Source organism: Punica granatum, chromosome 5, assembly GCF_007655135.1.
Source record: "Punica granatum isolate Tunisia-2019 chromosome 5, ASM765513v2, whole genome shotgun sequence".
Lineage (NCBI taxonomy): Eukaryota > Viridiplantae > Streptophyta > Magnoliopsida > Myrtales > Lythraceae > Punica > Punica granatum.
The window spans coordinates 22321789-22392454 of record NC_045131.1 but is presented as its reverse complement, the minus strand read 5'-3'; the positions used below and the strand labels follow the sequence as shown (position 1 = coordinate 22392454).

The following is a 70666-nucleotide window of genomic DNA, read 5'->3' as shown; positions in this document are numbered from 1 at the left end:
CCGGCACAGTTTTTGTGGGCTGCTCGCTGGAATCCCGGTGGACCCATGACCATTGGATGCCCTTCAGTCATAGGACTTCCTCTGATCAGTCACTTAGGGAGCACACTTGTTTTCCCAGCCCGAGTCATCAGACAACTTGGCGGCTTACAGGATATTCCTAGAGAGGCAGATCGCACTCCACACCGCTTCATGTGGACGGATATTATAACTTTACTTCCAGATAGGGTTCTGCGGATTTGAGAAGTTCAACGTTTATGGAACACGCGCACCGTTCAAGAGCTCTATTTCCCAGAGCACCCTACCGACGACGAACGAGCTTTCTCAGCTACCGTAGCATATGTGGCGCAATTCCATCCACAGGGACTCACACCCGTTCGTCGACGACATTTGCCGCGGATTCCTCACGCACCGCATGCAGACATTCCAGACGCGGAGAGCTCAGTCCAAGGAGTCATGCGCACAGAATTGCAGTCCATCAGAGAAGAGCGAGATCGACTCCGTTGTGAGCTTGTGGATATTCGCGCAGAACTCACTGATCACAGAGAGCTTCAGAGCGAGTTGGCTCAGATTCGCGCACGCATAGCGAACCAAGACAGGGAGATAGCGCGTTTGAGCGCTATGCTGGACCGAGCGCGGGCAAAAGCTCGCAAGGTCTTTCATCCTTAGGTTTAGTTTGTTAACGCTTTTGCCCCGCACCGGACCCACGCAGCGTTCACTCAGCTACGGGTTGTAATAGTTGGCGGTTTAATGTTTATGTTTCCTTTTCAAACAGACTGTCTTTATAAATTATAGAATATGAATCAAACTGATGTAATGGCATTAGTATTTTCAAACTTATGCACCTCATGCATTCATATACTGTCATCTATATTTTGAAGATAGTCAAAGCACTATAAGTACACTCATACACTTACGCATACAGGTACTAACAACTGGCGTCCCATCGATATCCGACTCGTGCACGAGTAAGGATGGCAGAAGACCAACAACCCGCCATTCTTGAACAGGATACTCCGCCAACGCCGATACATTCTCAAACACCACTGACGCAAGTTACATCACCTGTAATGCTCACGGACATATCTACAGCGCATTCAGGCGTCCCTATCGGACATCCTCCACCAACAGTACAGACGGCGTCCAACCTTGTGGAGTCCGCACGTTTTACTGCGTTAGAAGGAATGGTGAACCACTTGGCGGCCAACATGGCCACCAACATGACTGAGCTCATGGCCATGCTCAGGAATCAGAATCAGGCCTCATCGAGCTTTACTCCGCCTCTGGAGCATAGACCAATTGTCGATCCAAATCCAATGGTCACTCCAACCTTTGCTTCGGAGGCTGAAGACGCATCTTTCTCGGCAATGGCGTTTGCACCAACAGTCCATCCGATCAATGATCCTTTACCGCCACCACCTGCTCCAACAGCAGTTCCGTTGCCACCAGCAGCTTTCTTATCCACGGACTCTACTATGCATGCGCTGCCACCGCTAACCGTGTCAATGCATCCTCCAATCTATACTGTGCCACCACCGACAGTTCCTCCGGTCACGATCGCACAGGCTCCTGTTTCCACTGCAGACCAATTTCCTTTCCAAACTCCACAACCCCAAATAAGCTTTTCTTACCCTGCTCCACCGCCCCTAAACATTCCTCCCACTGAACCGGGCACGCCTACTCAGGCTGCCCCTCCAGCTCTACCGACAAACGTTCCTCTCGAAGCGGAGAATGAACAGGAGAGGAGAATAAAGAGAATGGAGGAAACCATTCGAGCCCTCCAAGTAGGCAACCCCCGTTTCGATTTCAGTGACAGTGACTGGAATCTCTTTCCAGGCATGCGGCTGCCCCCTAAGATCAAAATTCCAGAGTTCAAAAGATATGATGGGACCAGAGACCCTCGGCATCATCTCCGTCATTATCAGAGCAAAATGCTCTCATACTGGGATTATGAGGAATTCGTCATTCAGACTTTCCAAGATAGTCTTATGGGATCGGCGCTAGATTGGTTTATGACCCTGAAAGCCGGCGATGTCCCTACATGGACAGATCTTTCTCAGAAGTTCCTCGACCAGTATCGATTTTGTGCGGAAACACCTCCTACCCTTCTCGATCTCAGCATGACAGAGATGAAGGAGGGTCAAGCTTTCGAAGCATACGCAACGGAATGGAGAGGAAGAGCAGCAAAGCACATTCCTCCAATCACTGAGCGACAACAAGTTCAGCTGTTCCACTCCACACTCAGAGGCGCGTATTACTCACATCTCCTGGCTCATACTTCCTCCTTCTCGGACTTGATCGAGGCAGGAAAGAAGCTTGACATGGGTGTTAAGTTAGGAAGAATCGAAGGCCCATCAAAGAAGAAGGATGGAGAGACGTCAAAGAAGCAGACTGCTGGAACCTCCAGGAGAAGCAAAGACATGACTATTGGCGCCGTCAACTCCGGATATCAGGCTTCACAGCCGATTTCGGTGGACTATACTCCTGCATTACAGACTCCCCAGGCATATGCACATCCCGTGCATTATGTGCAGCCCTACCAAACATCGCAGGCTTATTTCCCAACCCCGCCAACTGTTATCCAGTCGCAACTTCCGCAACAGCATATTCCTGCTCAGGCTCAACAAGGTAGACCCCCGGCTTCGAGATCTCCTCAGTCGGTTCAACGTGCTCCAGCCCCCAGAACTTATCAGGACAAAGTTGCACAACCGCGTCCACGCAAGCAGTACACCACTTTACCAGCCCTCTCTCTCACATATTCAGGCAGCTTCTTGCAGGCAACAAGATCAGAACAGAAGCGCCTGGTCCCAACTTTGACCCCCACAGTGCAGAATCAGAACTTATACTGTGAATTCCATCGGGGTGCTCCTGGTCATACCCTCGACAATTGCTGGACACTCCGGAATAAAATTCAGGAGTTGATCGATGCAAGGCAAATCTCCTTTAATGAAGTGAAGCCACCGAATGTCCGCGCAAACCTTCTCCCCGATCATGGATCAGGTTCAGGACCTTCTATCAACATGATCAGCATCGCTTCTATCAAAGAGGAAGAAGACGCGCAGAAGACCTCAATTCCCTTTATTGTCAATTATGCTCCGACAAATGATGCATTTAGATCTGACGTCCCATTCGTTATCGAGGTTCTTGCGAAGGAGCCATACCAAGACCGTCGAGTTCCCTGGGATTATGGGAATGAGGTTGCCAACATGGAGCATGAGATGAGTGCGATGGGCATCACACGCTCAGGACGAGTTTATCAGGGTCCAGAGTCTACAGACAAAGGGAAAGCCCCTGTTATTACATCCTCAGCCGTTCCAGAAGCCGTGCCAGTCTTTACAAAGAAGGTCACCGATCAAGAAGCGGAAGCTTTCATGAAAGTGATCAAGGCAAGTGAGTACAAAGTGGTGGAGCAAATGGGCAAGTCACCCGCCCATATCTTGCTCCTCGCGTTGCTTTTGAGCTCCGAGCCGCATCGGAATGCTTTGTTGAAAGTCCTCACCGCGGCACAAGTCCCAAAAGACACGGCATCGGATAATATCGAGCAGACTGTTAGTTCAATCTTCTCGAATCAGATATCCTTTGCAGATGATGAGCTTCCATCCGAAGGTCAGGAACACTTACGGGCATTGCACATAGTCTGTAAGTGCAACAATCACATTGTTGGTCGAGTCATGATCGACAACGGCTCTGCTCTCAACGTTTGCCCCGTCTCCACACTGAAACAGATGAACGTGGACATGAGCCGCATCCGTGCAAGCAAGACCACTGTTCGAGCCTTTGATGGCTCTAGGAGAGAAGTGAATGGAGAAATCGATCTCCTGATCGATGTGGGTCCTTGCTCATTCTCTGTCACCTTTCAGATCCTCGAGATACCCAATGCTTTCAGTCTCTTGCTCGGGAGACCATGGATTCACGCCGCCGGCGCTGTTCCTTCGTCGCTGCACCAGAAACTGAAGTTCTTCGTCGAAGGTAAGCTTATCACTGTCAACGGTGAGGAAGACTACGCAGTCTACAAGGAGACAGCCGTTCCTTACATCAGCATTGGAGAAGATCAGAATCTTCCCTTTCACTCTTTCGACACGATTTCCGTAATCCGAGACTACGGAAAAGTCGGTCCATCACGAACCGATCGTATGATTGGAAAGGTTCTGTTGAAGAACGATTACGTCCCCGGAACTGGACTTGGGGCACGTGCACAGGGAATCCTTCGACCGATTGAAATGGAGGAATACCGCAATAGGAGGGGACTTGGCTTTCGCCCCTCCTGTCATGAGATCGTGCAGTCTCGCCGTGGAAAGCATCTACACCGCCTTGCTGTACATTACGAAAAGCTCTTCAGGGGCATTCTGGTTCCACCACTCTCACAGTTTTTTGCAGCACCACCGCAGATCATGGGAGGCACCTCCGATAGCCCAATCACTGAAACAGATGACTTCTCTTCGGATGCAGTTGAAGCGTTTTTGGCTTTGCCAGCCATATATGCCGTCACTGAGGAGACATCTTCCAGGGTTCATATCCGCCCTGTACGGGAGGATGAGGAGCTTACCAACTGGACTTCAGTTCCGCTCTACTCGGCCGTAGTTGCCGATGTGTAAGACGGTCTTTATATATAATGCTACCTGTGTGTCGGCAACGCCATAAGCCACACAACAGAAGAGGGGTTTTTGTTATGGCTTGTTAATAAAATCCCTACATGCTTTTTGAATTTTTGTGTCTAGATTCTCTCTCTCATGCTTACTTCTAGCATCTTTAATTTCTAAAACAATTCGCTTTCGTGTCCAGGCTCCAATCGAATCCAAATCACCGATGCAACGATTCGAATTCGTCCGAAACACACCTCAGAAAGTCCCTACCCATATACTTCGGGGAAGGACTTGACGAGGACGGTCGCGTGCCCGAGATAGAAGAGAGTTTGCATCGTCTTGAAAACCATCAACTCACTTCGATCGAGCCAACCGAAGAGATCAACATAGGCACCACAGAAGAGCAACGCACCCTAAGGATCGGGACGGATCTCGACCCCGCACAGAGAGCCCGGATGATCGATTTCTTGTCAGAGTATCAAGAGGTCTTCGCTTGGTCTTATACCGATATGCCAGGTTTGGACCCCTCGATCGTAAAGCATTTCCTCCCACTCGACACTGAAAGATTTCCCCCAAACGTCAACACTTACGGCGTCAACGAGCTGATCTTCTTCTCCGCATTAAAGAGGAGGTCGTCAAACAGGTGGATGCGGGATTCTTAGAGGTATGCAATTACTCTGAATGGGTAGCTAACGTGGTGCCAGTGGAAAAGAAGAATGGGAAGGTCAGAGTCTGCATCGACTATCGAGACCTTAACAAGGCCAGTCCTAAGGATAACTTCCCGCTGCCCCATATCGACGTCTTGGTGGACAATACAGCACGCCACACACAATTCTCCTTCATGGATGGTTTCTCTGGATACAATCAGATTCAGATGGCCGAGGAGGATAAGATCAAAACGACGTTCATCACGATGTGGGGTACGTTTTGTTACAAGGTCATGCCTTTTGGTCTCAAAAACGCTGGGGCAACCTATCAGCGGGCAATGGTCACTCTATTTCATGACATGATGCATAAAGAGATAGAGGTTTACGTCGACGACATGATTGCAAAGTCCAAAGCAGGTGAAGATCATCTTGTCAACCTCAGGCGGCTATTTGATCGTCTCAGGAAGTACAAACTCCGACTCAACCCAACGAAATGCACTTTCGGCGTCAAGTCAGGAAAATTGCTAGGGTTTGTAGTCAGCGAAAAGGGCATCGAGGTTGATCCCGACAAAGTCAAGGCGATCATGGAATTGCCCCCTCCATCGACAGTGCGCGAAGTAAGGAGTTTCCTAGGACGGCTGAATTACATCGCACGTTTCATTGCAAATTTAACAGACAAGTGCCAACCACTCTTCCGTTTGCTTCGCAAAAATGCAGCGGTTGAATGGGATGACGAGTGTCAGAAAGCTTTTGATACAGTCAAGGCATACCTAGTTCAGCCACCGGTGTTGGTTCCACCTTCACCGGATCGTCCTCTCATTCTGTACCTGACAGTACGCCGACAATCCATCGGATGCATGTTAGGGCAAAAGGACGATTCCTCTCATGCAGAGCGAGCAATTTATTATTTAAGCAAAAAGTTCACTGAAGGGGAGTCCAACTACCCTGAGATAGAGAAGATGTGTTGCGCACTCGTTTGGGTCATGCAAAGGCTCCGGCAATACACTCTCTACCATACTGTTCGCCTGCTGTCAAAGACAGATCCTTTGAAGTATCTACTCAGCAGTCCGTCCTCCATGAGGAACATAGCAAAATGGCGTTGCCAACTGACGGAGTATGACATCGAATACGTATCACGCACGTCAGTGAAGGGCCAAGCAATTGCAGATCATCTAGCGGAGTTTCCGATCGAGGACGACACACCGATCAACCCTAACTTTCCAGATGAAAGGATCCTCCAAGTGAGTGATGAGGAAGAGACTCTAGGATGGAAGATGTACTTTGACGGTGCAGTCAATTCCACTGGGTCTGGTATCGGCGCGGTGCTGATATCCCCTGAGGGGCGTCATTTCCCTGTTGCAGCGAAGATTGATTTCCCTTGCACCAACAACATAGCCGAATATGAAGCTTGTATCCTCGGTTTGCAGGCCGCAATCTACCTCAAAGTCAAGGAGTTAAAAGTGTTTGGCGATTCTATGCTCACAATCTTCCAGACGCTTAAACAATGGAAGACGAAAGATCCAAAGTTGGTGCCATATCATGAGTACCTCGAAGAGTTGACAGAGAACTTCAAAGATATCTCATTTACGTACACCCCACGCATGAAGAACCAGTTCGCAGATGCACTTGCAACGCTCGCATCCATGGTGAGCATTACGAAGGAGAATCTCATAGAACCTCTCGAGTTTGAGATTGCTCAGGGCCCTGCCCATTGCGATGTAATTGATGCTGTTGACGGCAAACCGTGGTACGCAGACATCAAGCACTTGCTGCAAACAGGTCAATTCCCAGCGTTCACCGATCGTCATGACCGGAGGACTCTACGCCGCATTGCGGCACACTTTTTCCTGAGTGGCGAGACTCTCTACCGCCGTTCATTCGATGCTACACTACTTCGGTGTGTCGACGAGAATGAGGCACAACGCCTCATGGAAGAAGTGCACGAAGGAAATTGCGGACCTCATATGAATGGACTCATGCTAGCAAAGAAGCTCATGCGACTCGGGTACTTCTGGTCTACCATGGAGACCGACTGCGTCAAGCATGTCAGACACTGTCACTTGTGTCAAGTCTACGCGAATCAGATCAGAGCACCACCCAACGAGCTCCATCCAATGGCTGCTCCGTGGCCATTTTCAATGTGGGGCATGGACGTGATTGGTCCAGTCAACCCTAAAGCATCCAATGGACATTTGTTCATACTGGTAGCTATCGATTACTTCACCAAGTGGATCGAAGCTATCACCCTTGCGTCAGTCACTGCAAAGGCCGTGGCTCGCTTCCTCAAACGCGACATCATTGCGCGATACGGGGTCCCTGCGACTCTCATCACCGACAATGCCAAGAACCTGAATAATAAGCTCATTGACGAGCTCTGTGCACAGTTCAGGATCCAACATCGTAATTCCTCTCCATATCGTCCACAAATGAATGGTGCGGTAGAGGCAGCGAATAAGAATATAAAGAAAATCATCGAAAAAATGACGGTGAATTACAAGGACTGGCATGAGATGCTCCCGTTTGCACTCTTGGCATATCGGACTTCTATCCGCTCATCCACCGGGGCAACCCCGTATTCTTTGGTCTACGGCATGGAAGCGGTTCTTCCAATCGAAGTGGAGATTCCCTCCATGAGGGTTCTTGCCGAGTCCAAACTCGAGGAAGCAGAATGGGCGAAGCAACGCTATGAACAGCTTAATCTCATCGACGAGAAGCGGCTAACTGCACTTTGCCACGGTCAGTGCTATCAGCAAAGAATGGCTCGAACATTCAACAAAAAAGTTCGTCCTCGCAAGTTCAGCCCCAGCGACCTCATCTTGCGAAAAGTTTTACACATCGCCCCAGATTCCAGGGGCAAGTTCGCTTACAAGTACGACGGTCCATTCATCGTTAAAGAAGTCTTTGACGGAGGGGCAATCATTCTCAACGATATGGACGGAAACGAGAACGCTCTCCCGATCAATGCTGATGCTCTTAAGAAATACTATCCATGATGGTGTTTCTCTTATCCCACTGCGGATGTTTTCTCAAATGCACATTACATTTTATCTTTCTTTGCATGTACAGTTCCCAACACTTTTAATTTCGTTAACTCATGTACTCCCATCTTCTGCTCTTCCGCTAGGTTGAAAACCTCTTTGAGGCGGCCTAGGCAAAAATTAGGGAATGAGAGGCACGGTTTAAAATCCCGCAAAGGGGAACCATGGCAAAAGGAGAGCATGAATCAAAATCCTCGCTAGGCTGAAAACCCGAAAAGGGCGGTCTAGGCAAAAGTTAGAGGAATCGAGAGGTGCGATCAGACCCAATACGGATGATCGTAGCAAAAGGTGAGATCTAAATGAGAGAAATGTCAAACAAAACACCCCGTTAGGTCGTCACGCGTCTTGCGACCTAGGCAAAAATTAGGGGACCTTCGGCAGCTCGACCACGAAATGACAGCTACATTCAGCATGCAGCGGCAACAAATAGTGGTTTGACAGTCTTCGATGCAAGCAAACTCTCTTTTACTCTCAGAGCATGAGACACGTTTCGACATACAGTCGAATCTTTGTATCCTTGATTTGGAGGATCCCAAAGAATCCCCCTATACCCTTATGCAAATTCTACAGGTCATGCCTGTTCTGTAAAAAGCCTTTCTTGTCAAATCACAAACCTAGCGGGATACGACCATCCCTTTAAATGGTCATCAAGTTCAAATCCCCAAAGCATTATTATTCAGACTTCTTTCTACATCTTCATTATGGCTGTAGAGTAGAACTGACAACTACTGTTAGCTCCCATGGTTCTATATGCAGGAACGAAGATGTGAACCTCGGAAGAAGTCTTTCTTTGATGAATGCATGTCTGCCTTATGCTAAGGACCACAACTAAAATCCAAGGAGAAGTCTTCAGGATAATACTCCATGCATTCAATCGCATCACAATCAGTTGGCAAACAATGAAACATTCTGCCACTACAACGATTGCAACACGGACAAGCTCAGTGACGGAGGAAGCACAATGATTCCTTCCACACCTCACGCAACTCCCCAACGTTTGCATTTACTTTTTGCAATGCATCCCATGCAATTTACTTTTCTGCATTTCGGGTACGTCCCGACTACTTTCCCGCATTTCGGGTACGTCCCGACTACTTTCCCGCATTTCGGGTACGTCCCGACTACTTTTCTGCACTTCGGGTACGTCCCGACTATTTTCCGCACTTCGGGTACGTCCCGACTACTTTTCCTGCATTTCGGGTACGTCCCGACTACTTTTCTGCATTTCGGGTACGTCCCGACTATTTTCCGCACTTCGGGTACGTCCCGACTACTTTTCCGCATTTCGGGTACGTCCCGACTACTTTTCTGCACCATGCAAACCGCCGGGCAAAACACCCCGCACCTTGCAAACCCGCCGGGCAACACGCCCCGCACCCCGCAAGTCCATTGGGTAGGCGCCTTTGAACCATGTTGTTCATTCGGTATGCGCCCCGTGCATATTGCAAACCCTTCGGGTACGTCCCGACTACTTTTCTGCATTTTGGGTACGTCCCGACTACTTTTTCTGCATTTCGGGTACGTCCCGACTACTTTTCCGCATTTCGGGTACGTCCCGACTACTTTTCCGCATTTCGGGTACGTCCCGACTACTTTTCCTGTATTTCGGGTACGTCCCGACTACTTTTCTGCATTTCGGGTACGTCCCGACTACTTTTCCTGCATTTCGGGTACGTCCCGACTACTTTCCTGCACTTCGGGTACGTCCCGACTACTTATCTGCTTAGGGGTCCATCCCCTCAAGTTCATCCTGACTTTTACATTTCTGCATCAGGTATAACATCCCCACATATCCAAAGTAAGAGGGAGAAGACTGTTATCGGAAATTCCATGTCAATCATTGCTATCAAATTGGGGCGCTTCTGAAGTCTTTGGCTGCATCCTCTACTCGAGCATGCAGTCAAAGAGGGGCAAGCTGTCAGCACCCCATTTTGGCTCACCTTTCCAAACGATGATATCAGCAATGATCCAAGCCACAACCTGAGCAGAATACAGAAAAACGACTTAACAGAGCAGAAAATCACTATTCATCCTCAAGTCGGCAAAATCGGGCAAATGACACATGCATATGACAGAAGGACTCCAGGGGTCACCAAAGGGTAATAGAGTGACTAGAGAGCTCAGCAATATCCAAAACCGGCATTTTCAGTATATCACACGGACAGTTCTATTTTCCGATAGTTCGCTCGATCATCGGAAGACAGCCAATATTGGACCCCAAAAATCCACTCCAATGCCAAACAGATGAAAAGTGTCCCCAAAGGCATTTTGCAAATCATCTGCTCTATACAGAACAACTTTCTGTATACAGACAACTTTTCAGTGGAAGTCCAAAAATGCCGGTTTCTCGAAGAAAAGTTAATTCCAAATATCAGATGCGGCCATGCCCCTCAATCATACAGAGCACGAGCAATGCTTCATATTGTCTTTTAGAAGCCATACAGACACTCTGAATGACTTCCGAATGACAAAACGGGCATACCCTTCTTCGGAAGAGCGTAACCGGAGACTGGTCTGATGGAATTACGGCAAACGAAGTTCACACTACATTGCCCTGAAAACTCCAGCGGACATTCGCAATTGGGCAAAACAGACAGCAAAACCCTTCACGGTTTCCCGAGTAACCTCCGAGGGGCACAAAAGGCCATTTTCAGTGAAAATCCATATCCGGAGGTCCTCTTTGGGGAAACTTGACGCCGGATGCTTACCTTACACAATGCTAGCCTTCTCAAGGCTCAATGTGGAATTGTCGGAATGAATCACACAACTCATCTAGACCCCTCGAGCAGTGCTTTAAGGGTCTCAGATGCACTTTTCATATCCTTAGAGGCCCAATCTCAGCAAACAGAGATCGCAGTAATCTCCGGATCGCCCAAGAAACTCAGAAAGCAATCTGAGAAATCCAGTTTCGGCCTCCTAGGACATCTCCGGCTCCATATTTGTATTTACCGGCTTAAGGGACAAGGGCCCACGTAATTTGACAATTTATGTCAAAATGACCGACGTGGGATGCAGATACAAGATATGCTGTCAGAAGTGGGTAACCTCGCTCTGAATGCATAAAAGGAGCAAAACCGGCTTCCAAGCCTCATACAGACATTTGGCAATTTCTCACGGAAAATGCCAATCTCGGACTCATTAAATCCATTTCCTCGCGTATATCGATAATTCGACGTTCAATTCAAACCACGAACTTCGAATGCGCGATCAATCGAGACCCGAGCTTTTTCCCGGTTTCTCCTCTTCGGTCGTGGGACCCACGGGCTATTCAAGATGAGTCACCCTTTACTCTAGAAGCTTCTTCTTCTTCTTCAATGCAAGAAGCCAACTTGCACTCTTGCTTAAAATATCCAAGAGTTTGAAGACAACACTCAAGCCTCCATCAATGCTCATCAATGCTCATCAATGTCTTATCTCTTCTTCATTAATGCAATGGAAGAGGATGAGGCTTGATATTTTCTAAGCATGGGGGTTAAGAGCACTTGCTTTTGCTAATTGTGTCATTAGCTTTGCCTATAAATGGCCCAAAAGTGATTAAGATAATCACTTCTCCTCTTACACACTCTCTCCAACCTTTCTCTTTCAAGAAATCCTCTCAAACTCCATAGCCAAGAACACTCAAGAACCAGAAAACTTCAGCACTTAGAAGGAAGAGAAAAGAAAACCGAAAAGATCAAAAGAGAGCCTTGAGTTCTTAAGTCGGAAGCCGATGTTCATCATCCCGACTTAAGCTCAAAATTTCTCAAACTTCATATCCCACTCATTTTGGACCCATGGAGTTCATTGGTGAAATTGGTTTTTCCATTTGAAGTCTTTAAATTATTGTTTCAGGTCAAATAGTGCATTTCCTGTGAAATCGCTACTCTCGGGTGAATAGTGACCCGCCAGCGCCGCCCGCGCGCACGCCCGCGCACGCCCGCGCACGCCCGCGCGCCTGCCCGCGCCCCGCGCACGCCGCGCGCCTCCCGTGCATTCCAGCCGCATTCCCCGTGCACCTAGCTCCCCGAACGTGCATCCTTCGCACCCGAGCATCCTTCCAAGCGTTCAACCGAGTCACCCGACTCTCGAACACTTCCCCGACTCTTTCCTCGTATCCCGAGGCTAGGTAAATCACTCTTGACTTAGAGGAGTTAGGGCTTTTTATATTTTTGCATGGCTATGGAGTACTATGGTATTTTATGCATACTTAACTTGCAAGACTTAACTTTTATGCAATTTTATGTTATATTATGCATGTGTATTACCTTATAACTTGCTAGCATGTCGGAAAAAGGTTTGGATTGTTGTTTGGAAGACCTTCCCGACCCGGAAATGGCAAGTGAGCTCACGGCCAAGTCTCTAAATGGGATGGCCGAGACTTGAGTTGCTCTTTTCGGGTTAAGATTGGTCTCCTTAGCCCGATCCAAGTTCTTTTCCGAGTTTATTTTGTTGTTCTTGCATGCATGAAGCCGGTATTATTTTATCGATTCCTTAAATAACATGTTTGTGAATGTTTGCATGTTTAAATGAGTTAATCAAATCATGGTAATACCGGCTTTTGTCAAAACGTGTTATTCATGATGTTTGATGTTTGAGCATGCGAAAAATGATTAAACCAAGACAAGGAAATTCTTTGTGATTTGAATCGAGCCATGAGAGTATTCGGCCATCTTTGACAAGGTGAAGCCGAGGGCTTCTTGGCCCTTTTTGGATCATGAATGATTTCCTTATTTCGAGTTTAATTCATTTCTCGGATTGTACGAAAGTGTAATTTCGATATTTCCACGATTCCCATGTTAAAACATCGATTACATGTCTTTTCAAAACAAAACATGCATGGATTCGGGTATCGTTGACTCATTCGGGTCCATTCGGTTACGAGGGTAGTTTCGGTCATTGGACCAAATATCCTCGATCCTTACGGATTCGTGTTGGTCGCCGAATCACGAATCGTTTTCACAATTAAAGTATTCGGCAATAACCTTAAGCATTAATTCCACGAACGGGTTAATCGGGACGTTCACACGGTTAATTCATTCCATTTAAATAACTTTGCACGAATTGGACATTAATTTGTAACTCGCGTCGACGAATTACAAAACGGTGTTAATGCCCTTTTCAAAACCCTCATACTTTCAAATCCTTATTGTGTTGTTCTCCTTTTCTGAAAACAAATTTTCAAATCAAGGGCAAGAACATCATTTCGTGATTCGCCGACATCCTAGCGCAGTTTAAGATGTCAGTTGGGTATTCTGTATCAAAATACAGTTATCGGACTAATCATTTCACTCGACTTAACCAAATCCTAGAAAATGGTTAGGCGGAACTCTAGGTTCCAAATCTAGAGTCAAAATACAAGTTTGGATCAATTCAGTGGTAATTCAGTGTCACAACACCGAATCACTATAAAAGCAATCTACACACATGATATTCGATTCTCTTTTCCAAATTTCCAACAAAAGCAGAATACTAAAACATTGGCACGTGTTTGATTGCTTAGCATATGGCATTTGATTGCAAAAACACTTTTGGATTAATAAACTTGTTAATCCACGTACATTCGGTAAATACAAAACACCTTGTCTGTTATTAACATGTTGCGTGTTATCTTTCCGCACTTGTTTGCCATACGGGTCGAGCTTGATCCCTAAGCCGAATAATATTAGGGTTCAATACCCTAATCATTGAGCACAGGGTTCAACGCCCTAATCAACACTCACAGGGTCCAACGCCCTATTCAGTGAGAGCGTCCATTGAATTTCAGTTCTTCGGTCTTTTTCCCTAAACTCACGGTGAGTTAGAGTGGAATAATAACCGAACGCGAGTTGACTGGAATTCGGCCATTTGTAATTTGTATTTATTGTTTTCGAGAGCATTGTAAGGATTTTATTTTGTACATTTATTCTGTAAGAATTCCAGTCGGTGAGCGAACGGTCCGAGAGTCGAATTAATCGAATCGGTCTAATGCTTGCCCAGATACAAGTAAATCCAAGAACTCGCGGTTCTGGTTCACGCAGGGATTCAACCTCCATGGTTCGATGAACTGTAACGCAAGATTGTGAACCAATTCCCCAACACACGGGTTTACTTCTCTCTCAGCTTCTCCACCGACATCGTTTAATTCATCGAAGTTACGGTGTCAAAACGTGTGAGCCGAGTGCAGCCTAATTCATGCGGTAAATAAAACAAAAATGCAAGCCTAGCAAACCAGAGTACCGAAAGGGCGTGCGGGATATAGGCCCGCACGTAACATGAACCCCCGAACACGGATTTTCCGGTTCCGCACAGATCAATGCCTTAACGACAAACTAGGTGTTCCATACCCCTAGACTCGGGTAACTTATCCGCCCTCGACCTTCGAGTCGTAAAATGATAAGTGGCGACTCCTTCTCTCACGCGTGTCCGTCACGCGTCCCCACGGGAAGGTAGACACTCCCAAGCCGCGCGATCCAAAAGCGCGCAATGCGGGCCCCGACGAGAGTCCACATTCGGGTCCGTACAGTGCTAGATCGTGACAACTTTTAAAAACGTGCTAGGAAGTGAAAATAAGGTAAAAACTGTGCTACATGGGGCTATTTTCTCAAAAAAATATTTACCCTCTTTTCGGTATTCTGATTTTGATAGTTTTTATGAACCGTACGATCTCAAAACGTAGTGAAATGTTTACCCCAAGTTCCAGATGTTCTTATAAGGCTCCACATAAATTTTTAGATTTTTCCGAATGGTAAATCTTCAGATAAAAAATATTTATCCCTTTTTTCAATGTTGTGATTTAGATGGCTTTTGTGAATCGTCCGATCTCAAAACGGAGTGAAACTTTTATCTGTAGATTTTTGCTTCCTAATCATTTTTATATTTAGAAATTTGCCCCCATACCTTGTCCTTTCTCTCCTTAGCCTTCTCTCACCTTAGCACAGCGAGAACCCGACTCACCCAAGAATTACAAAAATTCAAAGTTTGGGAAATCACCGAGGGCTATTGAACTTCTCCTCAATCTTAAGACTTCTTTCTCCATCCTTTATTGGCATTCTTAGGGAGGTTTCACGTCATTGGTTGCCGAGATATTGAGTGAGGTTTGGATGCAATGACCAAATGTATACTATCTATACAACAGAGGAGATGATTCACAAAAAGAGAGAGAGTTCACATCCGTAAGGAAATAAACAGTGAAAATGTGAGTCGAGGGAAAGAGAGAGATAAGCTGATGTCCTTATTTTTTTTTTCTTTTTATTATATTTGTGAGTTAAATGCACTTTGCCCCCTGACCTACGAGGAGAGTTTTGATTTTCCCCTGACCTTCAAATTTTTGCAGAACACCTCCCGGCCTTACCGAAAAATAAGCAAGATGCCCCTTCAACCAATTTCCAATCAAAATTCCGGTAAAAAAAGAGCACATGACACTCACATGTCAAGATTAAAGGGTAAAATTGTCTCCATAAATTAATTACCTGGAAAAAAATATAAAGCATTTGAACCAGAGGAATTAGGGTGTCGATCGCCTACCCGCGCCTTCTCCCCCAACAAGCATAGAAACCTACACCATCTCCGGCCACAGCGACACATCCTTCTCGCCTGCGAGCAAAGAAGCCTGCAAAGTCGACCATCTCCACGAACCCACCCCGTGCAGCACGCAACTTTCTCCTCAAGTAGCTGCGACCCATCTCCCAAGCTAACCAAACCCAAGGGTTCCTCTCCCCGATGGTCTACTACCAGGCTCCAATGTAGACAACGGAGACCCATCTCCTCGACCAGACTTCACTGTAGAGAACGGCGGCCGTACCTCCTTATACCATCTTCGGCAATTGTCTATGCAAATTGGCCAGCAGCTACCCATCCTGGACCAGAATCTGGGGCAAACTAGTCCCCCCGCTAGCTCCTCGAGCAGCCACGGCGACCCATCTCCCTGCACGGCCGAACTTCGGCAACCCACCCCCGGTACATTTTTGAACTTTCTGACTTGACTGATTACTATTGATTTACAAACAAAATTACATTGTTGTACGGACCCGAATGTGGACTCTAGTCGGGGCCCGCATCGAGTGCTTTTGGATCGCGCGGCTTGGTAGTGTCCACCTTCTCATGGGGATGCGTGACGGACACGCGTGAGAAGGAGTCGCCACTTATCATTTTACAACCCGAAGGTCAAGGGCGGATAAGTTACCCGGGTCTAGGGGTATGGACCAACTAGTTTTGCTAAGGCATTAGTCTGTGCGGAACCGGAAAGTCTGAGTTCGGGGGTTCATGTTACGTGCGAGCCTATATCCCGCACGCCCTTTCGGTACTCAGGTTTGCTAGGATTGCATGTTTTATTATTTGCCGCATGAATTAAGTTGCACTCGGCTCACACGCTTTGACACCGTAAATTCGATGAATTAAACGATGTCGATTGAGAAGCCGAGAGAGAAGTAAATATGTATGTCGGGGAATTGGTTCACAATCTTGCGACACAGTTCATCAAACCATGGAGGTTGAATCCCTGCGTGAACCAAAAACCACGAGATCTTGGATTTACTTTCCTTTGGGCAAGCATTAGACCGATTCGATTAATTTGACTCTCGAACCGTTCACTCACTGAATGGGATTCTTACAATAACGAATGTACAAATAAGTCCTTACAATGCTCTCGAAAACAAAAAATACAAATCACAAATGGTCGAATTTCAATCGAATCGCGTTCGGTTATTATTCCGCTCCAACTCACCGTGAGTTTAGGGAAAAAACCAAAGAAATGGAACTCGATGCACGTTCTCACTGAATAGAGCGTTGGACCCTATGAGTGTTAATTAGGGCATTAGACCCTGTGATCGATGATTAGGGCGTTGAACCCTAATATTATTCGGCCTAGGAATCAGGCTCGACCTGCATGGCAAACAGATGCAAAAGATAACACGCAACATGTTAATAACAGACAAAGTGTTTGTTACTGTCAAGTGTACGTGTTTTAACAAGTTGTTAATCCGGGGTATTTTGGCATGCAAATCCTACCCTAGACAAACAAGTACGTGCCAATGTTTTAGCATTCGGCTTTGGTTTGAGAACCTGACATATCGGGTGTCCGTTGTCAAGTTTCATGTGTATGGATCGCTTTTACAGTGATTTGGTGTTGTGACACTGAATTACCACTGAATTAACCCAACTCGTGTTTTGACTCTAGATTTGGAACCTAGAGTTCCACCTAACCATTTTCTAGCGTTTGGTTAGATCGAATGAAATGATTAGTCAGGTAATCGTATTTTTGATACAGAATACCCAACTGACACCTTAAATTGAGCTAGGATGTCGCCAAATCACAAAATAATGTTCTTGCCCTTGATTTGAAAATTTGTTTTCAGAAAAGGGAAACAACACAATACGGATTTGAAAATATGAGGGTTTTGAAAAGGGCATTAACACCGTTTTGTAATTCGTCGACGTGAGTTACAAATTAATGTCCAGTTCGTGCAAACTTATTAAATTGAATGAATTAACCGTGTGAGCGTCCCGATTAACCCGTTCATGGAATTAATGCTTAAGGTTATTGTCGAATGCATTAATTATGAAAACGATTCGTGATTCGATGACCGAGACGGTTTCACAAAGATCGAGAATAATTTGGTCAAAATGATCAAAAATACCCTCATAACCGAATGAACCCGAATGAGTCATCAATTCACGAATCCATGCATGTTTGCTTGAAAGACATTTCATGTGAGGTTCTTGATGTAAAGGAACTTGCAAATTGCACGGAATTCGAGAACGAACTTAAAACGGGAAGAGGAAACCTCATGGAACCAGAATAACTCCGTGAGACTCTCGGTCAATTCTTCTTGGAGAGAGCCGAGACAAGAAGAATTGACCGAGAGGTCTCATGACCCGTATTAGGTTCCACGAGATTTCCCCATCTTGTTTTGAATCATTTCTCGCATGTTCAAACAACAAACATGTTGAATATCGCATATTTGACAAAAGCCGGTATTGCCATGATTTGTATAGCGCATTCAAACATGGAAACATGCACAAACATGTTATTTACGGGATCGATAAAACAATACCGACTTTATGCACATGGGAAAATACGATGAAACTCGAGAATCAAACTTGGATCAGGCCAAGAAGATCGTTCCTTGCCCGAAAAAAGCAAGAGAGCATTCGGTCACCTCCTTTGGAGTATGACCCGTGAGCTCCATGCCTTAACCGGGCCGGGATATTCTTCTCGACTACTATCCAAGTGTTTCCCGACATGTTAGCACGTTAATCGAGGATGAACATGCATGGCATAATGTAAAAAATGCATAAAAATATAAACTTGCAAGTGAAACATGCTTAACATAACTTGTAACTCCGTAAACAAACAAGAAATGTAAAAAGACCTAACTTCTCTAAGTCGAGAATGTTATACCTAGCCTCGGGATATGAGGAAAGAGTCGGGGAACTGTTCGAGAGTCGGATGACTTGGTTGAACGCTTGGAAGGGTGCTCCGGTACAAAGGATGCACGTTCGGGCAAAGATGGGCACGCGGCTACGCGTGCACGAGCATGCACGGGCATGGCAGGGGGTCAGGCACACGGGAAGGTGTTCGGCCGCGCGGCAGGAGCGCGGGCGTGCGGGGCGAGCGACTGGCGGGCGCGCGGGGCGCTGCTATACACACGGCGACGGGTGTACTGTTAAAGCACGTCCTTCACCCGAAATGAAGAAATCAACCTGAAATGATGAGCAAATGACTTCAAACCAAAAATCTAAGTTCATAAATGAACTCCTTGGGTCCAAAACATGTGGTCCATGGAGTTTGAGAATTTTCGAACTTAAGTCGGGATGATGAACATCGGCTTTGAACTTAAGAACTAAAGGCTCTCTTTGGATTTGTTTCGATTTTTCTCTTTTCTGCTTTGAAGTATTGAAGCTTGCTAGTTTTGGCTATGGAGTTAAGAGGATTCAAGAGGGAAAAAGCTTAGAGAGAGTGTGCCAGAAGAGAAGTCATTAGCTTAATCACTTTAGAGCAATATATAAGCAAAGTTAATGAGCAATTAAGCAAAAGCAAGTGCAATTATCCCCTTGATTAACAAAAGTCGATTTTGCTAATGAAGATGAGGATGAATATGAACCAATTATCTTGATGAAGAAGAAGCCAAATGCATTAATGGCTTGGATGGGATGTTGGAATGAAGAAGTGAAAGACTAAAGATATTTTGCTTCCTCTCGCAAGGTGGCATGCAAGGTGGCTAGCTTTGTCTTGAGCAAGGGGAAGAAGATGCCGTGGGTCCCACTTGGATTGGAGTTGAGTCGGGAGAGCTCGAGTCTCGATTAATCACGCATTCAAAATTCGTGGTTCAAATTGAACGTCGGATTGTCGAAATACGCGAGAAAACGGATCCAATGAGCTCAAGATTGCCACTTTTCGTGCAAAAATCCCCCGAGTCCATATGAGGCTCGGAAGCCGTTTTTACCCGTTTCAGGTGACCATTGCGAAGTTAACCGCTTCTGACAGCATATCTTGTGTCTCTACTTCACGTTGATCATTTTGACGTTCTTTGTCAATCAACGTGAATAGTTGACCCTTAAGCCGATACTGTAAATGTGAAGTCGGAGACGTCCTAGGAGGCCGAATTCAGATTTCTTAGATTGCTTTCTAAGTTGCTCGAATGAGTCGGAGACCACAGTGATCTCTGTTTGTTGAAAACGGACCTCTAAGGATTAGAAATGTGTGTCTGAGACCCTTAGTCCAACGATTTCACATTGAGCCTTGGGGTGTGTAGCATTGTGTAAGGCAGGCATCCGGCGTCAAGTTTCCGTAAAAAAGACCTCCAGATATGCATTTCCACTGAAAATGGCCATTTCTGCTCCTCGAAGGTTACTGGGGAAACTGAGAATGGTTCTGCTGTCTGTTTTGCCCAATTGTGGATGTTCACTAGAGTTTTCAGGGCAATGCAGTACGAACTTTGTTTGCTGTAATTACGTCAGACTAGTCTCCGATTATGCATTTCCAAAGAGGGATATACATGTTTTGTCACAGGGAAGTCATTCAAAGTGTCTATGTGGCTTCCAAGAGACAATCTGAAGCACTGCTCATGCTCTATATGCTTGTGTGGCATAGCCATATCTGACGTTTGGAATTAACTTTTTTCCGGGAAATAGGCATTTCTGGACTTCCACTAAAAAGTTGTCTGTATACAGAAAGTTGTTTTGTATAGAGCAGATAATTTACAAAATGCATTTGAAGACACATTTCGTCTATTTAGCATTGATGTGGATTTTTGGAGTCCAATATTGGCTATCTTCCGATAGTCGAGCGAACTATCGGAAAATAAGACTGTCCGTGTTGTACTCTGAAAATGCCGATTTTGGATGTTGTTGAGCTCTCTAGTCGCTCTGTTGCCTTTCGGTGACCCCGGGGATCCTTCTGTTGTATGGACATGTCATTTGCTTAATTTTGTTGACTCGAGGATGAATAGTGATTTCTTGCTCTGTCGAGCCTTCTTCTGTATTCCTGCCCGAGTCGTGGCCTGAATTGCTGTTGATACTGTTGTTTGGATTGATGAGCCAAAATGGAGTGCTGACAGCTTACCCCTCTTTGACTGCATGCTCGGGCAGAGGATGCAGCCAAAAACCTCAGAAGCACCCCACTTTGATTGACAATAATCAGCATGGCACCTCTGATCACCGTCTTCTTCCTCTTACTTTGGTTGTGTAGGGACGTTGTACCTAGCATAAAGATAACAAGAGTAGAATGAGATGCGAAGAATCTTTGCAAAAAACTGGAAGAGTGTTTACATAAAGGAAAGGAGTGTGCTTAAAGGAAAGAACATGGTTGCAATGAATGCGAAATGTCTAAATCCGAAAGTGGTAAACACGAGGCCAAAGCCCAAAAGCAGTAAATGCGAAGCCGGAGCCTGAAAGCGATAAATGCAAGAAGGGATTTCGCAAAGACACGGATGTTTGCTTGGTGAAAAGAAAAGAGATTGCAAGAAGCACGGGCGCTTGCCCGGCGAAAGGAGAAGAGATTGCAAGAAGCTTGGGCGCTTACCCGGCGGAGGGAGAAGAGATTGCAAGAAGCACAGGCACTTGCCCGGCGGAGGGAGAAGAGATTGCAAGAAGCACGGGTGCTTGCCCCGGCGAAGGAAGAAGAGATTGCAAGAAGCACGAGAGCTTGCCCGGCGGATGAATTGCTTAAAAGAAAGATGTATTGCTTTAAGAAAAAGTGCAGAAAATGAAATGCAAGTGCTAGGAAATTGCATGAGGTGTGGAAGGAATCATTGCGATTTGCCTGGAATTGGGGCTTGCGTATGCTACAGATGATGCTGTAATAGAATGCTTTGTCGATTGTTGCATGATTGCAATGCAGGTGTACGACCAGATCAGATGCTACCCTTAGGATCTCCTTCGCCGATGCCTGGCTCTGCTGCTGAATGATTGTGCTTTGCCGAAGGCCGACTTTGCTGCTTGGGCGGTCATGCTTTGACCTGTGGGAAGTTCCCCGGGAGCTGGCATTTTGTATTGCGAGACTCGAGCTCTAGGGAAGAGTGCCTACGTATCTCATGGGACCAAGAATCAGAGTTTGTCGTAGTTCCTACTTGCTTGTGATACCTGTGATCCTAGCATTACTAGTAGATCATGTGAGAAATACTAACAAATGATAGGCACAGGTGAGCATAAAAAAGAGTGTCGTTGTGATGCATAGATCTTCAGTTTCGGGTTGCCTGAGCAACCCATGAAGATTTTTGTTTTGATAGTGCAAGTGAGTCCCTTTTTCGGAGGCCTAGTTACGAGGCCTCCAGGGGCTCCCGTTAGTCATGCATGGGCATATCAAGACTTCCCTGATGATGCCCTAGCAGCTCTATCGTATATTCGACACGCCCGTTAGCTTTGGACCATTCTCATCAGGGTGCCGTGAGGTGTCTGCATTTGTAATCCGCTTGGGAATTTCTGTTCAGATTCGGTCTGACTCAGTCTGACTATTTCCAAAGCATTATGACTAGACCTTCGGAGAGGAATGTTTGGGATTTTGGCTCTATGGTAGCCTGTTAAAAGGTGGCTGTGACCCATTTGGAGTTATGCAAAGACAAAGAGAAAAGAGAAAGTTTGGGAAGCATGTTACCCCAAGCTAAAAGGATACACGGGTTCACGCCTGCAGCGAGATGTACCCCCATTTTCCTTCGTCTTTCTATTGTGTAGGTTGTACCGAACTGCTTGGACGACGTATTCAGTTGCCCACTGTGCTTGAGGAAGGTTCCCCCTTGAACGGTTGAATGGTATTGGAGAGCCAATCGGGGATCGTGTTGGAATAGATAAATTGGCCACTACCCTTGGGAATCCCTTGTTTGCATGATATGTGAGAGATTACGGGGTCAATTTTATCTATCTCTCATTTTGCTCTCATTTTGCCACGGTCACCCACCTTAGGGCCGTACCTCTTAACCTAAAGGGGATGAACTCTCCTTTTGCCACAACCGCCCCAAAAGGTTTCCGATCGTGCCACTCTTTTGCCCTAACTTTTGCCTAGGCTGCCCCTGAAAAGGAGTTTTCAACCTAGTAGGCTCAATTCTTTTATCTCTCGAGTTTGTAAGGACGAAGACTTCGATGGATTTGACCTCCGAGTGCATTATGTTCTGTCTCCGTTGAGGAGTTGCGTCTGCTGCTCCCCTTTTTGTCGAGGTTTGTTGATTGCTTTGGATTGGCGGCATCGGAGCTTTAAATCTCGGTGGTGCCTTGTTTTGTTCATTGGCGGGTTTTTCCTACGTCTTTACTTTCTCTCTTCATTGGCGGGTTTTTCCCGCTTCTTTTTGCTCAGTTTTTTTTCTTGCAGCTGGGGTTTGTTTCATGCCCCGTCTTTGTTTGAGACTTCTCGACTTTGCATGGCTGAGGCCGTGTTGTGAGCTTCTCTTCGTAGAGACTTGTTGTGTGTTGCTAGCCCTATTTTGTGAGGACCGGCTTTATTGGAAGTTTGACTTTCGTGCACTCGAAAGCTGAACTTCGTGTCATTTGCCCTTGCAAGCGTTACATGTGAATTTCCCCTGTTGTCTTGAAAGAAAATGTAAAATTATCCCATGTGGAATAGGGAACCAAGATTGCCCCGGTGCGAATGTTGAACATGATGCCCCAGTCTTCATTTGTTGAAGTGGCCTGTGGCAGGCGCCTTGTGCGATGTCTCCGATCATCTCTTGCTGTTCATTGCAGTACGTGCCTCTTGGAGGGTGCACGCTGCTGAAGTCACTGGATGTTCAAGGAAGACGGTTGCATCAATGCTGAATGATTCGCTCGATTGTCCTCATTTTCGACTTTGTAGGGGGTACCTCATCGTCGGACACCTCCCTCGTCAAAGTATAAGGAAAGGGTCCGAGACAAGTTCTTGGGGAAACGTGAACTCGTGCATCGCTCTTCGCTTGGTCAATATGCCCCTGTGAAGGATGACAAAGAAGACAATGCATTAGGCGATTATACGGGGGAATATGTGGTAAGAAATATGGGGTGGTGCCATGGGAAAATCCCTTTTTGTCCCGCCCGTGACCCATGAAGTGTCACGTGTAGACGACATTTGTTTTCGAGAATCTAATCATCACCATTCTGGAGGGGTTAGACCGTAACTGAGGTCACATATGCATATTTTTTCTAGTTGCGAGTAGGCGTGTGTAGTCGTCCTAGGGAAGGCTCGAGGAGCCGGGTCCCATGAGGATAGGCGAGTCGAACAGGTCCAACAGAACTAATAGGGCGTCGCAAAGACTGTCCTAATGTCCTCTTCGAAGTGCTTGTTCTAGCCGGGAGCCCGTTTGTGGGAATGTATTAAAGCAAAAGAGAGTTTAAAGAAGACTGCGCATGTTGCCCCAGTGTTTAGTTGGCAACGACGGCGGAGGACGGGTGGGACCCATTCTTTGGTTAGAAGCGCGACGGCGCTTATGCCTACTGTTGTAGGTGGGAGGGTTATGCTCTGTTTGTGGAGCTGCCACTCTTGGCCTTTTGTAGTGAAAGGATTAGACTTGCTCCTCGAAGGACCACTTGGATGAATTTGAATCCAAGTCGATTTTGGATTTTAGATGAGCCTGAAATCAGTAAATGCATGGTGTCAAAACCTAGAAGCAGTAAATGCTAGGCCTGAAGCCCAGTGCGAAGTCGGAACCCCAATGCAGTAAATGCAGGGCCGGAGCCCGATGTAGTAAATGCAGGTTTTCAAAACCTAGAAGCAGTAAATGCAAAGCCGGAGCCCAATGCAATAAATGCAGGGCCGGAGCCCAATGTGGGGCTGAAACCCAATGCAGTAAATGCAGGACCGAAGCTCGATGTAGGGTCGGAGCCTGATGCAGTAAATGCAGGGTCGGAGCCCGATGCAATAAATGTAGGGCCGGAGCCCGATACGATAGATGCAGGCCTGAAGCCCGATGTGGGGCCGGAGCCCAATGCAGTAAATGCGGTCTCCATAGGAAAGTGCAAGAAATGCAAAACAAAGGTCAATGCTGAGGAATAGGGCAGGGCACTGCAAAGCGGTGACGCTGATTTGCTTACGGTTTTGCTCTGTGGAGCAAGGATGGGGACTTAGTGTTGAAATCCCAAGGAGCTGGATTAGAGACATTTGTTGTCTTAATTGTGGTCGCTCAGTATTCAGACTGTCTTCTTATTGAGAATTTCCTGCAACAGGAAAAGAAAACAATGAAGGAGTATGAACTGTTCAGGATTTTAATGCAAGAGTGTAGGAAAGCGAACTGGCCTGGTAGGCGTCGTGTGAGCACACCAAGAGACATGCATTGATACGTTGAGCATGCGTGCATGAGTTGGTGTGAATATGCTTGGACATGTGTGAGGCGCGCTTAGTCGCTAGTAGATGCACAGGGTCTTGTGGAGAGATGTGCATCTGATCACGCAATGATGCTCTCTGTTAGCAAGAAGTTAGTGTCAGTTAGTCTCACCTGGGAAGGTGGGTCGGCCCTCGGTCCACAGCTCGCCTTGCCATGGAGGAAGGGTGAAAGCTGCAGGTGGCCTGCCCGCGAAGGTTGGCACGACTCGCCGGTCATGCGGGGTGGGTGGCCGGGATGGATGACCTCTGGTCACAGCACGTCTCGCGTGGAGAGGTGAAGACCGCGGGTGATCTACTCGCGAACGTTAGCACAACTCGCCTATCGTGCGGGACATGGTAGTTGCTGTGCAAACATCGAATGCAAGCAATGTATGAGTTTTCAAAAGCTAATGTCGTTGCATTGATTTGATTCAAGTTCCCAGATTTACAAAGATGGTTCATTTGAAAAAAGAAACTTAAGCAATAAACCAATGCAATGTCCTAGTTTGTTTGAAAACATGCATGCGGGTGCAGAAAGAATAAATTATAATTGTATCTGTTACAATGTACATCATTCTTTGTGAAAACAGCAAAAGGCCCGCCTAAAAGAAAACTACGGGCCGACTCAAAGACTCTACTTTGGGTCGGTTGACGGCATGAAGGCAATTTTAGTCCAGCATGGTGGTCCCTGGTTATGCATGGTTTGACTTCTATAAATTTGACACACCCCCTCAAGCTGGAGAATATATAGTGTATGCCCAGCTTGTTACAAATATAATCTACTCGAGGACCCTTAAGAGTTTTAGTAAAAATATTTGTCAATTGATCATTTGACCTAACAAAAGCTGTCACATTATCCTGAGACTGCAACTTCTCTCTAACAAAGTGACAGTCGGCCTCGATATGTTTTGTCCGCTCATGAAAAACCGGGCTCGACACAATGTGTAGTGCAGCCTGATTATCACAAAATAACTTCATAGGACAAGGTGGTTCTACTCCTAACTCTCCAAGCAATTGCTTCACCCACAACAATTCACATGTGGTTAGGGCCATCGCCCTATATTCAGCTTCGGCACTCGATTGAGTAACGACATTTTGCTTCATACTTTGTGATAGCTAACTTGGTGTCAGCATAGTAAGGTTTTTATTCAGTTATGTATTGTGATTTTGGTACGAATATAACATGATATGAGCTGGTGAAACTGCAGTAATTCAAAGTTGAGGGGCTGTTTGTTGGTCTTTTCTCCCTTCCTTGCTCCAGAAAAGCTAAAGAAAACTGTTATGAGTTCTTTTTTTTTTTGCCCCTTTTTTTAGGAAAAAATTTGTATTAACCTAGGTAAGGTAATACATAACGATGATCATATTTTTGCACTTAGTTTCTCAAAGGTTGGGAAACATTTGAGTAAACAACCAGACATAAAGAGATATCATTTTAGATTATCTTCAGAAAACCGTTTCTAGGAATAGCTCTCCAAACAAGAGTTTCATTTTCTTGTGAATACTCCGGAATATTGTATGTAGCGGAAACACGCAGGATTTTGGATATGAATCCTGTACTTAAATTTGAACTCTGAAGCTTACTTCTGTGAGTTATCTGGCTACAACAATATAGTAAATTAGTATAAGGTATATTTGGAAATTGTTCAAGTAATTCGACGAGCCATTTCTTGCTGTCTGAACTATACACGGATGAAAGAAGAGTAAATGTGATAATTTTTATACTGATTTATCTGCTCTTATTAGTCAGATCATTTGAATGGACTAGTGGTATAATTTTTATTATTTTCAGGTTCAAGCTGTCGCTTGGAATTCCTTTAGACCTCATGTTCTTCTTAGTGGATCCTTTGATCATACCATTGTGATGGTAATGATTTCTCTCTTATTTTCTGCTATTCATGTAAACTTTAATCTGAATTATGGAGTACTCGTAATGTCATGAGAATTTTTGTACTAGTCTATTTAAATTATTAATATATGATGAACTCGACTGGATGTCTTAAGAAGTCAACATATTATGATCTCAACTTTTCCTAGTGAGGGACGAAGCGATTATGGCAGATGGAGTGGGAGTGGGGCCCAGAGTGAGGCAAGAGAGGGGAATGTATGGTCAATATTGAATCTATCACTTTGTGATGTCTTTTTTTATTTTTGTGGGATGCAGAGAGATGGGAAGATGCCTTCACATTAAGGATATAAATGGTTGGTTCCAGCTGATGTTGAGAGCTTGGCATAGGACCCACATTCAGAGCACTGCTTTGCGGTTCGTATTGATCTAATTTATTGCCTCCTTTTTATTTTCTTGATGTTAACCGGTTCCGTTGATGTTCGATTTATCAGAACTAGGCTCGGCATTAACCTGCTGATGGTTGCACTGGAAGGAATTAGTAGTCCAATGTCCAATAGTTCTATGTTAAAATTTTAAGTGCAAATAACCAATTAGTGAAAATATCTCAAGGAAAACATCCCATTGGACCAGTCTGTACAGTGAGGCTGCCTTTATTCAACTCGAAGTGCAAAAGAGTCCAATCAATCATTTAGGGAGCCAGATGGCCAGGTCTAATTTCCCTGGTTGAACTTTGCCGAATCCACTCTGCCTTAAATAACTCGGATCTCAAAAAGCCTGGGAGTGCCAGGTGGTCGGGTTCAAGGTTTGTAAAGGAAGATGTTGCTGGTGAGGCTGCTTTAACGAATTCAATGTCCAAATCCATAAAGTTTCAAGTGGAATTGCAAAATAGAGCCAAAAAGCTGTTATATCCATTTTGGTTTCTTCAAGAGGGGGTAGGGTTGGGTGGGGGTGTTGGGGGACGAGAACAGTGCTTTCTGAAGTAACTCGCTCTATTAGTCACATCACTCTATCAGTCGCCACATGAATTATGTATTTCTGTGGATAACAAAATTCCTAGTTTTAAGTGGGATCATAAGAATTCATTAAGCAGACATGTATACTACAATCACGAGAATAGATTGTTGCGGCAGTGCAACAGTTTTGCTGCAATGTATCGCCTCCTTTTGCTGCAATGGCATTGTCTTGCATTCATGCAATGTTGCAGTGATTCTCTTTCAGTACATTTTCTAAACTGAGATCTAGCCATCAAAACCCACCTAAATGCTGTTGGCGCCTCCCATAGAAGACCACGTTTTGGTTGGGCTTGTTTATGCAGTCATTGCTAATGATGGCCAAGTTCTAGATGGATGTGGCTGGTCTGTTGGAGAGGAGGGGCCGGCAGCATGGGTTGGGGCAGGGATTGGCGTATGGGGTTTGCCTGTCCTTTTATAGATCAGTTTTTTTTTTTGGGGGGCTTTTACAGATCAGATATTAGATAAACAAATTCTATATATTCTTGACAAAGTTATATTTTTCATTAGGGGCAAACTGGAATATATTTTCATTAATCTAGACTTCCCTTTGCGCAAGAATGCAAGAGCTGCTTTTATTTAAAAGCAGTATTTATTAAAGGACTAAATGCTTCTGTAGGACTTCTTGTTATGTTATTTTGTTCTATAGGAGAATTACTTAATAGTTCTATCAAATGCACTGACGATAAAATAGTGAATGACTATTGTAGGCGAGTCTTGAGGATGGCATGGTTAGAGGTTTTGATATTCGAGTTGCTGTTTCAAATCCATCTTCCGAGACAAAACCCACTTTCACTCTCCATGGGCATGATAAAGCTGTCTGTAAAGTCTCTTACAATCCTGCAGCACCGAATGTATGTATCGATGTATCATTTACTGATTCTTTGTAATCTTTTTCTGTTGCACATTCGTTTCTCAGTTTCTACCATTCTCATGCAGCTTCTTGCAACTGGGTCAACCGATAAAATGGTACATCTGAGTCCGAGCAAAACTAGAGTCCTGCTTTCTTGGTCCGTGGAGAATATATTACTGGCTTATATTTTTTCCCCCAACATCTAATGCAGGTGAAGCTATGGGATTTGACAAATAATCAACCTTCATGCGTCGCATCTAGAAGTCCAAAACTCGTAAGGAAACATGAGCCTCTGTTACACTTGGACTAATGGTTATCATTCTCTTTGATTTGAACGTGAAAATTTTGTTCTAATTCCCTTTCTGTTGATTATGTTTAGATATAGAGACAAGTTTTACATGCTATTGTCGAGAAAATGATTTCTAAAGTGCAATGAGACATTTATTGTCTCAATTTCTTTTAAGAAAATTAAAAAACTAAGGAAGACGGAGGATTTTCTTCTCGTGACACTGACAGGAATGGTCTGAATACAAGTTTATTTTAGGCGATTAACCTGACAATTGGGATGTTTCTTGGTAGGGTGCTCTCTTTTCTGTTTCTTTCTTGGAAGACAGCCCCTTCGTACTTGCAATTGGAGGATCAAAAGGGAAACTGGAAATGAGATGCTTGCTTTCTCAACTGAGATGCTTGCAGCCCCAAATGTTTGTTCTTTCTGTTCGATCGCTGATTGTTTCGATCTGGTTATTTCTGCAGATTTGGGATACACTATTGGATGCAGCAGTTTCTCAGAGATTTGGAAAGTACCGGAAGTGAAAGAAGCCTCAGCCCAAAATCATTAGAGATACCAACGGTAGGTGGAAGGAACTTTGCAGAGTTCGTGGTTCCTGATGCCACGGGTAGCCAAATTTGTTTTCTTTTCACTTTTCCGATTGCATAGCAGTAGAGTGAATGTATTTGTTTATTATAAGCCTATGATCTATATGTTTTAGATCTTTTCCCTTTCGCATGCGCACTACAGTTTCAGAATGCAAGAAAGATAATAGGGCCAATTATCTTTGTAATAAGTTTCTAATCATATTTAGCATGGGAAATTATGATGTATTCTTTCTTGTTTACCAGACGTGTCGAGATGCCTTGAGATGAGCACACATAAAAGATATACTTCTTAATGCTTTGAGATCACCATATCTTAGTTGTAGGATTGATTATATATAATTCTTAAAAGATTGTTAAATCAGAAGCCAAACATTGGCTGAGTGGGCCTCACATTTTTTTTTAAATATAAAATCATTCTGAAAAATTAAAAAAATTGAAAAAAATGCTTAGTAGTTTTAATATACACAAATTTAAAATCTATTTATATAGATATTTTTTAACTGGACAAAGTTACCAATTCATTTTAATTGTATAAATATTTACATTGTTATTCATATTTATTAAGTCGTAGTCAAAGTTTACAATTTTTTTATATAATTATCAATAGGGTTCTCGCATATTACACAATATTTTTATAAATAATTTTTACATGTGTCTAAGATTATAAGTAACAATATATGAATGAAAATTTTAATTGCAACAACCTAATCATACAAAAAAAAAGGTATTGTAAAAATATTTCATGATATTGTTTTATCATGAGAGGAAAAATTATTAAATAAAATTAAAAAAATGTGCAATGATAAGAATTAGTAATTTGATGTGTATGAGATTATTGTTGCTAATAAAACATTGCAAATAGAATTTATGTTACAGAAAACATATATTATTCGCTCGATGTTAGTTAAATAATATAATAGAAATATTCAAAATTAAACTTAAATTTAAAATGTGTAAGATCATACTGATCATGAGAAAAATGGCTCAAAGTAAGGTGCACAGAGAAATAAGAGAAAAAAAATAGTCTAGCAAATTAATTTTTCCTTGCTCCATGTGTAGGACAATATAGTATATTGAATTTCAAAATACATTTCATATTTCGAGAATTAAATTATTAATTTTTAACTTTTCAAAAAAAATCAAGTATATCCCTAAGTATTAATAATATAGATGAGTATCTAAAATTTATTGAATTGAACATACAAGATCTTGCAAAAATCATTTCTGCAATGAATGTGTACAGGAATCTTCTTATTAGAAATTTAATTTTTTGAGCAGAAGAGGTAAGTAATCACTAGTTCATAGTTTATAAAAGGTGACATCTCATAAACGCTTTTCGAATTTTATATTTTACTAGTGTTCTACCCGTGCTTTGCAAGGGTTTATTTTTAATGATAATTATTATATTCATTGTACTAGAATTTTTAACAGTGGCTAAAAATTTTTAAATAATGACTCTAATATATTTGAATCATTTTCAATAGTTTAATGACAACTTGCTAATAACTAACTTATTTAAATTACATTGGATATTTAATTTCTTTTTTTGAAAATAATGTTTTGGATATTTTGTTATAATTTCATATATAATAATAACAATTCTAATCTTATAATGGTTAACATCCAATTAAATAAATGAAATTTCACATGATCAAATCAACTCTCTTATTTTTATTTTTTTTTAGATTTGTTCACTAATGAGAGATCACTTATTAATAATAGGAGCCCATTTTAGTTATATGACCTCAAGTTCGTAGAATTAGTGATTTTTTATTATTTTTGGGAAATTTTTATATGAAAAACTAATTATTTATATATTTTAAAAAATAATATGCGTCTTAAGAATCATAAAATATCAAAAAATCATTTAAAATTTCACACAATAATCTTTGAATAATAACCTTCAATGAGCCTAATTAACTTATTCAGTATTTTTTAAAACTTCTCTTACAAATAAATATATATTTTATATTCAACTTCATGTATTTAATTCTTTCACATGCCAATAGTTTATGGTTTAGTCCTATATATATGATCAATTAATTATTTTTAAATATAAGTTATATAATAATATCCCAATTAAATATTTCATTGTTATATAATTATAAATTGACCATTTTAACCCTAATAACTATGATCCTATTTAATGCAAAATGGAGTCAATTTTATATTTTTCAATATAAGTTATATAATAATATCCCAATTAAATATTTCCTTTTTATATAATTATAAATTTACCATTTTAACCCTAATAATTGTGATTCTATTTAATACAAAATGGATTCAATTTTAGTGTATATATATATATATAATATAATACTGGACTTGTAATGCACTACGTGCGGAATCATTAAAAGATACTATTTTTACCTGTTTATTATGATAATACATGAAATTAATATTCAACTATGAATTTGGAGAAAGTAATGGATATATGTCACTTTCTAATTAGTTAGAAAATTTTAGTTACAATATAATGCAAATGATAGAATTATAATCATGTGTTTAATTAATAAATTCTTCAAGTAGTTATCTGTAAAAAAATAAAGTGACGTTTAAGCTCAGGAGAGAGGAAATGAGAGAAGAGAAGGGAGATAAAAGGTAGGTAAGTGGAGAGTAAGTGGGTAGTTTTTGAAAGTTATTTTGCTATTTTAACATCGAATGAATGATTTTTATTAATTTAAGTATATTTTAAATGGGTAAATTGGGAAAGCAAATGTTAGACAAATGGTTGCTTCTCCTTTTATAATAGTATAGAAAATTAGAAAATTTTGATTACAATATAATGCAAATGATAGAATTACAATCATATATGAATAATAAATAAATTCTTCAAGTATTTACTATAAAAAAAATGATGTTTAAGCTCAAGAGAGAGGAGAGAGGATAGAAGAGAAGGGAGAGAAAAACTAGGGATGTAAGAGCGAGTTGATAGTTTTTGAAAGTTATTTTATTATTTAACCTCGAATAAATGGCTATTATTTATTTAAGTAGTCTAGATGGTCAGAGATGTACTCAGCGGGAGGAGATCGGCTCGGGCAATAAACAATACGCTGATCGTCCTTGTTCCGAAAGTGGCCCAACCTGAGGTAATCAGTAATTTTGTCCAATTAGCCTATGCAACGTTTCTTATAAGCTGATTACAAAGCTCATGGCCAACCGGTTGAGATCTTTCATGCCTTCGTGGGTAGCCCCGGACCAGGCAAGCTTCGTACCTGGTAGACACAAACAAGATAATATAATTGTTGTGTAGGAATTAATCCACATTATAAGGACTTCGTGCCGAAAGAAAGGTTGTACGGCTGTTAAGGTTGATCTGGCGAAAGCTTATGACAACCTAGCTTGGGATTTCATTGCGGATACCCTTAGGGAGGTTGGATCCATCCACACTTCGGGAAGCCATAATGGATCGTGTGTCAACTCCGACGCTACAAGTTATGTGGAATGGAGAGGCTACTGAGTCCTTTGCCCTGGAACGGGGTATTCGTCAGGGTTGCCCCTTATCTCCGTACTTGTTTGTGCTCTATATTGAACGACTGGGGCATTTGATGAGTAATTTGGTGCAAGAGGGTCGAGGGGTGCTAGGGGTGTAAATGAGATGAGCCAACTCGTGTGTTACTCGAGATCGACTCGGTGATCACTCGACTCGGCCTTGTCGAGCTCAAGCCAAGCTTTTTTCCGAGCGAGCCGAGTCGAGCTTGGTGGTACTCGGCTTGTTTAGCTCGCAAGCCTAGTGAGCTTCTACATAAAATTACGCATATCTCCTTTATTAGTGGACTTAAACCCCGAAGCCCATAATTCATGGATTTGGCTGAGTTTTCTCATTATTTTCTAAAGCCCAAACGCTTAAAGTAATATAGAATTTGAAATTTAAAAACAAAATAATAAATAAAATAGAAATTGTCTTTCTGTTTCTTGCTCTGTGAGTCCGTGACCCCGAGCTACCACCGAGCCGAGTTCGATCTCAAGCCAAGCTCATCTTGGTTTTAAACCCGCAGCATTCAAATGAGCTCCAACGAGCCAAGCTCAAGCTACTCAAGTATTACCCAAGCTCGAGCTCAAGCCTCCATATTGAAGCTAGACCAAGCTTGAGCTTGAGCATTTTCTTAACAAGCCGAGTCGAGTTTTCTTGTACTTGAGCTCGAGTTAGGTCAAGCTTGTACTTGAGCTCGACTCGGTTCTTTTGCACCCCTAATGGGTGCCTATTAGAATTGGCACTAATGGACGGGCAGTTTCACCCTTAATTTTTGCAGGTGATCTCATCCTTTTTGCTGAGGCTTTAGCTGAGCAGATGCTTGTGATCAAGGATGCTATAAGGAGAACCAATGAAGCTTCTGGACAAAGAGTTAGTGAGGAGAAATCGGTAATGTTCTTCTCCAAGAATGTCAAACTTGAGTTGCGATGTCAAATCCTGGGATGCTGCTCTGTCGAGGCCATTGAGGACCTAGGGCGATATCTTGGAGTCCCAATGCTACATGGAAGAGTAACTAAGAGGACCTAATATGCTATTGTTGATCAGGTGAAATCTCGTTTATCAGGCTGGTCAAGGTCTTCTTTATCCCTAGCTGGTAGAGTCGCTTTGGTTAAATCCGTTCTCATGACCATTCCATCTTTCACTATGCAACGGACTAGTATCCCTTTTGGCATTCTTGATGAAGTGGAGCGTCTATGTTGGGACTTTGTTTGAGGTCATCCCCACGAGCAGAGGAAGGTGCATCTTATCAATTGGAGCACGGGGACTCAACCTCTAGCTCGTGGTGGATTAGGAATAAGGAGGTTGCAGACTTTTAATGAAGCCTTTATGGCAAAAATCTGCTTGGGTCTATGGGCTCGTGTGCTACATTATAAGCATGACGATCCCGATGCTGTTGTTCCAGCCTTCTTGGCGAATGCTAAGGGCTCATGGCTCTGAATGCTCTTTGTGAAGTCTGATCGAAGATGACTCATGTGGTTGATTGGTCCATTGGCTCTAGGGAATCCACGAGGTTCCGGCACGATCGCTGGGTACCATTGCACGGCCCACTCATTGATTTGGCGACTGGAGAGGTTAGGTAGGAATAGAATCAGCAAACTATTAGTTTCTTTGCTCATGCTGAATAAGGTTGGAGTTGGGCTTCAATGTGTTACCTAATCAAGCTCTCCTAAATAGCGACATTGCCACCTCCTTCCAATGATAGAGGACCGGACAAAGTCTACTGGAGGTTTACTTCCAAAGGAATTTTCTCTGTTAAATCTACCTACGAGCTCCTGTCACGAGAAATGTGTCGGATGAGAATGCTTTGTCGGAGCTTACCAATGAGCAGTGGTTGCATCGAGGAATTAGCATTTCAGCATCATGTTCTTTGTGTGGTGATGCTGTCGAATCAGTGTTGCATGTATTGAGGGACTGTAGTTATGTTGCAGATATTTGGAGGCAGTTGATCCCTACCCATTTGCAGCATTTTTTCTTTATTGATAACAAGGAGCAATGGTTGTTACGCAACTTGTCTTGCTCGCGCCAAGGCTCAGGTGACATATCTTGGGCTCTTATTTTCGGTGTAAACTGTTGGTTGTTTTGGAAGTGGCGGAATAAGGCATTATTTGATCCTCACTTTTCACGACCACACGAATGCACGGGAATCATATTTAAGACAGCTAGCGGGTTTGCATTTGCTAGAGCAGCCTCGGATGACTTGTCAATCCATAATATAGCTGTGAAGGAATGGAGAAATGTGGGATGGAGGAAGCCTTTCCCTGAGTGGTATAAATTGAATATGGACGAGGCTTCGAAAGGCAATCCGGGTAATGCTAGTGTTGGTGGTCTCGCTCAGGATGAGCATGGTAGGTGGCTTGGTGGCTTTGTTCGGAACATTGGAATTACTACATCCATCACAGTTGAATTGTGGGTGGTAAAGCCGAGTCTTGAGTTGGCATGGGAGTCGGGTGTTCGTAAGGTGATTCTAGAGGTCAATTCGGAGGTAGTGCATAGTCTCTTGTGCCCCAACCGAACTCAGATGAGCGAACATGAAGCTTTGGTTTGAGATATTCGGGCTCTACTCCATAGAGACTGGACAATCATCATCGAACATGTGTCTCGGGAGGGGAATAGATATGCAGATTGGCTAGCAAATTATACATTATCGCTTCCTTTTGGGTACATAGACTTAGTTCTTGTCCTCATGGACTAGATTTTCTCTTGTTTGGGGATGTTATAGGAAAGATCATACCTGCTCTTTGTATTGCTTAACTTTTATTTTAATGCAATTATGCCGGTCCTCTAATTCACAAAAAAAAAAAAGAGAGTATATTTTACATGGGTAAATTGGGAGAATAAATGTTAAACAAAGGGTTGCTTCTCCTTCTATAATATTATAGATATGGATATGGATATGTGGATAACAGATTGTCCCAAATAAATCACAGGATTGCAGTAAATATACTCGCATATAATCTCAATCTATAAATTTTTAAATTTTTAAATCATATATTCGTCAATAGAGTATATAACAATTGATAAGTCTATGGTTATAATTACGATGAGAATTTTATTTGAAATCCATAAAAGAAATGAACTAATTGTGCGTTATATGAATTTGCTTATGCTAAAGTATGTAATTTGTGAGCTATAAATAACTTCACTCTGGCATATTTATATGAATAATTTTCTAATTTCAATTTTAAAAATATGATTTAGTATTAACCCTTTAGATTAAGATTTATTTTGTACTATTTAGTGCGTTCTTTCTTTTTTTACCATTAATACGTAATTTATATATTAAAATAAAGTTTTCATAATCTTAAAATGTTTTTCCTTTAATAATGGGCTTGGTTAGACATCCATGGGCATAGATATCTAGATAAAGATTTCCAAATTCAATAGAAAAGTGACCGTTGACATCTCCGTTTTGTATGTTAATCATCGAAAATCTATGCTACACCGATCGGCCTGCTTTATGGAGGATTGCCAAGAATCGAGTGTCAGCAACATGAGAGAAATTTGATTGGATTTTGCTGACAGGTCGACCATATTTTTTTGAGGGAGAACCTCCATGGATGGAGAGAGAGAGAGAGTTGGAGGAAGAAGATGATAGAATTTCTCTATAGAGTTGTGGGACGGGAAAAAGAGAAGAGAGAAGAGAGAGAGAGTTTCACAGATTTTTTTTTTGTCAACTGTAATTTTTATTGAAAATCAAACATAATTTACATCGGGTTACCGAATAGACCGGCAACTAGTACAACAGTGGGAAGGCTGTCCCCTCGGACAGCCATTACAAATAAACGAATGCCCGAAGAGGCATTCGTTGCATATAAATGGGTGCCTCAAGAGGCATTCGTTGCCGAAGGAGAGTCGTCTATCATTGAAAGCAAACACGCCGAGAACCACACACCAAACATAACGAAAATAAACACTAGTGACTCGGAGCCATTTGGCCCTAATTCAACACGATCCAGGACTATCCACGTACGAATTAAGAACACCAAGGAACCCTCAGTGCGGCCACAATATGGAGTAGCAAAACGAATGTAAAAAGATCTTTGGGATCGACGATGAAAGCACGAGGAGACCAAGTTTTTTATTCGGGGAAGTGGAAAAGATATAGTAAAAGTGTCCAACACAGGTTTGCATCAATACGTGTTGAAAAGTCCAAGGCGAAGCAGCGTAGAGATCCTGCGAGCAGCAAAGGCCACCATTTGGAAAACGGGGGCGTTCAGATCGTGGTGTAAGGCTACTGAATCAAGGCTGAGCAGCCGGGAAGACCGAGCCCCTCTGGATCACCGGAGCTACGATAGAGCCCGAGCAAACTTCGGACCACCTTAATACCAAGCAGAGGATGGAAGGGCCAAAACCACAGAGGCTAAAAGGCGGCGGTTACGATAAGGCGAGAACCGGAGTCGACACGGTCTCCTCCGACAGTCCGTCTAGGAAGAGGAGAGGAAGGAAGAGGCCAACGAGATTGGAAGGAAACGAGGCCTCCTCCACCCCGATCCAAGCCAAGATCAGGCCCGGAAACCCAAAACTAGATCACTAATCTGAGGCTTTGGGGGGGGGGGGGGCGCGGGGGAGGAGGACTCAAGGAGGAGGACCTGAAATGCGAGCTGGAAATGATAGGAGATAGAGGGAGGAGGAAGGAGCCACAACAGTGCAACATTGATCAGAGCGACCCGATGGAGAGCTATCGGAGGCAAAGAACACCAGGGACTACGATCCGATGCTAACGACAGAGCCCGCCTGGGGGAGGAAAGAACAGATGAGGAGAGAAGAAAGGAAACCATCAGAGAGCCAAGCACCACCTGGAGAGGAGAGAGAGCAACGCCGGCTGTCCAATGGCCGGGGTGGTGACGCCGGACGCACCGGTGAAGAGCAACTGAAACTTTTCGTTTTATATAGGAAAAAGTTTGTTTTGGTCCTCAACTTTTCATTACCTTCTGACTTTCATCATAAATCCCTTTTTTTCTTTTCAATCTTGCCAGAAACTGGAAGCATCTCATTTTAGCCCTCTCGATTGAGGATCGAGGAGAAGATTCGGGGCCCAGATCAGTTGGGAGCACTTGATAATGGAGGGATGCAGAGAAATGGATTTACCCGTCGTGTTTGGAATTTGATCAGATTTTTGGCAAATGCCATGGGCTCATATTGTGTCCAATTGATGAGCCATCAGTTCTTTGATCAGATTTTTTTTCTTTTAATTATCAACTGGGTACCCTACTTATTTGGGTGGTTTTTTCTTACCTAAAAAACTACCCAAAAACTATTTCAAGTGAAGAAAAACCAGTCGCTAATGGTCTCAGTCTTTTCGAGTGGTTTTCTCGGTCCTTGATGCTTAAATGATGCATAATAAGTACTCGATGCATAAACTAGTCCATCTACACAGATTAAATGGCTTTCAAGTCCAAAAGATTAAAAAAAAAAACTTACAATATTGAAGCACCACGAGATTAATATAGCAAAAATAAAATATCATTCAAAAATTGTGGGAAAATGTTAAAAATGAAGAAAAATGGTTTAAAAAAGGGGGCTGAGATATGTTGAGTTTGAAATATTTTTAGAGGATATTAGAAGAAATGAAAATGAAGGACAATGATGAAAATCATTAAATAAGGATACGCGATGCGTAAACAAGTCCATCGACATAGATTAAATGGCTTTCAAGTCCAAAAGATTGAAAAAAAATTACAATATTGAAGCACCACAAGATTAATATAGCAAAAATAAAATATCATTCAAAATTTGTGGGTGAAGAAAAATGGTTAAAAAAAGGGGCTGAGATATGTTGAGTTTGAGATATTTTTAGAGGTTATTAGAAGAAATGAAAAGGAAGGATAATGATGAAAATCATTAAATAAGAAAATGTTAAAAATAGCAAAAGAAAAGGGAAAAAGAAAGAGAAAATGAAGGACAAGTGTCCTCATTTCCTTGCAATGGACGATAAACAAGATTTTTGTTTTAATTAATTAATGACTAGTTAGGGAGTCCCGTGCCATGCCTAGATTAAAAAATTAGGCTATAATTTTAGCTTATTATGATCTAATTCTCTTGAAGATACAATTAAATTTTTAGAAAAGTTTCTATATTATTTTGAAAAAAAGAATGCTGACTAGTGACTAAAATAGTATATATGTGTGAATGAGAGTGAAAATGTTAAGAAAAAAGTTGATAATATCACAATACAATCATAAGTATAAATATAATCGACACTAAAACTATTATAATGCAATATATTTAGAAAATAAAGAGGACATACTCTTTCGAAAATTATTTTGGAGAGATCAAACTAGAAGAGCGACAAAATAATAAGAGGTAATTACACTGGTGGTTCAAAAAGTTTCACTAATGTATCAAGTTGGTCCAAAAAGTTTTTTTTGCTACTTGATGGTACAAAATGTTTCAAAATTGTAATATGATAGTACAAATCGTTATCTCGCCATTGACGTCGTCATCTCGTCATTGACATGAGTGGACCTTTAAGTTAATTAAAGAAATATTTTGTACCATTATGTTACATCTATAAAACATTTTGGACCATTAAGTAACAACTTCAAAAGAGTTTGAACCATCATGTAAAGTTCCACCAACTCCTAAAAACATATCAGAGCCACGTTTCGGTCACGTCAGCTTCGCTTGACGGTGTCAATGGTGAGATAACGGTTTGTACTATCATGTTACACTTTTGAAACATTTTGTACCATCAAGTAGCAAAAAAAACTTTTTGGACCAACTTGATACATTAGTAAAACTTTTTGGACCACCAGTGTAATTACCCAAAATAATAAAGAGTATTAACTAAAAATGATAAAAAGAAAAGGTTATAAAATGGATTCTTTCGGAAAATTATATAAAAACTGTTAGCACCGAGGGTGATCCAATCGACTCGAAGAAATGAAAAATACGAAATAAAAATGACACACGAATAATTTAGCGAAATTAAGATGATGAACCTCCTCGTCCAACAAGGACTAAAGGACACTCTGAATGGAGGCCGAATCTCTACGTAATCACTCGCGAGCAGAAGGCATGCAAAGTGAGCAAATGATATCGCAGTACATTTCGGGCTTGCGAAGTTGGTGATCTCATGTATTGCTGAAGTCAGGAATACGACTTGAAAAAGATTCAGCTTTGAAGGGTGCACCACATGAAACTTGAGGAAGCTCGACACTTGGAAGAAGTCCAAGGGTTGCTTGGACTGGAGCGGAGCGATCACGCTGGATGAGGTGGAGCCTGGTGAGGGCTTTGACAAAGTAGGTGAGTGGAGTTGTGGTTTTTGGCTGAATGCAAGCCAAGGTGGAGATTTGTTGGAAAATGTTTTGCATTAAGAGGAAGCAATGGAGTTTGGAAGTAGTCGAAAAAGAAATAGGGATGAGGTTGATAACTTGTCTTTTCAGGAATTTTTCCAACGTGGACAATTAGCCTAGCATTTAACAAAACCCTTATGCTTTGCATAGTCAAAGTCTAATAAATACTTCTCTTCCACCTCAGACTCAAGGTGGTGATGGAAATAAGGATGTGCCTCAAAATCAAAGTGATGAAGGAAACAACCTTGCTAGTAATAAGATAAAGATGAGAAGGTCTGGAGAGTAATGACATAGCCAATGATTCAACTAATGCAGTATTTAGTAGGGTTGAAAAAGTTTTTATTGGTGCTAATGAAACCTTAGGTCGTATATCACATTGTTTTCTACACTTGGCTGATGATGTAACTAATAAGGAGAGAGTAATTGAAGTTGTGATAATCTAAGTAACTTGTCATATGAGAAAAAGGTGATTGTTGGATCCCTCATATCTAGGGATGCCAACAAAGCTAGGTCTTTTCTTCTTATTCCAGATCATGTGAGAGTGGAATATTGTTGATGTATTTTAAAGGAAATGAGATAACTAAATGCTTGAGTTGCATTTTGCAATTGTTTTTTTTTTTGGAGATAGAATGATGAAATTAGATTGAACATTTTTTTTTTGTGAATGGAAATATATTAGAGTTGGTTCTTAGTTAGGTGTTTCGTCATGACATAAAACTATGATGGAATGTGATGTCTTTTGTATTTTTTGTATCAAGCAATGACTCTATAATTATATGGTAATGGGGTATCCAACTTTGGGCGAACATCTTTATAAATATGATATACCACTGTTGTATTTTGAAGTTCTTTTTTGATGTTGCATGGTAGATCTCAAGCTGCTTCTCGCAATAGAGTAAAATTACATATGATTGTATTCGTGAGTGCAATAGACTGTAATTTATTTCAAATTTAGCCCGAGTTAGGAACAACTTAATTTACAATTGACAATTTGTATCGACTGTCGTGAAAGAACTTAACTTCTCTCAAGTAACATGATTATCAAACAAGGGCATTATGGTAAAATTGCATCAATTCCCATTAATTTATTTTACATACCAAACGCTGCAATATCATATTACCAACCATATTCCAAGTAATTCAATATACTTACCAAACAAAGCAATATTCACATTACTATCTATATTCCATGTAAAAAAAATGATCGGGTCAACTTTCCCTGCAATGCTAACTTTCCCTGTAATCTAACAATGCTCGAACCAAATGCCCCCAAGAGATTAATAAAAGATATCATGGTCGTTAAACTCTTGAGTTAACTCTTAAACTCTTACGAGAAAGGTTGTCAGAATCGCGATTCTACCTAGAATCGGTCAAGGGTAGTAGAATCGTGAATCGTTGAATTGTATCGTAAATCGTAAAATTCTACGTATAATTAAAAAAACAACATATATATATATGTATTATACTTTCCTGAGCAAAAAGAATCAATTCTTGTATTCAAAAAAGGACCACAAACCAACAAATCAACGATAAGTCATAAAAGCACAAGATAATCATTACAAATTATCGAAATTCAAGGTCCAAAATCATAACTCAAACTCTCAAAATAAACAGTTAACAACATAAGTTATAACATTGGTCCTGCGTTTGACTCTAGTCATGGCTTCTGCTCTTTATGGTACGTACTATATAAAATCTCCTCATCTATAGGGCCCATCTGGTTTGTAACACCGCTTCGATTGGCTTATATTATAAGCCGGCTTTTTGCATACTTAGCATTAGTAATTTACTTGGAAGTTTAATGTGGAAATTGAGACTTCGGGAATTATAGTAAAATACAATATTGTATGTGCCTCGATATTTTGAGGATGGGGTTTGTCATGGAGTAGAAGAAAAACCCCATCCACGGTGAACCGCGCCATATTTATATATAGATATGAAAGTAGATGGTGAATTTATTATTAAAAAGTTGATTATAAAAATGATTAGGAAAAATTATGTGTGAAAAATTATTATTAAATGTCAGAAAAATATAAAACAACAAAGATTATATTGTTGAATTTATGGAAAAATAAAGTTGAGTTTGGTAAAGTTAGATTATTATTCAAAAAACAAACGGAACCTAGTAATTTGACACATGATAATACCTTATCAATCTTAAAATGACACTTGGCGCAATCTCGTTAAACATGCTATTTTGTTTCGTCATTATAATTATATAAAAAATAAGTTTGTAGCTCAACTATATCTTCCTTATTCGACCAAAGATTTCTAAGTAATAAGTAAAAAGTTTGTGCAAGTAAAAGCTTAGGAAACAACTTCATTGTGTTTTTTTAAGGCCAACATGTCAACAACTGCCTTTAGGAGACAAACATAGTTGCATAAATTTAAAGCTTTAAATATTCTTAGTTATTTTTGAAAAAAAATATTATATTTTCAAAATTAATAGATTAGAGATGTGTTGTTAACACTGTATCGATGTATATATATATAATTTTGAGAATATTATCATAATCGAAAATTGTCTAGTTATTTAATTACTATTATGATTTCAAAATTAATAGATTAGAGATGTTATGTTAAGAACATATTAAAGTATATATAATTTTAAGGATATTATCCTAGTCGAAAATAGTGTCGTTATTTAATTATGATTTCAAAATTAATCAATTAGAGATGGTTGTTAACACCATATTGTTTCATACATATAATTTTGAGAATATCATCGCTCAAAATTGTCCCGTTATTTAATTTCTTGATTAGGGCTATGAAATTTGAGGAATTTAATTAATAGTTTAGGATACCAAGAGAAGAAATTTGGGTGATGAATTTAAACACACAGGAATGACACTCTTCCTCTTGAAGGCAAGAGGTCATTCGATAAATGAAAGAGATTAAGATGAATAAGAAAATTTAAAATTAATTGTTGAAACGTGATTTTATATACCATGGTCTTATTTATTTGAAATATTGTGGTGCATTAAATATTTATAATTAATGAAGTAATCTCTCATGGACACTTGGCACAACCTAGTTAAATAATCTTTTTTTTTTCAATTACTAGGGAGGTCTATGAGTTTAGTACATGGAAATAGAAAAATAATTTTTTTTCGATTATTATGGAGATTCATGAGACAAGTACATAGAAATAAAAATCATAAATATCTAATAAATGGGTGCGGGTAGTCCCACTGAGTATTAAATCTAAGATCTCTTAGCCACTAGACGAGAAGTGCGCCACCCGCTATACCCTCTTTTGATAGTTAAACAATCTCTTTAGTTTTGCCATTATATATAGGAAAAATGTCAACTTATATCACAGTTTGAAAATAATTTCCATAGCGCATCACATTTTGAAAAATTTTCACGATACATCATGAAATTTTTAAAATTTTTCACCTTGCATCATACCGTTACTTTTCCGTCCAAAATTGGATTGAATGGTAACGTTACGACATTTTCAGAGATATTATTGCACAAAAGAAAACTTTAGGAATTTAAACAAAATTAAATAAAGAATGTAAAAAAAAAGGAAAACAAAGGGGCTGTTTCGGGGGGTCTTGTCGGCTGTCTGCCACACGACACCCCCTCCGGCAATCGACCCCCCAATTGGGGTTGCCAGCCTGGTCTTCGTTTTCCTTTTATTTTTTTGACAATTTTTATTTAATTTCGTTTAGATCCCTCAAGTTTTCTTTAAGTCCCTGAAAATATCATAACGTTACCATTCAAATCCAATTTTGGATAGAAAAGTAACGATACGATGAACGGTAAAAAATTAAAAAAATTTCATGATGCATCGTGAAAATTTTTTAAAATGTGATACACTGTAAAAATTATTTTTAAACTGTGATGCACGGTATTATTTCCCCTATTATGTATACCCTCTCTTGATAGTTAAACAACCTCTTTAGATGCCTTGTTTGGATTGTAAGTTAAAAAACTTTAATTTTAACTCAACACACTATACAACAAAAATGTACATTTTCTAAGTAAAAATTTTTAACTTTAACTTTAACTTTAACTCAACACATTACACGACAAAAACACACGTTTTTAAGTCAAATTTAAACTCTTATCTCATTTATCATTTTTTACGGTCAAAATCAAAATCAAAATGAAAGTTATTTCTTAACTCTGAAACCAAACGCACCAATTCTCATGCAGTTTGGGAAAATAGATTTGTTTTTATATTGAAATTGCGTCGGATTGATTTTTCCCTCTCTCTCCGTTTTTCTTATCTTTTCGTTCGTTCTGCTCCGATCGCTTCCATCGTCTTCCTCGTCCCACTTTACCCTTCTCCTCTATTTCTCCCCTCTGTCGTCATTAAACCCTAATCTCTCCCCTCTTTCCCAGATCTTCTCGGACGGCGGTCATATTGGAATATCCGCCTGCCGAGCAATGAAACCGACTATCCTCACAACCTCCCCTTCCTCTTCTCAGCAGCTTCCTCTCCGTCCCTCAATCTTCCTAAACCCCACCCCTCTCCCCCTCTCAGCTCCCTCCCGGCGCCGCATTCGAGTCTCCAACCTTCCTTCTCGCTGCACCGCGGCCGCTCCTTCCGACGATGACCCGACAACCACCTCAACTTCCCAGAGCCCGGAGCACAGCATCTTTGGTGGTCAGAAGGAGCTCACCGGCATTCAACCGCTGGTCAAGAGCTTGTCCCCTCCCGTGCGGTTGGCCACCTCCGCGATTGTAGTGGCCGGCGCCTTTGCTGCTGGGTATCAGCTGGGCTATCGGTTTGGTGGGAACCGGAATGCTGCTCTGGGTGGAGCAGCCGTTCTGGGTGCTGCTGGTGGGGCTGCTGCTTATGCGGTGAGGGCCTCCGTGCCTGAGGTTGCTGCCGTGGAGTTGCATAACTATGTCGCCGGCTTCAATGATCCTGGGGTAGTGAAGAGAGATGACATTGACAAGATTGCTAGCAAGTTAGTAGTGAAACATTTTGCAAGCCCTTCATATGCTTGATGAATTGTATGTAAGGACAAGACCGTATATAATCAGTTTGAAAAGATATTGTCTTTCAACTGATAGCCTCTCATGTTCTTGGCAATTCTAGTCGGGTTCGCTTTTTCATGGTCAATCTTTTTTGTAGATACGGCGTGAGCAAACAAGATGAAGCATTCAATGCGGAGCTCTGCGATTTATATCTTAGGTGAGTCAACGATATGGGGAATAATTTTGATGCGTCCTATCTGTCTGGGTAGTGGCTGTCTGGATACTTATGTACACATAAGTGATCCGGGGTTGGGGTCTGAATTTGATCATTCCATTTCGTGTGCCTGTGTGAATGATGTTCAGGTTTGTGCAATCTGTCATTCCTCCTGGAAATCAAGAGCTTATAGGCAGCGAAGTTGACACCATCATTAGATTTAAGAGTGCTCTCGGCATTGATGATCCTGAAGCAGCTGCCATGCATATGGAGGTATTATTGAAATGGCCATCTAATGAATTCCTTACTAACACGAATTGTACTACAACGAGGAGAATCTATTACTAACTGGGTTTTCTTTTTTCTTATCATTTTCAGATTGGAAGGCGGATATTTAGGCAGAGGCTTGAAACAGGAGATCGTGAGGCTGATATTGAACAGCGTCGGGTAAGTAACTGGCCTAAATGCTACCTAACGTATTAACTTGAGTGTGGTATCAGATGGCCTTACATTTTCATTATACAGAACTTTATCATCATTACCCTCTCTTCAGTGCAGGCATTTCAGAAGCTGATTTATGTTTCAACTCTTGTGTTTGGGGAAGCATCAACTTTCCTTTTACCTTGGAAGAGAGTCTTCAAGGTTACTGATGCCCAGGTACTCAATCAAAAACTCCTTTATCTTGTTCATGCTCATGTTTGTCTTCAATTCCGATAACAATCAATAGTGATCTTATGCTAATGGCTCATCGTCCATCAAATGTGTCCTCAAATGTAATCTTGAATATAATGGCCTTGTCTGCTTCTCTTTTCTTTTTCTAGAGGTGCTGTACACGGCTTTGTTTATTTTATTACTTGCAGTAAGATAGGTTTATTTTATTACTTTCAGTAAGATAAGTTTATTTTATTTTGTTGATCTAGTAATGTGACCATTACTTATGCCAGGTCGAGGTAGCTATTCGGGATAATGCCCAACGTCTATACACTTCCAAGTTAAAAACAATCAGCAGAGGTTTGCCTAACCACATGTTTGCTCCTATTATTATTGTAATTTTTAATTCAGATTTCAGCTTGGTATAATATGGACACTATCCTATATGTATCTTAGTTTGCGAATCAGTTCCCAAATAACGTTTGACGAATTTTCTATTGTATATTTCATTCGTCAAGCTGTTCTCGATTGAGTACGTCGTAGTGTGGATTGGGTGTTGATCTTGCAATAATTGTCAAATTTTGTATCAGATCTTACTGTGGATCAGCTTGTCAGTCTCCGTGAGGCACAATTGCTGTATCGACTTTCTGATGAGGTTGTATTTTAAACTTAAAATTGGTTCTTTGTAAGTTTTAGGGGCTTCCTTTTGCTTATGCTCCTGTTTGCAGCTTGCCGAGGACTTGTTTAAGGAGCATTCCAGGAAGCTGGTCGAGGAAAATATCACTGCTGCACTGAATGTGCTTAAGTCAAGGACCCGAGCACCGTAAGACCTCTAGTATCTGATGTGACGTTGGTGCTATTAATATCTCGTGTTCTACTTGTTGCATGATCACTCTTCTTGGCCCAATGTTTCATGAAATATTTGTTTATGTGATTTTGCTTGTCAGTCCTGTTCCTCTAGCTATTTTCAGATGGTTTTTGGCAGTTAAAAAGAAATAAAGAAAATGGAAGTTATTGAAAGAATAACAGTTAATGGGCATAATCAAGGTCACCTAATAGAGTAAAAATATCCAGCAGGGGAGTCACTGAAGTAGTCGAGCAGCTGGATCGGATACTGGCATTCAATAACTTGCTTGTCACATTGAAGAACCATGCTGATGCAGATCGCTTTGCTCGTGGAATTGTACCAGTTTCCTTAATTGGTATGAAGTAAATGAAACTTAAATTTCCTCTGAAGTAGTCTTGGAGTTGCTACTGGTTACTCATATCGTGCCCTCTACCTCAGGTGGTGACTATGACAGTGACAGAAAGATCGATGACTTAAAGCTTCTCTACAGAGCATATGCAGCAGATGCAGTATCATCTGGTCACATGGAGGTCAATAAGGTAAGTTATGCTGCATGATATATTTCATTATAGATTTTATATATATATCTTATTACTTCCATAGGGAACTACAAGGATGTCGAGCAATGTACTGCATTGAAAAATTTACACGTTTTTTGACTTATATATTATGTTCTTTCTCTCTCTCTCTCTCTTCAATAGCTGGAAGCCTTGAATCAATTGAGGAACATATTTGGCTTGGGTAAACGTGAGGCTGAAGCTATAACGCTTGATGTTACATCAAAGGCTTATCGTAAAAGGCTCGCACAGTCTTTTTCTGGTGGTGATATGGAAGCTGCAGATAGCAAAGCTGCCTTCCTCCAAAAACTCTGTGATGAATTGCACTTTGATCCTCAGAGAGCTAGTCAGATCCATGAAGGTAGGGTATCATGTAATATTACTCATTATTTATTCTCAATTTCTCGGACAACTTGCAAGTTTGTCTTGTCAATAATCGATATTTCTTATTTATGAAACTCTAAGTATCTCTATTTATGACGGGCTGGTACATTTGGTTTCATGCATCTTTATCTGAAACCATAATGATGTATTGTAGCAGCTATGAAAAAATGACTTTCTCAGCTGGAATATAAGAACTTTCTGCAAACACTGTCTTTTATTGGAGTTAAGGGAGGCACATCTAAAGAAGCAGCTATTATTGTAACTTAATTGTTATTATGACTTTTGAAGTGTTTAGTGAAGCCTTTTTGCTGTTTTCACATGTAGAAATTTATCGACAAAAGCTTCAGCAGTGTGTTGCTGATGGAGAACTGAGTGAAGAGGATGTTAAAGCTTTACTTCGCTTGCGAGTCATGCTCTGTATACCCCAGGAAACTGTCGAAGCAGCTCATTCTGATATATGTGGCAGTTTATTTGAAAAGGTACCTCTTCCATTGAATTATTTGCTTATTCGCCTGTTGGATGTGCTGCTTGGGTCTGATGCTCAACCCTATATGGCCTGGAAAATAGATTACCTGACATTAGTAGATTCAGAGAAGTAGGTGGTTCTGTTCTTTAACCATCTTATAAGACATTTATATTAGATCCATTTAATTGCAAAAGGGAATAATATGCTAGAATCATAGTACCTAAAGGGATATAGTATGCAAAAGGGAATAGATGGTTCTTTTTCCTAGTCCCTAAAGGGTTTCTTTTCTTTATATATTTATTAATTAATAGTATCTATATAATTTTGCATTTAAAATATAATTGAAAAGAAAGGGCCTAGATGGTTATTATGCTAGTACCTAAAGGGTCTAGTTTTGTATATAATTAATATTACCTATAAATTCAGTAGTAAATATTTAATTATAATGAAAGAAAACTGGTGGTAGCCTATTGAAAAACGCCCTTGAGAGTAAGTATTTCTTTTTTAGTCCCTTTTAGAGTTCCTTGGAACTCTATTTAGCTTACTAGTATAGATATAGATTATAAAGGTTATTTGGCTTTGGTCCTGGGTCGAAAGATCTCCAATGAACTTTCCTGACAGGTAATTATATTGATGGCTTATAGGTTGTGAAGGAAGCCATTGCTTCAGGAGTTGATGGATATGATGCTGAGGTCAAGAAATCTGTGAGGAAGGCGGCGCATGGCCTACGCTTGACTAGAGAGGCTGCCATGTCCATTGCAAGCAAAGCGGTAATCATGCTGTTACTTATTACTAGTGGCATTATTACTAAAATACATCTTTGTGATCTATTAGAAGTTTTCTTCACTCTGATGTTCTTGTTGCTGCAGGTTAGGAGAATTTTCATCAATTACATAAAAAGGGCACGTGCATCTCAGAATCGTACAGAATCTGCTAGGGAACTCAAGAAGATGATAGCTTTCAACACATTGGTGGTTACCGAGCTAGTGGCAGACATAAAGGGAGAATCATCTGATAAAGCATCAGAAGAGGTTGTTGAGGTGGAAGCAAAGCAATATGAAGATGAGGAATGGGAGTCCCTTCAGACTCTTCGAAAGATAAGACCCAATAAGGAGTTGACAGCGAAATTAGGAAAGCAAGGGCAAACAGAGATCAATCTAAAAGACGATCTTCCAGAGAGGGATAGGACTGACCTCTACAAAACATACCTGTTATATTGCATTACAGGAGAAGTCACCAACATTCCATTTGGAGCACAAATTACCACGAAAAAGGACGATTCTGAATATGTGCTGTTGAATCAGCTTGGTGGAATCCTGGGTTTGACACCCAAAGAAATTGTGGAAGTCCATCGTGGGCTAGCTGAGCAGGCATTCAGGCAGCAAGCAGAGGTGATTTTGGCAGATGGGCAGTTGACAAAAGCAAGGATTGACCAGCTCAATGAGGTTCAAAAACAAGTAGGATTGCCTCCAGAATATGCTCAGAAGGTAATAAAAAACATAACCACTACAAAAATGGCTGCAGCTATTGAAACTGCCGTGAGCCAGGGGAGGCTCAACATAAAGCAGATAAGAGAACTAAAGGAAGCGAGTGTTGACTTAGATAACATGATATCAGAGAGCCTACGCGAGAACCTCTTCAAGAAAACCATTGATGAAATGTTCTCCTCGGGTACTGGAGAGTTTGATGAGGAAGAGGTCTATGAGAAGATACCTGCAGATCTCAACATTAAGGCTGAGAAAGCAAGAGTCGTTGTCCATGAACTCGCGAAGAGTAGATTATCTAATTCTCTGATCCAGGCTGTGGCTCTGCTGAGGCAGCGGAAGCGACAAGGAGTGGTATGAACAGCAAAAGTTTTTCTAGTGATTTTTCGAGCTTGCAGGTTTTGCTGCAGCAGGATGAGTGTTAACTTGCTGATGAATGGGAATATCTCACCACTGTTCTATTGTTTTCTGTTGATTGTAGGTTTCCTCTTTGAATGATTTGTTGGCCTGTGATAAAGCTGTGCCTTCCGAGCCGCTATCTTGGGAAGTGCCTGAGGAGTTAGTGGATCTATTTGCAATATACCTGAAGAGTGATCCTGCCCCAGAAAAACTCTCCCGTTTGCAGTATCTGCTCGGAATAAGTGATTCAGCAGTAGCTGCCATTCGAGAGATGGGAGATAGAGTACTTCCAGCTGGAGCAGAGGAAGAGTTTGCCTTCTGAAATGATTCTGGTCTGGTGGTAGAATCAGCAAGTCGTCGTTTTGTTTGTGTCAAACTTGAGGAGAGGAGCCCTTCCGAATTTGCCCCTCTCATCATCGGCTCGTGGTAGAAGCAATCCTTTTTTCTACTTTTATATATGTAGAGCATTGTCCAAGTAGGTGGGTGTTGAGATTTTGAAGCAATAAGCGGTTTTATTAGATGTCACTAGTTTTAGAACGTCACTCTGATGTATTCTGCCTGAAGCTGAAAAAAATCACGCTGGTTTCATAGTAGAATTTTAAAATCAGATTTTGATTTTGAAAAAGGGTGGTATAAATGGGGCTCATCCTTTGACTTGGTATGAATTATGTCGTTTTGTTGTGGAAAAAAATGGTATAAATGGGGCCTATTTTTTGACTTTGTATGAGTTATTTTGTTTTTTTGTTGATAGAATTAAGTTAAAGTTGTGATTTTAAAATTATACTCATAAACCAAACAAGGCGTCTCTTGTGAGTTATGTTTTGGATATTTTCCGGATGCTCTATCCAAGTGATTGTTATCTTCGAGTGCCTCCTTTCAATCTGCTGACACGCATTATTAAGTTATAACAGTGGTAAATCTACCAGAGCAGTTTTCGTACCTCTTATTGCTCTCCGCTTTTAATACTGTTGTGGTGAGAGGCCACAAACCAATGTTGTGTCCAAATGATGTGCTGGTGGGTTTTTACCCGATGACATGTGCTGTCCAATGATGTGCCAATAGGTTTGATAAAAGATCCTGCCCTAACATAATGGATGAATAGTGCCTCGATGTCAAGATGGTTCATTTTCAGTTGTATGGCGGTGAGCCAACATGGATGAGTAAACATATTCTTTGTTGCTTCCGGTGCTTGGTACCCTGAGGTCCCGTCTAATGTTATATAATTATAAAATCTTGTATTTGACAAACAGCACGGAGTCAAAGAATAGTCGATAACTCAAACATTTTAACAAGAACCAATAGATGAATAAATAGAAATATCCAGTCCCAAATGTTTTGTCAGTCGGAGTTACAACCATGCACAACACATCTATATGGATGCAATATCTTATGCACATTGACCCTTTCTGCCGACAAATCACCCACCTAGCAGCTTCTTTTATTATAACGCCGAAATCTCATACTCTCTTTCATCTAGATGGTGGAAACATCAGACAATTCTCGGTGATTCAGCAGCCGTACCGTTCTAGCCGCTTCCATCAAGTTGCCCAAGGGAGAGAAGATGCGCCATGTATTGCTGCAAATAATCAACAGACAACCATATGAACTGAAACTCGAGGGCAACAGATCTATTGATGCTCTCCATCTCCAGGAAAAAGAAGAGTATAAAGAAGGATTTTCATTATATAACAATAAGCACCCTATCCTCGCTACGAAAGGGAAGATATAGGCACCGATTACATTATCAAACAGGGGCTTAGGCACTTATCAAAAAAAAAAAAAACAGGGGCTTAAGCTTAGGTCATAAACTTGCAATAACTCCAACCTGGAGAAGAATTGCAGGCACCTCACCTATAAAAGTTGCAATCAAGATTATTATACTAAAATCAAACACGAGGAGCACATTTGCCTTTAAGCATCAAATGGGGAACTAACAGCTCCCAAATTTTGAGCTTCTTATGCACCTGGGTGATTTAGCACAAGTATAAACACTCACTTCCGGAAGCCTGTTGATTTACTATGGATCAATGAGGTTGATGTAGCATGGGTTGTTGGAGTGCTACAATTGACAGGTTATGCTGTTATAAATATGACAGACCAAAAGAAATTCAGATGCTCAAAAAGTCCGAGCTTCAAATCTAGAATACTAACAGGTGGAGTCATCATGGGGGCCTTTCCATCCCTGCATATTGCAGACAAGGGAACAGAACTTTGTTCATTCAAGGAAAATAACAAAAACCACCTTTCGTTCACACATAGAAAACTAGTGACAGCCCCTCCCAGAGCTTACTTGGAAACCATCCGACAGATGTGAAGAGCAAGACTTGCGGTTAAGGAATCCGGCAACAGAGATTTAAATGCTCGTAAAATGACATTGTCACTCGAATTGTTACACATTACCATTTTAGACTCATACCATAAGGCCTCAAATTCGATCTTTTTTTAATAGAGTGAGTTGATAATAAAACTGATGTACAGCTCGACATTGCAGATTATGTAATCTCGATGTTTTAACTTTCTACAGTTTACCATATGCTGTTACAATTTAAAACCCAGTTGAAATAAGAAGAGCTAAGCATTCTCAAATATACAAATAGAAGGAATAGAATAAGTAACTATGTTAACCACTTACAGCATGATAAGCATATGGTGCTTGACCTTGACGGTCAAAGTGTTTGGCCATTATGCAGAATTCAATTGGACCCCAGTCTTCCAATTCAAAGCAATTACCAAGGGCAGCCTTATATAGCTACCAAGACATATAGGGACAGAAGATTAGAGCAATATAAACCGAATGCACACCTACTTAACGATCTAAAACGAAGACAATACTAACAGACCTTAGAGGTGTCGGTTAATAGCTCAGTTCCAGCAGGGTAGGCTGCATAGAATTGGTCACCCCTAGAATATCCTGCTCTGGTACTGAAACACAACCAAGATATCATTTTCAATGGAGTACTACGAATCAAACTAAGTCATAAATGTCAGCCTAATGCTAATATCGAAAAGGTTTCTATAAATGAGAATTTAAGAAGGAGAGTTGATGCTGTAGAGTTTCAGGCTCATTTACGTGTTGTTTGTGTAAAAATAGACTAAAGCGGCAGTGAAGCAGTAGAAAACACTGTAACCCGCAATCCTCCTGAACTTCTGAATCTTTAGAATTTCAAGAAAGTCATCATACAGCCTCATCATCGATCAACAGAACCTGCTTGCTCCTGAAATACCGAAAGATCGATAAGTTGACATGTGTCACAGACATTTCGTCGAACATTTGGCATTTAATGTAAAAAATGCAGCTCGGCAAAGACTCCAAGCTGCCGCATACTTCACAGAACGCAAGAATGGAGGGGCAGTTGAGAAGCACCCGGTTTTGGAGAACAAGCCTTACAAGGGGCTTTAGGAACTCTGAATAGTTGTTTGAACAACGAGTTACATGTACTACCATCTGTGCTAATATTGGCATGTTTGGGGCGATGAAAGAAATAATTGATTAGCACTTCTACTGTAGGCATTACTTTTTTTTACAAAAAATAATTAACAAATACTCATGGCAACCATTAGAGCCGACGAAATTAGTAAATATTATCCGTGAACGAATTGAGTAATATAATGGGATCTATCCAGCAGTCGATCCTTTAGATTTAACATCAACTATGCTACAACCTCGAATCTTTGGTGAGGAACATTATGAAACTGCACAAAGAGTAAAACAAACTTTACAACGTTACAAAGAACTTTAAGACATTATAGCTGTCCCGTTCAGTTGGGTCCTAGAATCAAATCTTTTCCTCTTCAACTCAGGCACTCTGATGAGGCAATACCCTTATTCCACAAAGAACTCACCGACCCAGACAGCTCCAGGTAACCAAAAATCCCCAACTTTTCAGTCAAAATTAACGCAAACACCCGAGAAGACCGAGCGAGAGGAGAGACCCGAGAGGAGTTAGAGAAGTACCCAAATTGAGCGAAATTAACTGCCAGCCAAAATTCAGGAGATTGGGCGCAATTTATCGATTATCTCTGGGCCAGGCAGCAGCTGATCGCAGACTCGCAGGGGAGCAGCACGTCGCGGTGAAGCTGGAGCTAAATTCAGACCACTTTATCAGAGACTCTCGTAGGCGGGAGAAACTGAACGGGGAGATTTCTTTATCATCCGATTGAAAAAAAAAAAAAAAACCTAAAGTTTTTAACTTCTAACAAAACTAACCACTCCACCAGAGCATTCCGCGAAATTATTACTTACGGCAAAAATTTGTATATTTTATTATCTAATTTAATATACTTTTAAAATTATTCAATTTATTATTAATGATAAATATAAATAACTCTTCTCAACTTTCATTTCCTCGCCAAACCAACCCTCCCGTTCTGCCGCCGCTGCCTGTGCACCCAACCCCAACTGAGTGCGTCTGGCAGCTAACGTCTTTCTCGTGCCCCCATAGACTCTTCTCTTTTTCTTTCTCTATCTTTAGCTTCACCTATCCTCTTTTCAAAGTCGAATCCACTTCCCTATACTCTCCGCTCGCCGCATCCCATTGACCCCATCCTCTCACCAATCCACTATCGATCCACGGCCATGCAGAAGGTGCAGCCCACCCTGATCTTTTGCCGTCTGATTCCCTTGCAGCTTAACATCGATGCAGTTCACGACTTGACGTACCAGGCCGATTCAAGCGCAACTCTTCTAGAGCCCTAGATGGTCACCTCTTTCTCTCCCCTTTCCCAAGTTAAAAACTTTGGCCTCTTGGACGTTCACCATCGACAATTTACCAACGCAGTCCGATGCGTGTTAGCTTCTATTTTTCCCCCGGTGTCCATTTAGAGGAGTTTTTGATTTGTATAGGTTGTGCATGTGCTTGGTTAGTCTTGAAAGATCTGTTATCGGGTTTGATCTGCCCAATATCATGTGGTTGTAATCGGTTTCTATACAATGTGCAGTTTGTTTTCCTTGTTGGTTTTGTAATAAAAGGTATGTTGTTGCCCAATAGTTCTATGGCCGAGACAAACACCGACAGTGTCATGGCCTGGATAGACTCCAGCAACATTGTGGCTAGATTAGGCATCGGTAGTATCATGTGGTTGTTTAATGTATATTATGTGTGTTGATTAACAAAATATATCCTTTCCAAAAAAAATATATTTTAAATTCATCAATTATTCCTACTAAAATACATTTCTCGTCAACTACTAAAATAATTTATTTATATAAGAAAGTAGCATTAAATTTATACATTTTACGAAATAGAATGGTAAAATCAAGGCAGTAAAGTCATTTTCACCAAAACTAACATGACTTTGTTTGAGAATGGAGTTAAACTCCATTTCAATTCCACTCCACTCCTTTTTTTTAAATTAAACAACATAATCATTAATATTATGTCCTTTTTCTTATTCAATAATAAATTCTCATACATATTTTTTCCTCGTTATACAATTAATTTTTTAATAATAAATTCTCTCTCCGCTCAATTCTTCCATCAATTCAACAACATAATTTACTCTTTTCCTCTGATTTAATAATAAATTTTCACATATACTTTTTTCTAACCATCATTACAACCCATTCAAATATATATTTTTATATTTGGAATGAAGTAGAGTTCAATTCCACTTCATTACCAACGCAATAAGTTTTATTTTCTTATGGGTTATTAAAGAACTCGTTAATTTTTCACCTAAAAGTTAAAAGACATTTCATTATTCTACGTTTATTTTACATCTTTTAGACATAGTAAAGCACTTCTATAATTTGAAGTTTCAATTTAAACTAATAATAATTTACTTATTATTTTTATTAAATTTACATAATCTATTATTACATGCATGCATTGTATGGATAACATTTTCATTAATTTTTAAAAAATGCATTTATATATATATATATATATATTTCTAAATTCCTCTATAACAATTTGTCTTTTCATATCAGATGTTAATATTCTTATTTATTTATTCTACACAAGAAAAATTATTTTTTATCAAATTAATACTTATTGTTCATGGCTGTTGAAATACATTAAAACGGATCCATTATTTAGTTCAATTGATTTTCTTTCGTTCTATTTTTAATATTGTCAATGATAATTGTTATTTATGTTACACAATGAATCATTTTATAATAAATATTTTAATTTCAAATACACTTATTTATCATTTTAAGTTCGTTCTAATTTTTGTTCTTTAATTTTTAAATTTTAACTTAAATTTTGACTAAAAAGTGAAGGAATGATTCTAAAGAGAATTGGTTAATTCTGATAAATGCTTTAAACTATATTATATTATATTGTTAGATAATAATTTTATTGAGTTACCCCTATGCTAAATATTAATTAGTATTATATTAATTTTGTTTAATTTTCATAGTTTTATTAATATCATTGGTTAATAAATTTATTGTGATATTCATTTTCGATAATAAAGCCAGTGTTTTGGTTGACATAAATTTTGAAAAATCTTCGGAAGGCCTGGCCAGAGAGGGCTAAGGAGAGAGAGGATGGGAATAGGGGCAAATTTCTAAAGATGAAAATGATTAAGGACAATTTTCTATAGAAAAGAAGATACTGACAATTTTGAAAAATATTTTAAGGGTAGAAATTGATAGAATATAATGTCAATTAAGATTGTGCAAAAAAATCCCGATAACCAAACCGTTTGGTAAAACCGTTCCGTTCTAAATCGAAATACCGAATTATTCGGTTTGGGATTTCAGAACAATCAGTTACGGGACGATTACGGTTTTCAAAATTAAAAAATCGCGGTTAACCATTTCATAATATATATGTATGACAATATTATATATTAATAGGAAATTTGAAATTTTAATTTAATAGAAAGTCAAAAAGTGAGGTAAAGAGAATAAAATATCTAATTTCAATTTTAGATGGACTTTTTTTTTAACTTCCTCTCATTATATATATATATATATATATGGATGAATGTTGTTTAACTCACTTTTTTTTAGTGTTTGTGGTATGTGGCGGCATGAAAATGAATGAAATCACAATTTTATACTTTTTTAAAAAGTTTTATTCGATATCGGTTTGGTTTGGTTAATCGTACCACCAAACCAGTTATTTTTGGAACAGTTTTATTCCTTTATTTTTGTTTTGGTAAGGTTATAGTTCGTAAAATTCTTACCTCGAATATTCGGAACGATTACTATTGATGCTAGAAGTCATACTGAACCGTCTCGCGTCCACCCTAATGGCAACCACATGTTGTTTAGGAAATAATTTGAATCATACGAAAAATTAGGGAATTTCGGAAAATCGCGTGCTTTTTTATATAATTTGACGAAAATATAATAGTAGGATAAAAAGTGAACCAATTAAAGAAGTTGGGGACTAAAATCAGCTCAATAATAAATTGAGAACTAAAGTTAAAACAAATTCAAAGGTTGGGGATTCAAATCAACCTTACATCCAAAGTACTTTTTGTACATTGGCTTAGATCTAAGTAGGTCCAAGAAATTTCTGGATCTTTACCTTCGACCGTCTCAGTCATCAGTAGAACCGTCTCCTCCGGCAACGGGTACTGACCCTTCCTCCTCGACTTGAACTCTGCGGCGGCTTTGCCCCTCCGTCGCCGGACCTGCGGTACTATCTCCATCATCCGACCGTCCACCTCTCCGATCCCGATTCCGCGTCTCCCGTGGTTCTCCATTGCCAGTAACAAGGTTAGTATGAAGTCCTGCGATTCGTCTTCCATGACACCTAGAACATTCTCGCACATCCGGTCATTGGTCGGCATGAAGAGCTAGAAGAATCAGAATTGCCCTGCTCTTTGATAAAGTTGTTTGATTGAGGAATCTCTGTCCTGATTGGATTGTCTGATGAATGCTCGTCTCCAATAGCTGCAAATGTGTGTAAAATGATTTGCTTTCTTGCAAAAGAATGTGAAAGTCTGGATACGCCGATCTTATAAAGTCCGTTTTGCTCCCTGTTGAAGTAAGAACAGATTACGAGCTTGGAATTTCGACGATCTGCTAAGTACTGTAGGAGACAATGGAAGATTTAAACAAGGCGTTCGAGCAGCATATGGAGCAAATGGCGGAGCTGGTCCAAAAGTTCTCGGCCGAACTCAGGTCCGGTCTTCAACCGGCCTACGAGAACTTCATGGGTTTTATCCATGCCATTGATTGGAAGGTTTCTTCCCGACCATTACTCCTCTTTCTTTCTCTGTTGGTGTTTCCATTTCCGATAGTTCACATTGAAGTAGTACATATTCAAAGTCTTCTTCCTGTTGCATGTTTGATAAAGGATTTGAGTGGTAATGGTAGTCTCTCAAAGGACTAGTGGCAACGAAAGCTTAATTTGTTCCCTTTATCTACCTGGGTTTAGATGTTAGCTTGTGTTTTTGGCAGCTCTTCTTATAGATATTGTCGGATAATTGTTCAGGGACAACGAACGTGAATGCATTAGTGAGTGATTTTTGCCGTAGATGATATTGTTAAAACACTCTATTTCTTAAGTTAAATTTTTCTTGCTCGCATAGTGCCTTCAAAAAAGATTTTAAGGTGATTTAATTCGCGAGTTAAAGCCCGTCTTTGAACTGTTCTTTAATGGTTCCAATTGTTTATTCTTTTCAGGAACCCTTCCTTATTGGGTTACTTGCATTCCATTTTCTGCTGTTGCTCACAACGATTATCTCAAGAAGGAATTCCAACTTTCAGATGTGTCTATTCCTTCTGGCATGTAAGTCCTTTATTTCCTTTTCTTTCTTTTTTCTTTTTATTTTAAGACTTCAGAATGCATTGTTGTACATGTAAATGTGATCTATAACATCAACTAATTTTCATCATATCGTAGCTAGATATTTGCTGATGAGCAAGTTGAAAAACTCAAAATCCTAGACGTTTGATGGTTGACCTAGTAATGATCCTTGCCCTTTTATTGGTGGATGTATTATGTCTCTGATATTTTTCCTTTTAGGCCGACTTAGAAGTAGCTTCTTTTGACCTGACTACCAGACCTCTTCCAGAAATACATGTTATATTTATGTTTTCTTTACTTTCTCCTTTTAATTTTATTTTATTTAGAGTTGAGACTTATTGGGCGATTCTATGTTCCTTGAAGAAGCCCAAATAAGAAATGTTTGGTCCCTTACTTGAGAGCTCAGATGATGAGTTTGAAAATAATAATTTAACTCTGTCTACTCTTAAAGTGTAGTACTAGTGTTTCTTTATATGACCAATGAAATTCACATACTTTCAAGAAGCCATGTGTGAAGAAGGGTACATCTAGATTTGGCCTATATTGTCATTCACATGTGTTTGTCATAAGAAAACCTCTTGTTGGCTCTTCCTATCATAAGGTGCTTTTATTTTGTATACTTCAAGTGGGATAATGTCAATGCCAGTGTTGACGCAACCTATGATTCTTGATTCTGTAGTGGGCGGTGTGTACTTTGCTGAGAGGCTGAACAAAATTTTGGGAGATAATTGGAGGAACTTTGCAACGCAGAACTATTTTGATCCGCATGGGATATTCCTATCTACGCTTTGGTCTGGGCCACTACTCGTCATCGCCATCATAATCTTGGTCTTGACTTGGACTCTTCTTGTTTCGGCTAAAACTCCGTTTACTTATTACTGGTTTGCTTAATGGAATAAACCTCCTTTTGCAGGTGAACACCCTCTTTCACCTATGTTACCTTATTGTCAAGTGGAAAAAGGCCGAGCTAAGACACAGAGCGAGGCTTTCTCGTAACAAGCAAGATTGAGAATTTGCTGACGAGCTTTCATATACTCGAAGCAGGATAGATCTGTTTGTGTTTTCTTCTCTGGATGCTTGAGTTTTGAACCGTAGCCATAATTCACATAGCGTATGGAGTTTTCTGCGACAGTTTTGGAAGAAAGGGCTTGCTTTTTCATTTGCATTATATGTATCAATTTTGTTTCATAATATACAGGCGGTGATTTCATATGTAGAGATGGTTTTATTCAGCAGTTTACAGCTTTCAATAGCATCAAATGGAAATTCCGTGTTTAAACATGGCCCGATCAGCTCTCCTGTCATCGTGGTATTTCGGCGTGAAGTTGATCCCTCTCCTGTCATCGTGGTATTTCGTGTTTAAACATGGCCCATTCTCGATTTATAATAAAATATTTTGGATTTGATTCTCTTCAGCGAGGTTTCCTCCTTTGGTTTCATTTCTTTTTCGTTTACAAGATTGATAACTATCCTTGTAATCTGAAAAAGCGAAATGAAAAAGAAATAAGAGAAATATAAGAGATGAAGAGAGACTAAATGAAAAGAGTGCACTAAATGAATCTCGAAATGATGATCCTGATGAATTTGGATGCAACTATTGTGAGCCATAACTGTCAATCTCAGGAGAAAAATGAAATTTAATACAATGATACTTATCTCAACGTAAAAGTAAGAGGTAATGAAATTCAATTCTTATTAATTGGACTTCTTATATTCATTAATTTTCTCTTCCCTTGTCCCCTACTTGGCAGTTCCGTTGTTTAATAGCACAAAGGGAGGGATCGGTGCCGTATGAATATAAAAATTTGCTTGAAATTGTGACAAGAAACTAAATTGAAGGTTATTAATTTAAAGTTGACTGCGGGGCCAAATTATTGGCGATTTTCTCTAATCAGTACTTAATTTATTTTACAATTATTATATATATTTTTATGATGACGCTAATTAAAAATAACAAAATTTAAAGCTAATAAACAGTGGACGAAAAAACTTCAAATTGTTTAATAGCACAAAGGGAGGGATCGGTGCCGTATGAGATAGTAAGGAAAATTATTATCAGTTGTAGATTTGCCTCCACTTATTTTCAATCACATATACTATTTTCCTGCATTAATTTAGATTCAATCATGTTACTTTAATTTACTTAATTTCGATCCTCTCAATAAAATTAAACTTTTTTTTCGATTAAAAAAGAGATTAGAAAGTTTTATACAAGAAAATTAAAAGAGCTTGTTAATAAGTCATACAGGTAGTTCGACAATGAGAATCGAAATTAAAAACTTCTAGTTATCATGTTAGAATGTGCATCACTACACTTTATTTAACCCAAGGGGTTCGGTCTAGTGGTTAATGTGCTTTCAAGTTTGCATTGAGACCTGGGTTCGAATCCTCTTGGAGCCACCGGAACGCCTTTGACGTAATTACTCGCTCCGTGCGCCGCCGGGGGTTCACGGAGCCCCGGAGATTACTCGGGCGAAGCCCGGACACCCCGGATTAGCAAAAAAAAAAAATCACTACACTTTCTTTTAGCTTATATTTTTAAATTTTGCCATACGTGAACTCGTATGAAAGCGCTGGGTGGTTCACATTAATTTTGGAGAAGGACGAAAACTTCTCTCATCCATTCCATCATTATTTAATTGTCCATCACACATCATCTCAAATAACGTCTAACCCATCCATCGACTAACTCCCTCTATATATACGCATTACGCAATCTACAATGAAACCAACAACGGTCATCATCTTATACAAATTCCTCTGAACAATCATCACGGAAAAGTTACGAAAATGGCAATCGATTCGTCCATCTCCAGAATGACGATGATCGTCTGCATAATAGCCTTCCTGGTGGCCTCTATTGGCGTGGAGCCATCGTCTGCGCTTAGGCTAATCAGCTCTGGACTGAACCCAAATGACAGCGACAAGATATTCTGCGGAGGCCTGTTTCATTGGTCGTGCCTGCCGATGCCTTCAAACGATTAATCCACCTGACCCGAGGCTGAGATATATTTGAGCAAGGTCAAGGTGACCACAATGAGGATGATCACGCAGTGGACCAGACACAGGTGAGGTGACTCGTGACACACGCACCATCAAAACCAGATTACAATTGGTTCGATTGATCAACTGATCACAACGGTTTTGTTATGTACATATATAGAACAAGGATGGAGCTCATACTTGTTCTAAGTTGTTTCATTGTTAGGTTACTTCTTGGTGAAATCATAATTTTGTAATGACGTGCCAATATAAAGGCACGAGGCTCATTCACTTGTTTCAATATCATTTTTTCGTTTAGCCACACGTTATATCCAAAATTCTACCGTACCTCGAGGGAATGTTCCCCAAGGGACGAGAGCCGTAGGGTCAGATCGGTTCACGCCAATCCAACAGCTATCACCCCTTAAGGGATGGCAGTGACAACACATCACTTTAATGTCATTTTATTGTCATTCTTTTTTTCTATCGTCAAAGAAGCTTCATCATTTTTTTTTTCTTTCTTTGAGATGAAATCGACATTGTTTTCTTTTTTCCGATCACAAAAGAAGCTCATCAGTTTTTTTTTTAGATGAAACCGACATAAGTTTGGATTGATGTTAAATGGTATCTCAATAAGACTTCCTTTCTTCATATAAGTGGTGAACGCAGACAGCAGCGGCAGCAGAGCCTCGCATGGCAGCCCCCCTTCTGAGTCAAATTTGGGATCACACATATCATATTAATATTATGCTAAAAAAATAGCAAATCGACAATCACAAATGTTGCTGGTTTGCAGCCAAGTGATAACTTATTATCTATTTCGGTGTGCACTATGATATCCCGAATCCCAATGGGCTCTGACTAATCCATTTAGATAAACTTTGACAGCATTCAACGAATAAACAGTAAAACTGTCAACATTTGGCATCTGCAGAATTCTCACTCGTTTCAATCAGGTATATGTCCCAAAGACATCGAGCACACACGAGAATCTCATAATGGAAGAACACTGCACTATATGAAGGCACAACTAAGTCAATCTTTGACTAATATGGCAACTGATCAGGTGGGCAAGAATGTAATTACAAGAATTCGATTTCTTTGAATCAGTCTACGGTAAAATCAAAACCTTCCGTCACCTCCAAAAACTTTTGTAATCAGAAAATGATAAGATTGCCCTGCTGCTAATGGTGTGGAGGTGCTTTAGGGAAGAGAAAGAAATCTCACTGGCCCTCTAACCTTCGATCGGCCTCTTTAAAAGCCCGGACAAGATGCTCTATCCGATACTGGAGTTTCGCATTCTCCTGGGCAAGCTTTTGTGCTTCTCCAGAGAGTGTTTGTGTCTGCAATGCAGTACCGAAGATTACCATGAATTTTGCTCACAAATATCTGCCTAGAGCGGCATCTTAGAGGAAAGACTGGTGATGAATACCTTCTCTTGTTGCAAAACGAGCTCAGACTTTGCAAGTTCCAGTTCTGATTCGAGTTGACTTATCTTTCTCAAATGATCCTCATTAGCAGCACCTGCAGAAACATAAACATAACATCCTTACACAAACAGTTGGGCTGGATCAGTCAAAAAGTTCAGATAAAACTGTAGCAAAACTTACTTCTCTCTCTTGCAAGAGCAGCTTCGAGTCTTGATAACCGGTCCTAGAACAAAAACGCTCACGTGCGTTAGAAGGGTGCATGACTATAATCATACACGTTGTAATATTGCACTGATTGTTTTTGATAACCGATGGCTGGAACCTTTGCAGTAGGTGTCTATCTTGTTTTGTGAAACAATGTCCTACTCCTACAATGAGGAAGTCCCAATTCTTTGCTGCATTGAATAGGAGTTTATCTAGTTGCAATGAAACAATGTCCTACTCCTACATTATACAGTACCAGACCAACCATTTGCCTGCTTGAGTTTGGTATGATAGCCTCCCAACCCGAGCCGACAACAGAATTTTCCCAATGCGGTACTCAAGCGTAAAAGAACGTATGCCAGGAGTCAAGTACATCTCATAACTGATGTGCAGCAATGTACATATATTCCAAATCATCGGAAGACTTGATCGTCGGAGTTTCTAATGTGGTAACGGAATATCAGAACAAGAATAGAGTACTGTTATGCAAGAATTCCGAGGTACAACAATGGAAATGATGCTTCGATAAGGAAGAAGGGGGCACATCGGAGCACTGCTTCAATCGCTGCCTTACATCGTCTACGATTTGTCAGGGGAGAGTTGGACGCTAAAGATTAGAAGGGCTTACCTCGGCCTCGGAGGCCCTCCGGTAGAAGGGTTTGAGGACATCTTCGAGGTCCCCCGCCTTCTTGGAATCTGCCATTGGTTTGGTTGCCTCCTCTCCTCTCCTCTCCTCTTCTGTCCTCAGCCCCCTAATTATTACAGCCAAAGCCCTAAAACACTCACAAATCGGGAGGGAGTCTTTTATTTTAGGGGTTTTATAAGATAATAATTCTATTATATTGTATATGCAATAAATCAATATTATGAATTAATTAATTTTATGTTCCTTTTTCTTTCTTTTTTTTTCAGAATTTTCATGATTCAATTAATGTGGTGGATTAATTAATTTGGTGGATTAATAAATATCAAGTATGTAATGAATGAAATTCTTAATTAATGTCATGGAGTATGTAAAGAGTCGAGTCATGAAGAGTTGAATATTTGAAAATTAGAGCGATGACATTAATCCTCCATTTTCGTTTTGTAATTATATTATATAAATTTTGTTTTTTTACGAATAATTTTGAGATGAGATTAGTATTCTGCTTTTTCGGATGATGATGGGATGGATTTAGGCTTAGGACACCACCTCCAATGGTCTATTTTTGGGTCCAGTTTCGGTGGAGCCCAGTAAATGCATTTGGAGCACATTAGAGAGAAATCGGAAATTGGGACCGATCCCGACTTATAGGGACTGATCTCAATTTATTTTTAGCCAACGAGAAATGGACATGAGTCCAATGTTTCACTAACGACATGATTTTGAAACTTGTGTTTGGTTTTAAAATCTCAATTCTACTCCATCTCACTCCACTCTATTCTTCCCTCAATTCAACAATATAACCATTACTTTTTTTTTGATCTTTTTTCTCATTTAATAATAATTTCTCTATCATTCATTTTCATAATCATTTTTATAATCAAATTTTCAATAATAAATTTTTCATTTATTTTTACATCCATGCATACGTATATATTTTCACCCATCCATATATTTATCAACACTTATAATAATTGTTTTTTTGACTTTTCTTATTTCAAAAATGGAGTAAAGTAGAATAGCAATTATACTCTAAAACCAAATACAACATAAAAATCTCATATTATGTTTTAGTAAGAATAATATCTTAATTAAGAGGATATTGGACTAACCTCTTTACAACATAATCATCATTTCATCTACAATTGCCCTAACTTTCTCAATAAGATGGAGAATATTCTTTTTTTTTCTAATGATTTATTTAATTTGAAATACATAGAATTTCATTGAGCTATTTATTTAATTTTAGATTAGAGCACTTTTTTTTGCTAGGCAAGTGCAGTGCTCTTTCCATTAATAGCTCGAAGAGAGCAAACTTACATCAGTTAGGACTATTAGAAGTAAATTGCCTGATCATAGTATACTAAAAAAGAACAGCAACAGAATAGGCAAATACAAAGCACAACTAGCAAAAATGTCAGAACTTAAACAGATATATCCCATCTTTGAAGAATCTGTCTTTGCACCTCAGTGGTGGGTATTTCCAGCACATTCCGGGCGTTACATTTTAGATCAAAAATGAAAATTACCTCAAGGAAAGGAAAAAAAAAAAAAAAAAAAACTCCTACGGAGATTTATCAAGAAAAAGATACCTCTGAAACCAAGTGGAGCAGAAATATGAAAATTACCTCAAATTTGAGACAGTAGCTTAGCTTTCATGGAAATGCTCCACAATGATCAATCAAACACAAAACAGAGAACAAAGGGATCTAATGCTCGTCTGGCTAACTCTTGTACACAATCTCTCTTCACGTCGGAACATAAGACTCCAACAACAGTTGCGCAGGGGAAGGGGACATAATGTGCACTATTAAACTCGTGAACTTCCAGTCCTTCTCCACTTTGTCCTTGAACATGCGGCAAAAAACTTTCCCCGCTCCTTGAGGTCCCCGAATGTAGAAATTGACCTGGACGGATCAGTTGGATCATCCACATGAGATTGGTCAGTAGCATTCTTAGTGTTTTGCTTTCAAAATGAAGAAACGATTCTCAGTTCTTAATAATTTAGGAATGCCAAGCATAATATTTCACAGAACCAACTGGACACTGAACTATTTGAGTAAAATCGGTTCATGAGTCAGGGTTCAAAGTGTCTGACTCTGACCATTTATACGAGTAATACATATATAAAAATTTAAGTAAACCATCCTGGTCTTCTGGTTTAAAAATGGACCCGAAATTTCAATCTTGATTTAATAGCTGAATTTGCCAGTTCACTCCTGTCCACAGGCTTATATCCAAAATAATCTATGTCCATTAACCTCAGAGATGATACAATCCATTTTCTGCTTGAACTGGCTAGACTGATCCAGTTCCAGTAATAGTTCCAAGAAGAACAGCAACAAAATGGACAATTGCTAGTGGGAGGGAAATTAAGATGAATTTTCAAGCGGAGGTTAGTAAAGAATTACCTCAATATTCTCTACACCATCTTCATCAGTCCAAATTCTATGAGGTATTCTCTGGCGAGCAGCACGATTCCTGCTTTCTTGACCATAGCCTGTGATCGGCGAACCAATCCTCACCCTAACCTGTTCAAATTAAAACCTCAAGTGATTATAATTGAAGTCAAACAAACAATTCAGATTTTCAAACTTGAAGCTGCAAGACACCTGCCATATTTACAAAGACATACACCTTTCCAATATAAGATAGGATATCATGGGACCATACCATGAGACAATGGAATACTAATTAAAATTTGTGGACTAGTTTCTATCTCTTTCCATTAGACACAAGCTTATCACATATACCATGATAAGGATGTCCTTAAAAGTATATAAAATTCGCAATTATATTGACTTCTTTTTCTCTTTTCATGCTAATGCCTCAATAGTCTTCTCTTTACAACTTCCATTGTAGTCAGTCATAGTGAAAAAGTGGACCAAGATCATTACACATCTCACCTTTCATGGTTCCAATCACTTGTTACAATGCCTTCACAATCAATATATTCAAAAAAAAAAAATTCAATATAATGCAACCAAGTGTCTACAACTATACTCTTCCATCATATGAAGCTCTAGATTACACAAGAACTACTAAGCAAAATTCCAACTGCATGTTTATTTTTCAAAAGGCGAGAAATTATCAACAAACCTGAGCGTCGTCTTGAATCCTCTTAAGAGCCTTGTTGAAAATTTTATACCTAAAAAGAAATGGAATGCATTTTTCTATGTCAAGCTAGAAAAGGATAATAAACAACATTTATGAATCTCCAATCTGATATCATGACTTCAACTAGTAAATTTACTCACTCTTTTGGTTGAAATACAAGCTCATTGAAAACAGCATATGCAGCAGCTGCAGCAATTCCGAGACCAATGACTATGATGAAGCTGTATGAAGCCCCCTCTACGAATGTGACTGGTTTCTCAGGGATATTATAGGTGGGAGCATCAAAGGGATCTTCAACTTTAGATATTTCCTTCCTAGTCTGTATCACAAAGTAGTTTACTCCAACTTACAGTGCAAACATTATGATGAAAACAAATAGCAACCGAAAGCTCCCATTGATAGTGGCTGGATAGATACTATATTGCATTATGAAAAGCTTAATTTAAAGAGGAGGAATAACCTCTGACTCGGTTTGGCCCTTTTTATTCGAAGCTCTCGATGCAAACGTTCGAATAGAAACAAAACTCCTGTTACTTTCCATACTGTGTTCTGCAAGTTGAAGTGATGAAGAATAGAGTCTACTTGGACACTTCCACGCAGGAACTGTCAATTAAGACAACAATATCAGCTTAGGCGCAAAAACATGTCTGCTTACAGATTTTAATCACCGTACTACTGCTAATGGTCATGACTACAATATAATAGCAGATATACTGCATCCTAGTTATCACAATAGTCTTTTGCCGAAAAATGTATAGCATAAAATTTTCTGCATTTAGCATAAAATTTTCAACATGTCAAATAAAATCCGTCATTATAGCAATCATTTAACTATGTACAGCAGTGACTAACCTTCGGCTCCAAGTACTTCCTGACGAATGAAAATAATAGGGGACAATCAGCTTGCAATTTTATATACCAAAAAAAAAAAAAAAAGAGGAAGCAAGAAACACCCAGTACCTCACCTTAGAAATTTGGCCTGCACCAGCTAAACCATTTCTTACAGAAGCAGAGTTAAATAGGACTGGTAACTGCATCATGAAAGAAACATCCCATCAAACCCATACAAATATCTCCAATCCAGAAGCAAAGCTAATGCTAAAGGATCAATCGTCAAAAGCACTGTGGCTTCTGCACCTAAATGAATAGAGCATATCTAAAGTTCTTCTTTGATGCTAGTCTCACTGCATATCGCTGTTGAAACTTACCCCGTTACGGGGTCAATGGGTATGGTGACCTTGTCCTAATCTCATTCAAGAATCTTCTACTTGTATATAAACACACATTTATGTGGCTTGTGTGTGTGTGTGTGTATAGCAGGTACCACTTGGGAAGTATCAGAAAAGCCTGACCCTCTAAGTACATTGTCTACTAATCAAGAAAACGACCTCAACCACAAATTAGAATCCATAAACAGGAGGATCCAATGAGAGCAGAAGCAATTTGGAGCACCCAGTCAAAGTCCAGAAGATACAGGCAAGTCAACACTAGGCTCAAACATGACTCAAATCATTCTCATGTCGAGTAAATATCGACATAAAAACAGAAAACAAAAAAGAAACAGGAATTCCCAGAAACACTAAAAGCTGTGAATGAAAAAGGCATACCCTTCGGACCAAATTGGTGGTGGGAGTGCTTCCTCTGGCCGAATCAGATAGGTGGGCGGGAGAAGACAACGCATTCTGGGGTCTGAGAAGAACAGACCACCGGCTCTTGGTGGATCCCACGGACCTTCTTATATGCTGCATCATCATAATCACCACCCCAGAGCTTCCAACTCGCTTTCTCACGATAATATCTACTTCTTCTGCAAGGCACAAGGGTTTGCGCTGAAGAGAGAAGCGCTAAGGGCTTAAGGAGAAAGAAAATCTGAAATTTTTTGGGTTGGGGAGCGGAGCAGCAGCTCGAAGATCAATCAGAACCCCAAACCAAAAGAAGAAGAAGAAAAACTGTTGAATCGATGATACAAGGGAAGGGAAGGGAGGGGGGAGAGAGAGAGAGAGGGAGAAAAACCACAAGAACCCAATTTTGCTTTGGTTGGGTGTTATGTCGTAGAGAATCTTCGGGCCGGTGGCCCATGAGGCCCGTTTCCGACAGTAGGGGCTCGGTTGGGAAAGACATGACAGGGTATCCAATTGGTTCAAACCGACCGAATTGAATTGGGTTGCTAACATGTATAACTCTGGCTGCTAAATTTTGAATATGGATCCTACCCGGGTACGTAGGAGACCGTGACCATACCCAAGGCCTGTGGTGACCTTATACTTTTTTTACTTTTTATAAAATCTCGGACGTCAAATTTGACACCGAAGTCAAGAAAAAGGGGAAAAATGATAAAAGAGATGCGACATATGTGACCAAAAATTTTAATATATCACCTTATTATTCATATTTTTTTTTGCTAAATAAAATGCTAGGTCGGGTTATTAGTCCACTGTGACTGTTCCAACTAAGGGAACCTAACTATCACGAAATGTTCCTTTCGCCATAGCTCTCTCAGACTTTAGCCCAACTTGATCACCGCAGTTTTACCAACACACTAGTGAATTAAGTTCAAAGCTCACTAGATCAAGTATTATGTGCCGGCCACCACTATCTCATAATACACCCATATAGTGGCGAGCTCTACGTCCTCAATGAGATTCGAATTCGTGATGTTCAAATGGAGCGCTTAATACTTAATCATTAGACCACCGTGCTGGTGGTACCTTATTATTTAAAAATTGAGTTGATGAAATGAGAGGAATTGAGTGGGGGCCAAATGGATAAAACTGAGATGAAAGGAATGCATGTGGAGATAATTTAGCTTGCGTTAGATTTTCGAATAATAATTTTATTCCTCTACTCCGCTCAATTATATTATTTTTCGAATTTAATATTATAATCATTACTTTATTTTTTTATTTAATAATAATTTCTCATTGCCATGCGACGTAGTTTTTAGGCCTTCATCATGGACTCGAGTGTTCTATTAATTCACGTGGCTTGGGACTCAATCAGATTGGAGTCACCACTACACAATTTTATTTTACCGGTGAGTCATCTAAGTCATCTATGGGGTCATGATACTAACAGCCTAAGGATTTATGCTTGACTCGGTCTTCCTAACAAGAGAAATGAGTCCGGGGCCGTTGCTACGAGATTAGAGGCCCGCAAGTCAATAACTCACCATTTCGGTACTCTCCTGGGCTCCTAACGGTGCGTTTGGTTTCGGAGTTAAAAGTAACTTTGATTTTGATTGTGAAAAATGACAAATGAGATGAGATTATAAATTTGACTTGGGAAACGTGTATTTTTGTTGTGTA

At 40.4% G+C, this 70666-nt stretch overlaps 5 protein-coding genes, 1 long non-coding RNA gene and 1 pseudogene across 8 annotated transcripts; 3 read left to right on the top strand and 4 right to left on the bottom strand.

The window, feature by feature from the left end:
* The first annotated feature begins 25238 nt into the window (after window positions 1-25238).
* LOC116209065 lies at window positions 25239-29795 on the top strand (annotated as a pseudogene).
* A 14773-nt stretch (window positions 29796-44568) lies between these two features.
* LOC116207923 (protein TIC110, chloroplastic) lies at window positions 44569-50992 on the top strand. Its single transcript, XM_031541048.1, has 15 exons — window positions 44569-45262; window positions 45430-45489; window positions 45636-45759; window positions 45865-45933; window positions 46045-46143; window positions 46431-46497; window positions 46728-46792; window positions 46866-46960; window positions 47212-47339; window positions 47423-47523; window positions 47686-47902; window positions 48250-48404; window positions 49036-49161; window positions 49261-50229; window positions 50357-50992. Exons 1-15 carry the CDS (start codon window positions 44736-44738, stop codon window positions 50594-50596), a joined length of 3042 nt encoding a protein of 1013 aa, XP_031396908.1. The 5' UTR covers window positions 44569-44735; the 3' UTR covers window positions 50597-50992.
* A 547-nt stretch (window positions 50993-51539) lies between these two features.
* On the bottom strand, window positions 51540-55286 carry LOC116209325. The gene is made up of 5 exons (XM_031542929.1): window positions 54230-55286; window positions 53345-53489; window positions 53115-53196; window positions 52907-53023; window positions 51540-51850 (listed from the first exon to the last, which is right to left on the bottom strand). The coding sequence occupies exons 2-5, from the start codon at window positions 53464-53466 to the stop codon at window positions 51800-51802; spliced, it is 372 nt and encodes a 123-aa protein (XP_031398789.1). The 5' UTR covers window positions 53467-53489; window positions 54230-55286; the 3' UTR covers window positions 51540-51799.
* On the bottom strand, window positions 51940-52900 carry LOC116209326. The gene is made up of 2 exons (XR_004157193.1): window positions 52426-52900; window positions 51940-52333 (listed from the first exon to the last, which is right to left on the bottom strand). It is a non-coding gene; the product is annotated as an uncharacterized LOC116209326 (long non-coding RNA).
* Window positions 55287-57724: 2438 nt separating the features above from the next.
* On the top strand, window positions 57725-60266 carry LOC116206661 (transmembrane protein 18). 3 transcript variants are annotated; one of them, XM_031539456.1, is made up of 5 exons: window positions 57725-57949; window positions 58226-58418; window positions 58862-58967; window positions 59665-59813; window positions 59899-60266. In XM_031539456.1, exons 2-5 carry the CDS (start codon window positions 58278-58280, stop codon window positions 59992-59994), a joined length of 492 nt encoding a protein of 163 aa, XP_031395316.1. In that variant the 5' UTR covers window positions 57725-57949; window positions 58226-58277; the 3' UTR covers window positions 59995-60266. The 3 variants fall into 3 exon arrangements, with proteins under 3 accessions (XP_031395316.1, XP_031395313.1, XP_031395315.1); XM_031539453.1 differs by having other exon boundaries at window positions 58222-58418; XM_031539455.1 differs by having other exon boundaries at window positions 57726-57949; window positions 58231-58418.
* Window positions 60267-62894: 2628 nt separating this feature from the next.
* Window positions 62895-64390, bottom strand: LOC116208560. Its single transcript, XM_031542057.1, has 4 exons — window positions 64230-64390; window positions 63578-63620; window positions 63400-63491; window positions 62895-63310 (listed from the first exon to the last, which is right to left on the bottom strand). Exons 1-4 carry the CDS (start codon window positions 64302-64304, stop codon window positions 63191-63193), a joined length of 330 nt encoding a protein of 109 aa, XP_031397917.1. The 5' UTR covers window positions 64305-64390; the 3' UTR covers window positions 62895-63190.
* A 1260-nt stretch (window positions 64391-65650) lies between these two features.
* Window positions 65651-69371, bottom strand: LOC116208559 (probable mitochondrial import inner membrane translocase subunit TIM21). Its single transcript, XM_031542056.1, has 8 exons — window positions 68969-69371; window positions 68327-68392; window positions 68214-68232; window positions 67822-67964; window positions 67502-67680; window positions 67344-67392; window positions 66656-66775; window positions 65651-66151 (listed from the first exon to the last, which is right to left on the bottom strand). Exons 1-8 carry the CDS (start codon window positions 69113-69115, stop codon window positions 65993-65995), a joined length of 882 nt encoding a protein of 293 aa, XP_031397916.1. The 5' UTR covers window positions 69116-69371; the 3' UTR covers window positions 65651-65992.
* Window positions 69372-70666: the final 1295 nt, after the last annotated feature.

Bases quoted from the DNA above. Each gene is read 5' to 3' on its own strand.
- LOC116209325 (XM_031542929.1), bottom strand. From the start codon at position 53,466: ATGATGAGGCTGTATGATGACTTTCTTGAAATTCTAAAGATTCAGAAG. The intron at 53,197-53,344 runs GTAAATGAGCCT...GTTGTGTTTCAG, and splicing joins TATTTTTACACAAACAACAC to TACCAGAGCAGGATATTCTA. The intron at 51,851-52,906 runs GTAAGTGGTTAA...GATTATTTGCAG, and splicing joins CACCATATGCTTATCATGCT to CAATACATGGCGCATCTTCT.
- LOC116207923 (XM_031541048.1), top strand. From the start codon at position 44,736: ATGAAACCGACTATCCTCACAACCTCCCCTTCCTCTTCTCAGCAGCTT. The intron at 46,793-46,865 runs GTTGTATTTTAA...TCCTGTTTGCAG, and splicing joins TGTATCGACTTTCTGATGAG to CTTGCCGAGGACTTGTTTAA. The intron at 46,961-47,211 runs GTAAGACCTCTA...AAAAATATCCAG, and splicing joins AAGTCAAGGACCCGAGCACC to CAGGGGAGTCACTGAAGTAG.
- LOC116206661 (XM_031539456.1), top strand. From the start codon at position 58,278: ATGGAAGATTTAAACAAGGCGTTCGAGCAGCATATGGAGCAAATGGCG. The intron at 58,419-58,861 runs GTTTCTTCCCGA...TATTCTTTTCAG, and splicing joins TCCATGCCATTGATTGGAAG to GAACCCTTCCTTATTGGGTT. The intron at 59,814-59,898 runs GTCTTGACTTGG...CTCCTTTTGCAG, and splicing joins TCATCGCCATCATAATCTTG to GTGAACACCCTCTTTCACCT.
- LOC116208560 (XM_031542057.1), bottom strand. From the start codon at position 64,304: ATGGCAGATTCCAAGAAGGCGGGGGACCTCGAAGATGTCCTCAAACCC. The intron at 63,621-64,229 runs GTAAGCCCTTCT...TTTTTGTTCTAG, and splicing joins GGAGGGCCTCCGAGGCCGAG to GACCGGTTATCAAGACTCGA. The intron at 63,492-63,577 runs GTAAGTTTTGCT...ATGTTTCTGCAG, and splicing joins TGCTCTTGCAAGAGAGAGAA to GTGCTGCTAATGAGGATCAT.
- LOC116208559 (XM_031542056.1), bottom strand. From the start codon at position 69,115: ATGATGATGCAGCATATAAGAAGGTCCGTGGGATCCACCAAGAGCCGG. The intron at 68,393-68,968 runs GTATGCCTTTTT...TTCATGATGCAG, and splicing joins CCACCAATTTGGTCCGAAGG to TTACCAGTCCTATTTAACTC. The intron at 66,152-66,655 runs GTAATTCTTTAC...TGATCCGTCCAG, and splicing joins ATGGTGTAGAGAATATTGAG to GTCAATTTCTACATTCGGGG.